The 66,743-nt window shown below is 42.3% G+C and overlaps 1 protein-coding gene across 1 annotated transcript; it reads right to left on the reverse strand.

Annotated features, from left to right (window-relative positions):
- Positions 1–25,692: 25,692 nt before the first annotated feature.
- On the reverse strand, positions 25,693–47,036 carry LOC147629080 (SNARE-like superfamily protein). Its single transcript, XM_086812324.1, has 5 exons — positions 46,863–47,036; positions 46,665–46,761; positions 39,256–39,334; positions 39,081–39,162; positions 25,693–26,196 (listed from the first exon to the last, which is right to left on the reverse strand). The coding sequence occupies exons 1-5, from the start codon at positions 46,893–46,895 to the stop codon at positions 26,059–26,061; spliced, it is 429 nt and encodes a 142-aa protein (XP_086668450.1). The 5' UTR covers positions 46,896–47,036; the 3' UTR covers positions 25,693–26,058.
- Positions 47,037–66,743: the final 19,707 nt, after the last annotated feature.

Raw genomic sequence — 66,743 nt, forward strand, 5'->3', positions numbered from 1 at the left:
TTGATTTTAATACAAGAGCTGTTTAAAAAACTTTAAGGTTCAATGTAACCATGACATTGTAGCTTTTTATATCAAGTCATGTAACACCATTTTAAGCACCGTTCATGATTGAGAGACAAAGTATGTAATGGATGTTTACTTGAAAGATGCTTGATAGAGATTTGTACATGTAAGATTCCTCCCCAGCCTCTCAGGATGTCCAGTATCTTCCCCTGTAGTCAAATCCCTCTTTAGAAATATAAAAGATCTTGTTTATACCTATTTTGGCCTAGAGAGAGAAAATCTTCTAGAGAGAGGTGATTCAGTTATTAAATATTTTTGGATGGAAAAATATCTCATCTTATTTAAATAAGTTTCCCCGAAACAAAAGCTCAAAAAGATTTTCAAAAGGTGCATTCGAAATAAATTATAATCTATTCAAAAGGCCTTATCCTCGGGGTCCAGATTTTCTGAAAATTTTAAATTAAGGTTTTGAGGGGGGCAATCAAATTCATCCAAATGTGTGGAGGAGATAAATGGAAGAAATAAAGAAAATCCCCCCAAAAATGAGTAAAAACTCACATAAGATGAAGAGTTGACTAAGGACAAGGTTAATAGTTAAAAAAGAGAGATATTTAGAAGAAATGATGCATTTTTGACACCTCAGTATGGGGGAATTTCCCTCATGAAGGAGGCACCTATTTCACATGTGTGGGAGAGTTTTAAACTCCCAAATAATGAGATATTTTTATCTCTCCTCTCTCCTGTTTCAACTAGATCCAAAAAGTGAGCTAAACTGACCTAAAAATGGTCAAAAATTGACCAAACTGATTTGGAAAATTCTAGAATCAGTTTGCTTGGTTAGAAGCTCACTTTTTCCTATAAATAGAAGCCTTCCCCTTTGTTGAAGCTTAATAGTGTTTTTTGCACTGTTACCCTGCTTCTCCCAAGAGCCAAAAACTGTGAATTTACTCATAATTCATTAGTTTTTGAACTTTCCCTCTTCTAAATATTAGTTTTTGCATCTATTTATTTTGAAAGTGTTATTTTCCTTAAAATTGAATTTATGCCTAAATAGATGCATAAAAGGATTTTTATAAAAGTGTTATTCCTACTAAAGTTGTCTTTATGCCTAATTAGATGCGTAAAGAATCTTTATATCAAAAAATTAGAATTCTCTTACATTCTATAAATAGATGTGATGAGATGTGATAGGAATCAGATAGATGTAAATGGATGGATAGAAGTGATATGAATCAGATAAATGAAATGGATGAATGGATGTGATGTCCTGTGAATTAGGATGTGAATAAATGGTATAGGATGTGAAGGAATGACGGCATGTGAATCAGATGTGAATGGATGATGTGGTTTGATGTGCGAATGATGTAGATTAATGTAGATTGATGTATGGATGATGTGGTTTGATGTGTGAATTTCCAATTTCTTATTGGAAAGAAGAAAAGCCTTTTAAAAAACTCAAAAAATGGGTTAATCTGGGAATGGGATTTTTCCCATTTTATCTAATACGGAGTTCTTTATTAAAAGGAAATTGTATCTCTTTGATCTCTGACTCTATGAATGGTTGAAGCTCAACCACTGGTATATCCTGATCTTCTATGGTACTTGCATCCATAAGTTCTGGCTCCATCTCATAGCATGTAGATATGGTGATTGAACACAAGTAATTTGTGGACCATCAATGCCAATGGATTCTTAGACATTAGGTGGAGAAGAAGGTGGTGAAATAGACAAGTTAGCTAGAGGTGAAGTGTTTGTGTGAGATTTGTTAGTAGATATGGATGGATGTGAAGGAATTTTGAGTTGCATAAATTCCTAAAGTGAAGTAGCAATATTGTGCATTGAGAGCTCAATAGGGTAGGCAACATGTAGGTCCTTTGTAGATTTTCCATTTAAGGTTGATATATGTTGGTGGACTATGTTATAAAGTAAAATGATACCCATAGAGTGCTTTGCACACTGGTGAGATATGCATTAGTGTCATTTACTTTTTTACACATTGATTCAAGAAGCCATGCCATGGTGTTGGAGATAATGGCAAAATTAACAGGGAAATCCAAATTCAATTGTAGTCATTTCTACAAAACCTTCTTCAAATGAGAAATTTTGTGAATGTTGGAGTAAATACACCATCCCAAGAAATTTTGTGAATGTTGGAGTGAATGTTTTGAGTAATGGGGTGTAAAGGTAATGCATACAAGAAATGAAGAGAAATAATGTGAAGGCAGTGGGTTGGTGAGTGAGACACCGAAGTCTAGTGCAAAGAGTGTTAGTGTTTTAGAAAAGAGGGTTAGTGTAAGTGACGGTGTACAAGTTTACACAAGCAATGAATCTAATTGTGAAGTGGTATTAGTAGTAGTAGGTATCTCCATCTTGCAGTTTGTTCTATCATCTTGAGGTGTGGATTGTGTTGTATTCTTCTCTTGGAACATCTGAAAGATTTGTTGCTAATGCTCTAAAAAAGTACTTATTGCTATTCATTTTCTCTATTTTTTGCACACTGCATCGCCTATGTATATAATCTAGCTTTGCTTTCTCCATCTACAAAAGTACCCGTTGATATTCCTTGTCTCTATTTTTTGCACATTGCATCGCATGTGTATAATCCAGCTTTGTTTTCTCTATCTTTACCTGTACTAACCTATGTTTGTGTTCTAGCATTTCCTTTTGAGCATGCAACTTCTCCATTTGTCGCTGTAGTGTTGTGAGTTTTGTTTAAGTCACCTTTCCTTGAAGTATTGTATAGCTAGAGAGCTCTTTGAAATCTCTAATTCGACTTGAAGGGCCATAATCTCTTGATCCTTATTGGAAGAATCTTTCTATTGTTCCTATATAAGGTCACAATATGTGGAAGCAACATGAGTGAGGAGTTTGATCCAATTCTCACGTTCTTCATGTTGAGATATCAGATCTTGGGTGATATGCGGCCAGTGGGATGACAGGCTGTGTGACAGCCACTCTAGAGACTGGCATAGTTATAGCGCCAGCTCATTTAGTCGGGTTCACACTATAGAGAACCCGTGTATGTATTGGTTGAGTACCTTTCATATTATTGAGTACTCTTATTCTTGTATATGGTGTGTTGAGTGTTGAGTAGAGAAGAAGAAGATTTTCAGCCTCTCACCTTGTGTGTTCTCTATTAGGGTTTTGTGAGTGTGTGTGTGTGCTTGCAAGAGCTCAAGCTCTCTTCCCCCCTGCATCTTTTCATGGTATCAGAGCCTGGTTTGTGCTAAGGGATGAGCTGCAAGCAAGAGAACCACAGGAAGCGGTACGAGGGTAAGAGCTGCAACTACTCTTCCCTATTGTGTTGGTGACTACACCCTTGTCGGGAGCTCTACGGGAGGCACCGGCAAACGGTCTCTGATTGAGGAGCTTTCTTCGCGGGAGTAAAGCTACAGGGCAACTATAGAGTCCATTGGACTGATATTTTCGGGCCGAAAACGCGTTTCGGGCGCGTCTGGACCTCCGTTTTTCAGAAAGCAGGCGATTTCGAGCACTGCGGGTAAGTCATCGATTCTCTGTAGAACTCTGTTTTAAGAACTGCAGGAAGACAGATTGACTGTGCAGACACTGTGGGTGCTGCAAAGAGGTCTACAGTTGCCATTGGGTGTATGTATGCACATTGAAGTCACTGGTTGTGACATTTGAGAGTACAACAGTACCGCTGTGCAGAAAATACTGCAGGTTGTGCAGAAAAACCAGAGTGCAGTTTCTGGTGAAATTGTGTATTTGGCAAGATGTCTAATGATGGCATAACACAGATTGTGGCTGAGAAGCTGGACAAGAATAACTTCCATGCTTGGAGGTTCAGGTTGACGAATTTCCTGATGGGAAAAGGCTATTGGGACTACATAGAAGGTGAGCATGAAGAGGCACCGGAGATACCGGATATAAATCCGACTGCTGTAGATGTGAAAGAGTTTAAAGACTGGAACCAAGGAGCCAGGAAAGTAATGTATTGGCTTTCCATTAGTATACAGGACACCATGATTGGGCACATTCAGGATGCCAAGTCTCCCAAGGAGGCATGGGACACCTTGGTAAAGCTTTATGAAACAAATACCAAGGCACGTAAGATACAGTTGAAGAATGAGCTTCATACTGTGGAGAAAAAGAGCATGTCTGTGAATGACTATGCATTGAAGATAAAGGGTATTGTGGAATCCCTTGCATCTATTGGTGTGTCAGTAGATGATGATGACAAGGTGGAAGTCTGTCTACGTGGTCTCGGGCCACAATACAAGGCGTTCAAGACATCTATTCAGACTCGGGAAAACATTCCCAACTTTACAGATTTGGTGTCTATGCTGATTATCGAAGAGAAGAGCTTGGGTGAAGACCAACAGACTTCACAAAGCAAAAACAGTTCAGAGCAACAGGCCTTCTACACGAGTTCAGGAAGAGGACGAGGTAGAGGAGGCCGTGGACGCGGTCAAGGAGGTGGCCGAACAGGTAATCAGAATTATGGCCAGCAGCAGCAGCAGCAACAACAGTCCCAGAATCAACAACAACAACAACAACACGCAGGTGGAAGAGGCAAATTCAGAGGCAGGGGGAGTCAAAGAGGCCGTGGAAATTGGCAAAGGCAATATAATGATGCACGTGAATGCTATTATTGTGGTAAGACTGGACATGTGCAGTCAGAATGTTATAAGAAGCAGGCTGACATGCAAAATGGGAAAGTGCAGCAAAACAACTATGCATCCTCAAGCAGAAATAATGAGGATAATGAAAGGTTGTTTGTTATGCAGCATGTCGTGAATGCCATGTCTGAAAATGTTAATGCAGCACAAAAGGATAATGTATGGTATGTGGATTCAGGCGCTTCGAACCACATGACGAGTCATGGGGAGTGGTTCAAGGAGATGAAAAACCCGGAAAGACCAGGTTTTGTGGAAACAGGGGATGACACTGCTCATCCAATTGCCCACGTTGGAGATGTGCCATTATCTATGCAGGATGGCAAAGTGAAGTACCTTGCAAATGTACTTCATGTACCGAACATAACAAAGAATCTGGTTTCAGTTGGCCAGATGATTGAGCAGGGGTTGCAGGTTCGGTTTAACCCTGATGGGTGTTATGTTGAAGATTTCAAAGACAAGTGCAGGTTGGTTGCAAAAGGCAACAGAGTGGGCAGAATGTTTACGTTGGATGTAGACATGCCTGAAATGAGTGCTGCGATGTTTGCAAATGGTTCAGGAGTTGTTGCAGACACAGACATATGGCATAAAAGAATTGGACATGTAAATGTGCAGAGATTGAAGTCTATGCAGACAAAAGGAATTGTGACAGGGCTGCCAAAATTTAAAGTGGAAGGTATGCAGAAAATATGTGAAGCATGCCAATTTGGGAAGCAAACAAAGCATGTGTTTCCACGTAACAGATATGTGAGCAGAAATGCACTAGATGTTGTGCATTCAGATGTATGGGGTCCTACGAAGACCGTGTCTATGGGAGGCTGCAGGTACTATGTCACTTTCATTGATGACCACACAAGGAAAGTGTGGGTATATTTCATGAAAGAGAAGAGTGAGGTGTTCACTCACTTTCAGAATTTCAGAGTTTTGGTTGAAAAGCAAACAGGAAAATATGTCAAGTGCCTAAGGTCAGATGGAGGGGGAGAATACTTCTCCAATGAGTTCTCTGAATTTTTGAAGAAGAATGGTATTCAGAGACAGTTCACATGCAGATACACTCCGCAGCAAAATGGAGTTGCTGAGCGGAAAAACAGGCACATTGCTGAGATTGCGCGAGCATTGATGGAAGAGAAGAATATGCCGCATTGCTATTGGGCTGAGGCTGTTTCTACAGCAGTATACAACATGAACAGGACTCCAACTGCAGCCATACATGATGTAACTCTAGAGGAGAGGTTTACTGGCAGAAAACCAGATTTATCTCATCTGAAAGTCTTTGGATGCATTGCATATGTGCATGTGCCAGATGAGCTGAGAACTAAGCTGGATCCGAAAGCTGAAAAATGTGTGTTTATTGGATATTCCCTTGAGCAAAAGGGATACAGGTGTTATAACCCTGCTACACGTGAGTTGAGAGTAAGCAGGGATGTTGTATTTGATGAGATGAGCAGCTGGTATGCTGCTGAAAAAGAAGCTGTTGGGGCTGATTTGAGTGGAAGTGTGGTTGCACAGAATGCAGGTCAGCAATCACAGTCTTTGAGTGGACCAGGAGAGTCCTCATCTAGTGGGTCTGTTGATAGACCATGGAGTGGCAGGCTGCGTCATAATACCAGCCCTGCAAATGTGATTACTACATCACGTAAAGGAAAAGAGAAAGTGGTTGAGCCCCTTGGTATGCCTGACATTTCTGCAGGGCATTCTCATGTTGATGGAGAGTCTAGTGGCTCAGATATGAGCCTTGATGAGGAGCTTGGGATCCCAGCTATGAGAACACCCGGTGTAAAGAAGGCTATGGAAGCCATGAATGAAAAGCTGCGAAGATCAGGGAGAGTGAAGAACCCTGTGCAGAGGTTTACTTATGATGGTTATGTGGCACATCACTATGCATATATGGCAAAGGTTGTGCAGGTTGTAGAGCCCACATGCATTGATGAGGCTGTTGGAAATGTGTGTTGGGAGAAAGCTATGGATGAGGAGATGGATGCACTATATGGAAATGAAACTTGGGATTTAGTGCAATTGCCTGAAGGCAAGAAAGCCATTGGATGCAAGTGGGTGTACAAAGTTAAACATAATAGTGATGGAAGCATAAACAGGTACAAGGCTAGATTGGTAGCCAAAGGATATGCGCAGACATATGGGATTGATTATGAGGAAACTTTCAGCCCAGTTGCCAAGATGGCAACGGTGAGAGTTGTGATAGCAGTGGCTGCGTCAAAGCAATGGTCTTTACATCAGATGGATGTAAAGAATGCATTCTTGCATGGGGATTTGCAAGAAGAGGTGTATATGTTGCAGCCACCTGGTTATGAGAATGTGGGTCACCCCGAGCATGTTTGCAGGTTGAAAAAAGCCTTGTATGGCTTAAAGCAAGCACCAAGAGCATGGTCTGACAAGATTTCTGAATATCTTGTCACTATTGGCTTTCATGTAGCCAATGCAGATTTCTCATTGTATGTGAGACATGGTGATAGAGGGGTTGTGCTTGTTGTCATCTATGTAGATGACTTGATCATTACGGGGGACCATGATGCAGAGATCTTTGATGTAAAGATCTTGCTTAGACAGAAGTTCGAGATGAAGGATCTGGGAGAGCTCAGATATTTCTTGGGCATTGAGGTGATTAGGTCACCACATGGTATTGGATTACTGCAGAGACAGTATGGCTTGGACATGTTGTCCAAGTATGGTATGACAGGCTGTAAGCCTATTTCTGTGCCATTGGATCAGAATGGCAAGTTGAGTGCAGATTCAGGAAAGATCTTGGAGGATCCTACTATGTACAGGAGCATAGTAGGAAGTTTGATCTACATGACGATCACCAGACCAGATTTGAGCTATGCTGTTGGGTTGGTGAGTCAGTTTATGCAGGTTCCACGGAAACCGCATTTGGATGCAGTGAGACGCATACTGAGGTATGTGAAGTCTACTTTGCATTGTGGACTATTCTATGAGACTAAGGCAGAGATATGTGTACATGGGTACACAGATGCTGATTGGGCTGGTAGTATCTCAGACAGAAGATCTACCAGTGGATTCATGTTTTCTTTGGGGAGCGCTGCTGTGACTTGGAGCAGCAAGAAGCAGCCTACGGTTGCTCTATCGAGTACAGAGGCCGAGTATAGAGGAGCTGCTATGGCAGCATGTGAGGTAGCTTGGTTGAGAAAGCTACTTGCAAATTTGGGTCTATCAGTGGATAGACAAGTTGTCATTTTCTGTGACAACATTAGCAGTATACAGTTGGCCAGGAACCCAGTCTTCCATGCTCGTACGAAACACATAGAGGTCCACTACCACTTCGTCAGAGAGAAGGTCTTGGCAGGAGACCTTGACCTTGTTTATGTCAGCACAGAGGATCAGGTAGCTGACATCTTCACCAAAGCATTGGGTACAGAGAAGCTCCGCAGATTCAGGGCTTCACTTGGTGTACATGAGATGGAGTTGAGCTCGAGGGGGAGTGTTGAGATATCGAGCTCTAGTGAGGCGGTGGACACTGATGACCCGCCTGGGGGGATAGGCCCCTTACTTACACCACTGGCATGGTTGGTGAGATCTTGGGTGATATGCGGCCAGTGGGATGACAGGCTGTGTGACAGCCACTCTAGAGACTGGCATAGTTATAGCGCCAGCTCATTTAGTCGGGTTCACACTATAGAGAACCCGTGTATGTATTGGTTGAGTACCTTTCATATTATTGAGTACTCTTATTCTTGTATATGGTGTGTTGAGTGTTGAGTAGAGAAGAAGAAGATTTTCAGCCTCTCACCTTGTGTGTTCTCTATTAGGGTTTTGTGTGTGTGTGTGTGTGCTTGCAAGAGCTCAAGCTCTCTTCCCCCCTGCATCTTTTCACTTCATGGGTTTTTGGTGTGCTGGTGGGGAAAGGTCTTGGATGGAGTTATCTTGTAGGGTGACTGCCTTTGGGTGAAGAATGACAAAGTAAAAGTAAAAGCAATCATATTATCAACCATCATAGGTCTGATCATGGGTAAGCTTGTGGATACTCCATCATCTTGTGGGACTGATGGTAAGCTCTACGAATGGTGTGCTCAATGAATATGGTGCTTCAGCAATAGTAATGATGGTTTTGGGAATCCTGGATTATAAAGGTTGATGATCAATGTTGAGGGTGATGATGAATGGGGGTGGACACTAGATCTAGGAGTGGTGGTGGTGGCTGATCTAGAGGTTATGGGTTGTGGTCAAAAAACTTTTAGTGATTGGCTTACCATGTCAAGTAGAGTTGTACAACCTATAATATCATGAAAGAAAGGGGTTCGTTATCAATGTAGAGGCTCATATGATGTCAATTCATTTCCCACTTCATGGTATAGAATTCGAGTGAGCATGTCGACATAGTTTACCTTTCTTGTTATTTTTCAGAGTGATGGTACATGTGTGGGAAACCTTATGGTATGTGTTAATGTACTCCAGCACTAGGAAAACATCTAGTATAGAAACTCTTCTAATTCTGATTGATCAAGATATGGAGCTACATATGGGTCGCTAAGGAGTGAATAACATTTGGGGCTATGAAATTGAATTGTGTGAATTGTGCCATCCGCCACCATGTGTGGGGTTCGACTAACCTACCCTCAAACTTGATGAAGAAGTTCGTATCCAAGAGGAGAGAGTTCCATGAAAGTTCCTTCATATCCACGGGGTTGCTTTATTATGTGCAAGATGCATTTGAAGTGGTGTTAGAATGGGGAGCCATCTTGCTAATGATACCTGTGATTCAACATGCGGTAGATTAAGCTTAGGTTTTTATGCAAGGTACGATCAATGAAAAAGGACTACCCAAGAATGTACTTTGTGAAACAATTGCTACTTCACTCTTCTTTCTTTGGCATTTTTTTCTCCATCTACTTTCTTCAACTCTTCCTTTTTTTTTCTTTTTATTTAATTTAAAAAAAACAATAAAGTAAAAAACTATCCCCTAAGTTCTTGGGTATTTTGGAGCTTGTATATGTGTGTCCATCTTCTGTATGTACCCATGTTTGTGTACCTACTTGTGTTCGTGCGTGAACTACCCCCAAAAGGGCTATGTATATGTGTGTGTCCACCTTGTGTGTGTGACCTTTTTCATATGTATGTGTGTGTGAAAACTTGCCTAGGTGTGAACACACCCGCCCACGAATATCCGGTCAAGAGACTAAACCCTTGGTTCTTCAAAAACCAAACCCAAAAAAACTTCCCCCTACCGGAAAGCACGGGCAATTCCTCCAGGATATTTGTACTCTAACGTAGTCAGGGTCATTACTGACCAAACTGATCTGACCGAACTTGCGAGTCACTTGGTCAGATCAAGGAAGAAACTTGCACTTGGATCATAGAAACCAATGCTTCTTTCCCCATCGAGATGCATAGCCATTGATTCTTTTTCCATAGAACAATGACTATCCGGGATTTACTTCATCTATCGTACTATAACAGAATTGAGTCTCATTTTACGGATCCATCAGTCCAGCCAGTCCCATGGGTTAGCCAACCACCCAACCACTGTAGTGATGGGATCCAATTAAGAATTTGGTTAGGTTTTGTTCCGAGTACCAGGGAAAAGAGTTCCCAGGCCCCCTAGCCGGATATTCACGCAAATTTAACGCCAGTCACACCACTTACACACCCAATATGAAATTACCTTTTTCATAGATTCAGCTATCTTTAAAACAATCATTTAATGAAACCATAGTGTCACTGATCATAATCCTCCAAAATATCCGGTTGAATCCTAATTTCCAATCATTCCTTCATCGGTGGCATCATTAGCAACCAGAACGCTCACCACCTGTCCCTCAAGGGCCTTTTCGATAGTTCCTAGCTCATAGTACCCGGCAATATATTCACTTATAAAAATCAAGATGGAATCTCCGTGTTGAAGATCAGCAAGGTCAACCAACAGATCCATATAAAAGATCCATGGTGGACTCATCTGTTGAGGACCAGCAAGGTCAATCAACCAGATCCATGTCCGAATTCAGAAAACAACTCTTACTCCTTGTTCCAATATCTTTCACGACGCATGTGTGGGTATCTTCGGCGACCCAGAGCAGCCCGAGCACCGTATGGTCAGCACCCTCGCAGGTCACCTAGCGCTTCACTCAGAGGCCGCTTCCTTGGTCCCTCATCCACCGTACTTGAAGCTCACCATTTAAATCAAACCGGTGGTCAAGACCTCGACCAACCTTGCTACGTGAGATGTCTTCCATTGACTCTCCGTCACAGCTGCAGTGATCAATCCTGCCAACCATGGCCACCTGCACATCCTCGTGGGCTGAATCTCCTAGTGAAAAATGCTTGATCCCTTGAATTTTCATTTGTTCTAGATGAGGCACCTATTCCAAGTTTCATCTCTTCCACAATAAGCAATGAAATCAGCTCATCAAAGTCTGGGGAGTCTCCACCTCTAACGCTGATAGAGGTTTCAAATGCCTTGTACTCTTTACCCAAGCCATTCAATGTAATGGCTACCAGGTCATCATCATCCATAGTGCATCAGCACATTCTTTGATCTCTTGCACATAATCATTTACACTTCTATTGCTTCGAGTCACACCATGAATCTTCTGCTTCAATTGCATCTTCTTTGGTGCTGTAGTCGTATCATCATACAACTTTACAAAAGTATCCCATGCATTTTGTGTGTCCTGTATATGGCATAACATGGTGTTTGTAACACATATCGAGAAGTAATGCAACACTTTGAAGGCTCTCTCTGTTCAATTTCGATGTGCTGTAAGTTGAGCAGGTGTTGCATTCATTTGGGGAACCCTTGGCTCCGCCTCATCGCCTGTCACCAAGTTCCATAGGCCTTTGTCTTTGAGAAAATTTATCATACAATACTTCCAAATGCGGAAGTTGTGCCTGTCAAGCTTCTCACCAATAATTTTATCAGGACTGTCACTCATTTTGTTTACCACAATGTTCACTGAGGATTTCCAATAATCAACTCAAACATGCACATACACACATAAACCTCCTCGGCACCAATTTGTCCACACAGCCCAAAAATTTTATGTGGCAATAACTTCTTGGACTCAAAAACACTGTTTGCAAATGCTGAAAAAGACCTGGCGCTGCTCACAAATTCTAAGAAATGTGTCCAAAACAATCGTCCACTTTTCAAAAACCTTTAATTTGCTCGTATTATGCATACAAGATCATCCACATGGCATTTGAGCTCAACTATGTACAAACAGTCCACTTTGCCTTGTTGTGAGATGGGCTTTTTCGAGCCTTCCAATCTTCCAAAACACTGGGAAATGATCAAATCAAGTGTGGACGATATGCATTAACATCCATAAATCCTCCATGTAGTATAAACATCATCTGAGCTCACAAAGTGCCAAGTACATGCCAAAAATAGCTCTTTGTTTTGGTTGAGTACCTGTAAACTGCTAATTATCGGTACTAATCCACTTCCAATTCACTCGATATGCATCCGAATATTAGGCCCAAGCATTCATTGGATTTGTATCAATGTCCTCTAACTCCGTATGCGAGGAATTACTCCAATTGTGAAAGTGGAGGGAGTAATTAGTAATTTAGTGAGGCTCTGTTCACTAATCACTGTTAACAGCTCTATAAATCATGCATTAATCATCTCCCTTTGCTCCATTACACTCAAATTAGGGCTTTGGGTATTCAATAAACATTATATAGTTGCCATGGGACCATTTGCTAATGTGTTTGAGCCACCAATGTGTTCTCTAACTCCATATGCGAGGAATTACTCCAATTGTGAAAGTGGAGGGAGTAATTAGTAATTTAGTGAGGCTCTGTTCACTAATCACTGTTAACAGCTCTATAAATCATGCATTAATCATCTCCCTTTGCTCCATTACACTCAAATTAGGGCTTTGGGTATTCAATAAACATTATATAGTTGCCATGGGACCATTTGCTAATGTGTTTGAGCCACCAATGGTATAGTTTTAGCTCCCAACAACCAGTAGGCAGTCTGCGCCAACTTTCTGTCCTATTTTTTTATCCTAAATAGCAGCTCCTAAGATCACCAATGCCTTGCCAATCCTTCTAGGGTTCAGGTACATCAGTTATATTGCCCATTCCATGCTTCAATGGCCACTAATATGGCATTCTACACATAGCTCAAAACAACCTTTCTCAAAAGCTTGCAAATTCTGATTTTTTTCAACTTCCAAGTGTTTAATGCATGCCAAATCAAGTACTTGATTGACAGGTTCACTCCCAATGCTCATACATCAAGTACATATGACTGAGCTGCCAAACATGTGCACATACTTGCATCCAACTTCAATGGAGAGCTTCAAAAACCAGATTTTTCCTTTGCTTGGGGTAGCCACTCTTTGGCTCCAATCTCACTGAAAACACTTGCAATCCACAGAGGGAGGCTAGATCTTCTTACTCGGTAGGCCAAGCTCTCAGATCTAATGCCAATGTGTGTGCTCCATAGCTTCTCTTTGCTCCAAGCTCCAATGGTTTTCTTCTTCACAACTTTTTTTTCCTCTTCTCTCACTCACTCACAAAACCCTAATAGAGAGCACCAAGCTCTGATACCATGATAAAAGATTGATAAAGAGCGAGCAAACCCTAATCCATTAGTGTAACCCTAACCAAAGAGGGAAGCCATATACACTCACACAATGCATAATAAAAGAGAACTACACACCACACACTGAAATGTGTTGTGTTCACACACTAAATAACCCTATCTAATGTCCACACACTGTGGCCAGCTGGACGCGGCCATTTATTGTCACACACTAAATAACCCTATCTAATGTCCACACACTAAATAACCCTATCTAATGTCCACACACTGTGGCCAGCTGGACGCGGCCATTTATTGTCACACACATGTTGCTATCTACTATGCCAAGCACATATCGTGCCTAGCTCTAACAGTCATCAAGCTTGTAATCTCAACATAAAGTGCTCGGCCAGTCATAGTTTAAGTGAGTGTGACTTATGGCCATGTATATAAGCAAATACCTCTCATAATACAACATAATCTCCCATTATGTAATTGAGTCTTGCTCTTGCTAATCCTCTTGTTAATCTCTCTCCCTAATGCATGCTAGTGAGTGTGTGTGAGTGAAGTGAGGTGAGAGGAGGGACGAGTACCCGTAGTGCAACGCGATAGTGTGACAATGCTCGTGCGACGGGAGGCGTGGTGAAATTGATTCTCAAGAGTTGTAGATCTTGGAGACCTCAAGGGTTACGAGCTTGGCCATTAGAAAGATCCTCATGACAGTTGAGGTTCACCAAGTAATCTCTTTTCAGATGTGTTTCAAGACGGGTTAGGGTGAGCCATAACACTTTTGGCACTGCTACCGGGGAGCCATCCCTTAGCTTTTTCCATCGTTTTTCCTCTAATCTATGCATTACCCATTGTCCATTATCTTGATTAATGGTTTCCCATGAAAAAGATGTGGATTTGATACTGATTTGGTGTAGAATAGTTCTCTTTTTTGTTTTTGAAAAGAATGCTTTTTGCTTAATTTTTAGCTTAATTTTTAGCTTAATTTATTATTTTTGTTGTTTTTGTTTTTGTTGTTTTGTTATTGTGGTTTTTCATGTTCTTAGATCTTGCACATAGTTTGTATTAGGCTTGGTTTGCATCCATTGCATCAAACAATGCAATAGAATGTATTTTTTAGTGAATGTTAGCCCTCTTTAGTGTTGAACATAGAACTAAGATAATTAATTTTAGTTTAATTGTGTATTTTTTGTTGAAATTTTTTGCATTAGAGTGTTAGGAAGCATTAGGAGTAGCTTAATCTTTCAAAAATTTTCTAAAAACTATAAAAAAAACCCTTGAATTTAACTAATTTCTCTTAATAGACTGGTTTTTGTCTTAAGGGTGATTAATCTTGTTTAAGAGATAAAAAATTTAGAAAATGTATTAATTGGGGTCTAAATTGATCATATGAGTAGTCGAAATTAGTATTCTTGAGTGTTTTAAGAGCATCTAGATGCATCAAAATACCTAATTAGATCAATTTTTTCATTAATTGGAGAAATTTGACTCTCTTTGCTTAACTTTGCCTCAAAAGAGGAGACCACAATTAAGAGTCTAATTAATCTCCTATTTTAGATTAATTTACACATTTGTTGTTTGATGTATAAAGATTAGCACTCCCTTTCTCTATCCAATGATGTGCTCAATTGTGTGAATTAATTAGGGATTAGTGGTTAATTAGAGTCTTTGATTAGTATAAAAGAAAGAAAGATTAATGAAAGGATTAATCTTAGATTAATTCTTAATCACTCTTTTACATAACTCATTAAGGCTAATGAGCATTCGATGAGTAGATGCTCATGAGTTATTATTAAATTGTCCATTTTGGAAGTCATTTTATGAAGGATGTGTAACAGGTGTTATATAAAAAGGTTGACTTTTTTGATTCCCACTTACCTTTTTGAAAAAATACCCATATCTCCTTAATTTTAAATTCAAAAAATATCCCCCAAAAAAAGAAAATTCGTATTTCCCACTAGACTCCCAAAAAAAAATCGAAAAATGCTTCACGCCGTGAACCATTTCTAGCCTAAGGTTTCACGCCCTAGGAGCCCGTGCCCAAAAACAAAAAACGAAAAAATGATTCACGCCGCGTGAACCATTTCTGCAACTTCACAGCCTAAGGTTTCACGCCCTAGGAATCCCCGCCCAAAAAAAAAAATTTTAAATGGTTCACGCCGTGAACCATTTCTGCAACTTCGCGACCTAAGGTTTTACGCCCTAGGAGGCAGCACCCAAAAAAAAATCGAATTTAACTTTTTCGTGAAGTCCAGTTCACGCGTAAAACCCTTCGTTCACGCAGCAAAAAATAAAAATAAATTAAATTTAACTTTTCGTGAAGTTTGGTTCATGGCGTGAAACCCTTCGTTCACGCGGCAAAAAAAAAAAATCACGTTTAACCTTCCGTGAAGTCCGCTTCACGGTGTGAAACCCTTCGTTCAGGCGATAAATTTTTTTTTTCAAAAAATGGTTCACACCGTGAACCATTTCTGTAACTTCACAGCCTAAGGTTTTATGCCCTAGGAGTCCACGCCCAAAAAATAAAATAAAATCGAATTTAACTTTTCTAGTGAACTCCAGTTCACAGCGTGAAATGCTAAGGGTTCACAGCGTGAAACCCTTCATTCACGACACGGCAAAAAAAAAATCAAATCAAATTTAACTTTCCATGAAGTTCGGTTCACAACGTGAAACCGGACTTCACAGCGTGAAACCCTTCGTTCACGCGGCAAAAAGAAAAATCAAATTTAACTTTTCGTGAAGTCCGCCTTCGTTCATGGTGTGAAACCCTTCGTTCACGCGCGGCAAAAAAAAAAAACCAAAAAAAGACTCTGGAAAACACCCCTGTTTAGAGGCCCATATTCCTAAACCGTATATCCGATGAAGGCACTCTACGGTTCATCAGAAAGCTGACATCGAGCTCTTCAACTTTGGACTGCCATCCGAAGTCAAAATCGATCGTTTTGGCCTCCGACCAGCAACATCAACATTCGACCCAGAAATCGAGGCCAAAAACAACCCAAAAACCACGAAAAATCGTAAAAAAAAATAGTGTGAAAACGACGATGAACCATATTCGGGATACTTTTTGAGAGTCTCAATGACAAAATCACGGACGACTCAAGAAAACAAAGTTGTAGTACTCCAAAAATACTACAACTCTCTCATACAAAGTTTTTCAAATTTCCTTTTGGAACACCCTAAAAATGGGCTGCGAAACATGGAAAAAATTCTTGAATGTTTTTAAATCTTGAGACAGTGATGGAAAAAGTTACTAGCATACGCTTTTTTCAGAAAATGATAGCGCCTAAGCTAATTAGGGCGAATGAACACCCTTTTGACCCAACGAAGAGAATGCCGGGCCTCTTGAGGCTATAATGGGCTATGAGAGACTATAAAAAACCAAAAAAAATGTGTTTGCTCATTAAGGAGCATTTAGGCTATCCGACATGGCAACGATAGAGGGATTGCCAGGGATTACACAAGGACTAAACCCAATGGCTGACATCTTCGAGCCATTGAGATCTATGCCGCAAATGCACCTCCCAATACCATTGGCCATGCCTACTATAACAAGCGTGTCATCGAGTTTTATACCCCATGTCACTTCAATCCCACCAGGCTTTGGTCCCTTACCTACCATCTCCACAAATCCTATAGGTACCAACCCTTTCCTAAATGCCCACACCTTGGACATACTGACTAGTCTAGGAAGGGGGGTAGCCCAAGGACTCAGTGAGTTTCCCCCAACAAGAGCACTCACATACGGCCTCAATGATATATATAGAAATACGGTCATACAAATTTCTAAAATTATGGGCAAATACGACGGAACAAAAGACCTTGTTCAATTAATTCAAATGTTTGAACAGAGATGTGAAGCCTTTGGAAATCCCAACTGTCCCACCAAGGTACATGCATTGAACCTATGCTTAGAGGGCAAGGCTAGTCGATGGTTCATCACATTGATGGCCGACGATCAAGACCAACTTCAGAACCTTGAAAACAACCTTTATCCATGGCTTTTCTAGACAAGGTGATCAGTGGAGTGCAACAAAAGAACTCTATTCAATTGAGCATCAACCAAATGAATCCATTAGAGACTTTATCCTATGGATAAAACTCTTGGACTCACGATGTGAGTCATGGAAAAAATAAAATGATTTTCAATTGAAGAGATGTTTCATGATGGGCTTAAAGAATAACAGCTTACAAAACTTGATCATTGTATCCAATCCGGAAACATTCGATCAATGTTGTAAAGTAGTAGTACGTTTAGATAACAACATGCTGGAAGATGATCATGCTATGAGATGTTCCTTATCTAAACCAAGTGAAGCAATTTTCTCATCTAAACCAAGTGATAGAGCATGGGTCAAAATCCTCTTGCACTCACAAGAATTCATAAAGATGAAGAGCTCACTCCTTTAGGCTTGCTAGAAAATCTAATCTTGGAGTCCCAGTGCCCTAGGGAGCACATTTCGCATAACTTGACCTAGATGAGGACCTATGGGCATTATGAGTCTAGGAACCATTACCTTCATCTCAAACCCAAATAAAGTACTTCTTATTAGCCTTTAGGAGTTTGGAAATTTAATCAACTACTATGTGCACACCTAGAGGGTTTAGAGGTACATGGTGTAAGGGAGTTCAATCGTATTCATCTTAATTACCCAATCCTAGAGACATATGAGGAGATCCAACTAGAGGAGGTAATTCAAGATAAACCTTAGGACCTTGATGTGCAAAAGACTTGCATATGGAAAAGTTAATCTACACTTACAAGTCTTCTTTATCTGCAGACTGGCAAACCAAGGCTCACACACAAGTCATTAGAATGAAAACGAAAAGGCAGTTGAGGGTGAGGATTCCCTGCTAAATGAAAATGTTCACGTTGTGAGTCACAAGAAGTACAAATTGAATGTCATGAAAAATAAAGAAAGCAATGGCTACATAATGTTCTATGAATTGGAGCAACTTTACTAGAGGCTGTAGGTGAATATAAAAGGGGACCAAAGCGGGACCTCGGGTACCAAAGAATCCAAGAATGTCATGATTTCCCTAATTCAAGGATGCCAAGTTCAAACTAAAAAATAAGATTCAAAAATATTCAATCTCTTTTCAAAAATTGAGCAATGAATTCTAGATGTGCGGGAGGATTTCAATCAAGAGAGAGAAATGTGGCACAATAGAAAGGAAGTCGAAGCTAAAGAAATTGGAACTTAGAGCATTCATTAGAGATGCTTAGGTTGGAAAGACCCTATAGTTTTAGGGACATTAGGTTGGCACGGATAACTAAAGGTGGATACTCTTTGCCACAAAGCTATGTGGATAGGCCCGAAGGATGGCAAGGTTTGAATGGAGGATGACCTATCTAAAGGTAGAACAGTATGCTTATGCTTACTTCCTTTATCCAACAATCCTTACGATGAACCCATGCTAAATGTCTTATTGTTCTATCTAAAGGTAGAACAATATGCTTATGCTTACTTTCATTATCCAACAATCCTTAGGGTGAACTCATGCTACATATCTTACCCTAGGGGATGGACTTGAAATTTGTTTGTAGAAAAGAGAGAAAAGAACCCACATTGTATCTTAACTATCCTAAGTTCAAGCCCTCTATATTCATGTTAACCTATGACGGACATTGAGACGTACTATGTTTTACGTCATGTAATTAATTTAAATATTCTGAGTCATGGGCCGGGCTTGTCGGCACCATATGTAAAAGGATAAAGGGATTGGGTGATCGCCGATGAGAGGCGCACCTTGAATATCAGCAGGATAAGGGTTAGGATCGGTCGACCATGTATGGGCACCCATGTGTGAACGGCCAAGTCACCTATAAGAGTCAAATGTAACCCTAAAACCCTCATTCTCATGTGTTGAATGCAAAGTGTGCTCTTGCCTTATCTTCTTCTCGGTCCCCTTCTCCTGCGTATGTGAGAGAGAGAGAGAGAGCGAGCGATCGAGCACTGTATGGCGGCATGGTGGTGGCGAGGCGGTAGAGTGGCGACGGCGGCTCCTTCTTCACAGCTGCAACAGAATCCTTCACGGCGACGGTTTGAGCGGTGAGTGACACACCTTTGTTTTCTGTTTGAGCTTGCCTTCCTGGTTGTATGCTTGCACCCATTCGTGGCTCGCATATGGTGTTCGACAAGTCCCCAGCTCCGACTCGTGGTGCGGTAAAAGCGTACATTTTTGGCGCCGCTGCCAGCAGGGAAATGCCCTGCACCAAGCTCCAGTTTGCAGCTCGGGCTGCTGCGTGAAGTGAAATTTACACTGTAGGAAAGGCGACTGTGTGTATGCTGTTGATGTTTTTTCGTGATCTGTAATCTGTTTCTGCAATTCTGATTATTCTTGTCAATTTCTTGTTCCGCGTTCTATTGTCTGGTTTTCTGAGTTGTCGCGTGCGCGAGCGGACGAGGGGGATTTCTGAATCCCCCAGGCCTGCGCTGCGTGCGAGCAGCGCCGCGGCCAAGGCCAAACATGCCAAACCCTAGAGAACTTTTCTTTTAAAAAAAGAAAAAAAAAAGAAAAAATTAGTAAAAATTTAAAAAAAATAAATGTTCTTTTAAAAAAAACAAACGTGTTGAGAGGAAAGAATATTTATTTGGAGAAAAAAATTTGAAAAGAAAAAACCCCCAATAGCTTAAGGGAAGTGGAGCTCTATATGTAGCCCACCCCCCAAGGAGTGAAGTGAGCATGTGGGATAAAGCCTTCACCCTTCCCTCCACAAGCAAATAGGCCTTCACCCTTCCCCCACAAGGAAACAGACTGTTTTGAGGACCACAGGAGCTCTGGATAGGCGAACACGGTGATGTAAAGCACGCTAGGACCCTTTAAACGATACGCTCGTCTCGAGCTATTACACGTCCTAGTTCAGGTTCGACCATAAGTAAGGGGGTTAAAAACAGGTTAAAAACAATACAAAAACAAGTAAAAACGGGGTGCGGAACACCCGAGAAACCACTTGTGTGGGCTTCAAGGGTAATTACCAACGCCCGTAGGGTACCCACGTCACATGCATCTACGCTCTGGTTGGGTGCATCGTGGTTCTGATTTCAGAGGACATGAAATCCATTAGCTTGGACACATTCAACGGTACTTTTCGAGACATCGCCCCTTGACTAAGGACTGGTGAAGATGTGATCACTTCCTCCTCGATGGGGTCAGGCATTCCCTCACTAAACATTCTTTCAAGCAAGAAGGGTGTTTGCCCACTTCCTGATGTCCTATCCTCACTTTCTTCCCGAATGATACTAGGTATAGCTAACGGTTTATGGCTCCTGTGAGGCTGAACTTGTGTAGGAAACATTGTGTTTCTTCCACCAAACCCCTTAAGTGTTGCACTTGTTCAATTTCCTCAACTGGGTTTGGGTAGGTTCCAATCTTTTTCTTGAGGGTTTTTGACCCACGTGGCTTGTCTTGGGGAGTCTCAGTCAGTTTGGGTGTCCGAGAGGGCCTTAGCTGACTTGGTTGTGGGGCCGAGGAAGTTTCCTTCTGTTCCCCCTGATTTATGTATTCGCTTGATTCTCCTTCGTTGAGCTCCCGAGTGGGTTCCTCCCCTTAAGGTAGTTGCTTTGGTCCCCATGGTTTCTATTGAATCAGAATCATCTTCAGGATCATTCATATACACGGGGTCGTCTCCTGTCCCTATGTTAGTTTTCGAACTAGGCTTGGAGCTCGTGGCATTAAGCGATCTCTTCCGTCGCGTTTTCTTCTTCTTTGCTCGAGCAATTGATGCAGTATCTCTCTCTTCAAGAATGTAGTTTTGATTTTGAAGCATTGACCGTGTAACTACATTCGCAGGTACAACAGGGGTGGTTCCTCGTGCCTGGTTGGTGACCTCAACCAAATTCAATGGCGTAATCTTGGGTGCACTAGGATTATGTGGACATTGAGCGATCAAATGATCTATGCCACATCGATTACATGTAAGCACCGGCATTCCTGATGTGCTCCCTTGATTTGGTTGCATTTGAGTAACAATCTTTTGTAGCCTATTAGGGCACTCCGCTACACGATGCAGTCCACCACAGTCGTAGCATTGAAGAGGTGGTCTCCTTGCCAAGGTATTAAGGTTTTGCCCTCTTGTAGCGAGAGCAGCCGCTTGATATACAGGCTTGACTTGCCCGAAATGATCCTCCATGTAGTACTGGGGAATCATTTCAAACGTATCAATCCCATATAAAACAGTGGGGTCTATCTCCTCTTCATAATCCCCACACGCACTATGTGACTCACAACCCATCTAGTTTATAGGGGTAATTCTTGGATGTGGAGGTTGTGGTTCTAGCACTAGCAGTGATAACGGCACAGATTGGACTACATTCGGGTTCCTTGGAACTATGTGCTGTGACGGTTGCTCGACAGGTGGTGCAGGCATCAGCGCGGGTACTTGAGGTGTGTTTGACCAGGCTAGTGGTTCCTGATTTGCCAACATTCGCTTAAGTACTAGGCAATCCTTAGATTTGCCAACATTCGCTTAAGTACTAGGCAATCCTTAGATTGATGGCCATACTTACCACATGCATTGCAATTCCCATTGAATTTGACTCTGAATGTGGGACATTCACTGTGCTATGTGGTCCTAAGCAAACCGAACACCATTGTTGCTCTCTTCTTGGGTACATATGGCTATTTTGTGGAGCTCGATTACCCCTAAAGTATTCTTGGAGAGCCTTAGTAAGGTCGGTCAATCACAGACATTTCGGATATCTTGGGCTCCTTGGCAATAGGTTTTACCGTCATTGGCTCGTGCCCAGATACTTGCGAACTAACGGATTTTGTCTCCGAAGACACCTTTTTACCTGCAATCATCAAGTTGTCTTCTAACTGGATTGCATTGGCAGTGACTGCTTCCCATGTTGTAAGACCTCTAATGACTAAGCCATTGTATATGTCCTCGTGGCGCAATCCGTGGATGAATCTATCGAGCAGTTGGTTGTTATTGAAGCGCTCATCGGGAGTGCAACGAGAATTTAGATGCTTCAATCGACTAATAAAGTCTCTCACTGACTTCCCTTCCTCGTGTTCAGCTTTTTGGAGTTGAGATGCTACTCCCCAAAGCACACCCTCACGTATGTATTCTTTCAAGAACAATCTCTTGAGAGTGGGGTAGTGAGTGCGCTCTTCAACCCTTAAGGTTCGATACCAATCTCCGGCCTTCCCACTCAAAGTTAAGCCTAAGGCTTTACACTTATGCAGCTCATTGTGCTCTTCCAAGGAATCACACACGTGTTCGAAGAATTCAATGTGCTTCCTAACATTCTCGTTACCACTGAAGTTCTGAGTGAGCTTAGCCACTTGTATCGCCTTGCTTTTAGGTTCTCTCTTAGGCATGCCCCGCATGTTTTCCGCAATAGATCGTCCGATCGTCTGAGCAAACGCTGCGAGATCACCTAGGTGAGCAGGCATAGCTGGTGGAGGCACTTTTGGGATAGCCTGGTTGTTGATAGGAGTTGGCGTTGGTCTTGGTATGTAGGTAGCTGACGTAGGATGTGATATGTGATTAGGCCTAGCTCCTCTTGGATAAGGGTTGTGATAAGGCAGTCGTGGAGCATACGCCATTGGCATACTAAGAGACATAGGAGCTACATGAGCATGAGTAGCGATAGGTACATATGGTCGATAGGCACTGGCACGCACTGTTGTAGGTACTGTTCCACTAGGTAGCGGTGTACTAACTACAATGGTAACAGGTGCGCCTTCTGTCATGCTCATCATTGGAGTAGGCATTGTGGATTCCCTAATGGAAAGTTGAGCCAAGGTTGGAAAGCTAAAGTTACTGCTCGTGGGCTCAACCGGCATTGAGACTCCAGGCGAAACAACATACAAAGGGTCTATGGGACTCACCGAGGGAGTCTCCAATTGTGACAGAGTTGGTTGTTTGGCCTTGCCCGTATCCAAAAATTTCATAGGGCCAGTGGAAACTAGGTTCACTCCCCTATTTTGCCTCTCAGATTGGATAATTTTATAAATAACCTCACATATCATTTGTTGTTGCTCCTCTAGATTAGTGGTGCTTGGATGTAGATCGTATGACTTCTAACCAACCTACATGGTATGTGTAACCCATGTATAGGTCAGTTAGAGTCTCTGTGTGTAGATCATATTCCCAATTTTCATTGAGAAATATCCCATCCAGACTTGGTGTGCCAAACAGTTCTCTTGAAGTGAACGCAATGTCACTTCTTATGGATTGACTCCCAAAGACCTCTACTTTAGGGAGAGCGTCAGAAGGTGGTAGCTCAGTAGGGCCTTCATTAAACGAAGTGGGTAGAATATCCACATGGACACTCTTTGGGAGGGTAGGGTCTACATGAGATGTGAATGGCGAATCCACTACCCCTCCTTCTTCATTTACTTTGCTTGTCGCATGTTCAGAGCGTGTAGCTCTACTAAAGGTCTCTATTAGACGACTAAACATGCTAGATCCGGGTTGTGGAGCCCAAACTGGCATATTTTGGCTTGTCTCCTCAAGGTTCTTGGTAGGGTGCCCTTCCATGGCTTCTGAGTCAGAGGACGAGTCACTAGCCGCTATTCGTGGATCTTGGGTTGCACTTCCTTGGGTTCCAGCTGAAGGCCAAGATGCTAATGTGGAGGGATGGTGTGAGCCTGCGTAAACTGAAATGTTTTCTAGTGGCTCAGAAAGATTCACACATATGTTAAAAGTCTGAGTCTTGTCAGTTGGGATGAAGGCAAAGTCTTTTTCTAGCACGACACATGCACATTAAACAAAAAATGCTATAAAAAGTTTTTGCACAGAGTGCCAATTAGTTTTCCGACCATTAGTATGGTCCTACTTTTGCAAAAGCATGTAAGAAGTCACCAATTTAGGTATTGGCAAAGAGTCTAAAGTCGCCTGAGATTTTTTGGTCAACTGCATAGTCTTACATTGAGTCTTGCATAAGCATTCATGCTTCTTATACTTTTTCAAAAAACATAAAAAAGAAGAAATAAAAACTATTAAAAACTTGTATTACCAATGGCTTCTCCACACTCACACTATGCACACATCTAATATGTAAGTAGCTTTGACATCAAAAGCCATCCAGGTACATAACTGGATGGGGGGACTCTCGCAGTGGCAACATTGGCCCAAGGTACGATGCATCGCCTGGTTAACCCTTTTATATGCTTTTCTTGCACAGCATGTTGTTCTTTTATGTGAAGCATATAAGCGTTTGCACCTTTCAAGCACTTGCACTAGGCACTCTTTCTTGTTTTTACCCATGCACATGCATTGCACTTGACATCTATAACCCCGTCAACAAAGGCCAACTCTCACAATGACAACACCTTGGTAGACTATTAATATGTGGCACATATAGCTGCATTAACAATTCGTGTGAAGCGCTTCATCGACACCAATGAACGGCATTTCGAGGTCTCCAGCTTCTTCTACATCAACACGTGAACCAATCTCTCAACCTTGCTCTTCATTGCATAGGTGGACCTACATAAAGCAAGGGAAGATGTAAACCACATTTTTTGCAGTTAACTAGGTGGACGACTTTGATGTGTGCCATCATAAATTATTTTTATTGCAAAAGTTATGGACAAAGTGCCTAACTTTCAAGAGTTATAAATTTTTGGTGCTTTATAATAATGTCCAACCATGGCACACACTAGCCACTTAATGGTAGTTGATAAAGCGGACAACTTCTACAGTGACATCGACGACTCCTTTTCCTTGGCTTTTTTTTTTGTCATCAATAAGCACCAAGGAAGAACCTACATCAAAAAACTTCACATTACTGAGTTGAATTTATGCATATGATCATTTGGAAACTTTGGGAATGCCTAAACATCCCAACAAGGACTCATGTGTGGGCATGCAACCAATCTTTGCACTGAGGTGTGGTTTAATATGTGTTTGCAGGTTGAAAGTATAGGAAACCCCCTTATATTAATTATATTCTTTTGTGTGTCAACCTTTCTGTAGGTAGTAGGTATACCAAAGGTTAAAGCAAGAAAAAAAAAACCTCTATAAAAATAAAACCTTTGTGTGTTTGGAGGTGGTCTAAACACAGGAAAACAATTATTATGTTTTGTATGATAACTTTTACGTAGTAGGTACCAAGTACCAAAGGTTAAAAGAACTAAAAACCCTCAATAAAACAAAACCATAGGTTAAAACCCTCTACAAAACCTCGCTGTACAAACTTCACCATTGTACAAACATATAAAGATACGTATGGGGCAGAGACACACATCTATGGCACTCGTACCACCTATATTTAGGCAATTATCTGTTGTTTAGGCTGATCTGGGACTATTTTGGTGGTGACCAAGCTGATTAGAAGAAACGTGTGTTTGAGATTTCTGCATTGTCTTTTGGAGCTTGCACTTTGGTGACTTACTCTCCATAAGCATGTACATGGTGGCATGAGATGCCAATGGATATTCCGCGTGACCTGTGCTGTTAAGTCTATGATTGGCTTGGTAATCCTTCCTTTTGAGTGGCTCTCTATGTGGACCATAGACTTCTTAGCATTAAAGCCACAGGCAGACTTTTCACATTGCACGACATTGAAAGTAGTCTACAATAGGACATAAACAGTATCGTCTCTCATCATATTTTTTAGCTGGAAATGTTCAAAATTACTGCATGGGGGTGAAAAAAAAGGGAGTCGCATGAACCCAACAGTTGTGCAAAACAAAACAACTTAGTTTATCATGCCCTCCTGCTTTTCTATAATTTTGGTAAAGTACTACCAATTTAAATGTGTAGCTTGAAATAACACAATTTCGTAAAAACTAGGCTAGTCAATGACCATTTGGTCACACAAACTCAATGTGATTTGTGAAATCATACCCACAACAGCAACACATAAACATTGATCATGTAGGTTTGGAGACAATATGACACAATAACTTCATTCAAGCACTCAAGTCTGCATTCCTCTTCAATCACACTGTTGTCACCCCAAAAGATTTCACGATGGCGCTTACTCGTTCTGCAAATGCATGTGAAATGATTCTCTTTCCAGGAACATGGAAAGGATTTGACACTGCATCTACATAAGCTGCATGAAACCTCCGGAAAAACTGATTTCCAATTTCGTCAGTAATAAATATACACCATTAATCAGACTAAAAAAGTGACTCTCTCTCTCTCTCTCTCTCTCAATATACTTAAAAAATGAACCCACGCAATGAGTCACAACATTTGCATCTCTCTCTCTCTCTCTCTCTCTCTCTCTCTCACACACACACACACACATATGGATCACTGCAAAGGTTTTGTCACGATCCATACCTCACGGTCAATCTCGGTAAAACCAAGGTCATGATCTTCAACACATCATATCGAGTAACATCTAGCCTATCTTTCCCATACAGGGGAGTCCAAGTGGAGATTGTTTCATCTTATGTGTAGGTACCTGGGGGTTACTTTTACAGGCCATCTTTTCTCATGGAACCAGCTGCCAATGCACATTTGGCAAGAGGATATGCATCCCTAGCCCGCCTAGGGAGGCAGTGTTTCCAGGACCATTTCTACCAACCCCGCACCAAATGTGCCAATCCCCCTTCAAGTATGAGCTCAAGCAGGAGCTCCCCCCGTTGCCCGCCTGCGCTTGTCATTGTCCGCCTCGCCCTTCCTCCCATAGCACCATTGCCCCTCCCTTCTTCACCTCAGCAGCCTTGTTCCATCCTGCCCCCTCGCCAGCACTGCCAGCCCTGCACAGCCCGCCCCCATCCCCCTCCACCACAGTGCGCCGCCCCCATCCTTTGCGCCTCTTCGCCCTCCTCCTCTCCCTAGCCCCCGCCTTCCTCTTCTTCGTTGTTTGCCCCCACCTCCCCCTAGTGCTTCCCGCCTCCCTGATCATCCCCCCCCCGGACGCTAGCAAGGGGAGGTCTAGATTGGCCATGGGATCGAAAATAATAGTCAGAAGCTAATAATAATAACTAGGGGCTAAAATGGCTAAAAGCTTATAAATAAAGCAGGAAAGTTTTTTAAATAAAAGCAGGCCACCTATAGCAAGGTTATTATAAGTGACTTGCGATCACTTATTAGACACAAGAGATCAAGTAGGCACATGGTAGCCTAGGGTTACCAAGAAGCGTGCAGGATCTCTCAGCCATGGAGTTGTCCGCTTGGTGGTATGGGATGCCAGGTTGGGATCATCGGTAAAACTGGCAAGCTCGCGGCAATCTGACCTTAGCATTGGGAGTGGTTCGAGGTACTGAATCTACGGTTCGCTAGCCACAATCTATCCCGGTCATGTGATGAGTTCGACGTCGGGTCTATTGAAACCTTGCTAGGGTTTCTAAGGTATGTCCTCTATCCTGATCCACAGTGGTTCTATCTCAGATAATCTATGGGCATGGTCTAGTGAGACTTTACACAGACAGCATCATGTTTTTGGACCATATAATACATTGTACGTGGATGAGGTTTCAGACTATGTAGAGCGGGAGGGTGACAGAGGAGCACAGCTAGCAGGGACATGGATTCCGCTGTTATTGTATGCTGATGATATTGTGCTGATCTCAGATTCTCCAGAGGGGATGCAGCGTCATTTGGATGCATTGCACACGTTTGCACAGGACAGTGGATTGTCCGTTAACCTTGGTAAAACCAAGGTGATGGTGTTTAACACCACAGCACAGTGGGTTAGGAGGTCAGTACCCACCTTTACATATGGTCAAGAGACAGTGGAGTATACAGATGCATATACTTACCTTGGTGTGGTTTTTAGTGGCCCACTATTTTCCTTGAGGAAAGCAGCGGAGACCAGATTGACCAGAGCTTATGCAGCATTGGGGAGACTAGAGTTGTGATGAGTGGCAGTCTGGTAATGGCTACTCAAGTGTGGATACGCTGCAGGAGCGGGCTTTCCGAGACCATGTGGTGGATAGCTTGCCAGTAGATGGCAACAGTTGGCAGGAACTTTCCAGTACTGCATATTCTGACACGAAGATGGCTTTCTATAAAGATCATCTTCTCCAGCTCACTTTTGTGATTAGACCTAGCTACATGGATACTCATCTTTCTCATGGGGTACGGTGTGCTATTGGTCAGATGCGCACATCCTCACACCAGCTAGAGATTGAGACTGGCAGATTCAGAGGAGTACCAGCTGAGGCCAGGATTTGTCAGTTGTGCCAGATGGAGCCAGAGACAGAGTTACATTACATATGTCACTATCCAGTATATTACGAGATACGAGGCCGTTTTCACTGCCTGTTTAGAGAGGGTTTCGGACCACTTTCTAGAGTCATGAGATACCAGGATCAGAGATGCCTCGGATTATACTTGCTAGAGCTTCGTAGACATAGAGAGGGTCTCTTGAGAGGGAGGGGATCAGAGAGGGAGAGGCACCTACAGAGGCAGATTACAAACTTCTTTCGACCAGAGATTGAGCAATCAGGCCAGCGGGCATTGCACCTAGCCCCAGAGTATAGCTGCACCAGAGGTACACTGATTGATCGGGCTATAGAGCTGGGGCGGTCCGGGCGCCCCAAGATGAGAGGCCCATCTCGACACCGGCGGAGACTACAACAGAGGATCAGGACCATACTAGCACGGCATGGGAGACGTCCAGTCAGAGTACTCACCATGGAGGACATTGAGGATATCCGCCATCGACCGATGAGAGACATCTTTGGATAGTGATGTGTATGATGCTTACCTTTGTTGCTGGAGTTTTCCTCCCAGATGTTATCCATTAGGAGCTCCTAGTACCGTACTTTTCCTCATAGTTGTTTCACTTTCAATTAGTTGTTTAGTTGTTTTTAGCTTTTCTTACACAGACATTGTATCAGATCCACCAATTGTTGTAACCTTTTTGGTCTCATAGGTCATTTTGGCCTTCTGAAAACGTTAATATATCATTTCATTTTTCTCTCTCTAATCATCATTAAAGTTTGCATCATTGTTCTTTATCAGGCTTAGGGCTGAGGATCAAGTAAGAAAGGCTTCTGCGCGTGCAACACCATCAACAAAGTGTCTTGCCGTTTTTCAACCACCAAAAGTAGGAGCACTATCTTGACAAGGTCGGCCTCAACCATCATGGGGGCCAGATTTCCCTCTTACCCTTCTTCCATAACAATGATAACACGGGTGCCAGATGGGTCACAAAGAAGGATCACTCTTGATGAGGATCTAGTCAGGAAAGCTCTCCACCTCCCAGCCGTCTCAAATAAATTCCAGTGGGAAAGGAGCCATGACCGAAGTTTGGCATCTTGTAACCAAAGAAAGCCCCTCAAATCCAATGGCGCAAGGTTCAAAGACATAATTGGTACCCCTGGCTAAGGTAGTCACTTTCCTCACCCACCAAAAGGCTAGGGACCGACACAACCAGGTTGTACTCCAAGATGATCTGTGGGTGTGTAGTCCCATGGATCAATAAATTGGCAGGGGTGGTCAACCTTCCACGGAGCAAACATATTATCCATTTGGTGGTTGGCCAGCATAACTTCGACCATATCAAAGAGTATGTCAAGGATGTCATGGAAGTTTCCTTGGGAGACGAGGTCTTGTACATTGGGTGGATAAGTGGGTCCTTCCCATCGTTCTCACTTGTCGCTTCTTGTGCGGTTAGCAGTGGCGCCTCATTGAGGTTGGACTCATGGAATGGTTGATGATTGGAGGCTCATGGATCCGGGTGATGAGGTGGTTAAGGTGAGGGAGAAGCTCGAGAACGGGGACCTGGAATGTGGATTTAGCCGGTAGCCCCATGGGTGATGATGCATGAGGATTGGGGCGGGAGGGTTTTGGGTGCCCAATTTACGGGTTTGCTTGTCTGTAGCTTGGCGAGAATGGTGAGATAGTCCTATCTCCTAAACGATCATCAAATGTGGAGAGAGTACATGGCCGCCCCAAGGGAAGTCCAAATCAACCCAAGGCTCATGCCGATCAAAAGACGGTGGTACTGGGGCAGCGAATAGAAGGCATCTAAAACTTTCTTGAAGGACTCATGCCACTCAAAACCCATAGATGCGACTCCGCATGAAAAATTTAAATGATCCCTACTACACAAAGGTCCCTAACCCAGCCATAGTTGCTACCCGCCGCTTCTTCCTGCTCATTATCCTCATCCTCGAGGAGGTGCCAAAGGACCAATAGACAAGTAAAGAACGATTGGTCTTCGACCTCAATGAAGGCCCAAATTTTTGCCAACAAGCAGACCTCTATGACATGGTCAAATACTTCCACCGCCACCACAAGGTGGTGACCTTCGAGGATATGCCGGATACTGGGTTCTAGAAACCCTTTTGACATCGTGTAGCAATCGGGTAGAGGGCTTTCTCGCAAGCCCTTCATCACTTCCTTCTATGAGACGAGTGGTATCTTTGGCACCGATGCGGGTTGGTAAGTCTCACCACCATGGTGGGCCCACTCTGCGACTTTCTTTTGTTTATGGGGCTAGAGCCGGTACAAAACTCTCATCAACTCAAGAGGGATGTTGCACAAGCTTCAAAACCTTGATTCTCCAAAATTGAGATGAAAGGCAAATGTTGAAGGAAGCAGAAATAAGAGTCGAAGAAAGCAGAGAGATGGAGTTTTCAAATGGAGGAGACCACACACATACACACCTTCAACCCTTATAGCCCATGCACAATGCAAGGGCTTTGCACTTCACAAGCACATCTTGCGTACATAGGCACCTATATTAGCTAGCACTTGCACCAAGCCTCGTAATCGACAGCCATCCACGTACGTCTCTAGATGGGGGAGGGGGCGCATGGTGGGCACAAGCCTGGTCCATGGTACGGCCCATTGCCTAGATCCCCTTCGAATGTGTGGAAACCTCCGAAGATCGTGTCAATGAATATAGCTCCTTGTGGTCCCCAATTGCCTTCTTCAACTATCTTCACGATCCCAACAAAAACCTCACAAGCAAAGATGCAACATGCAACAACGAAGCCCAATCTCTCGCAACACCTTGAGATTTGGGAATCATATCTTGGATTCTTGCCACACCAAACAATTCTCACCAGCACTCATTGCCAATGAAATGAGGATGGTCTTGGCACATGAATCCACAGCAAAGCCACGCGCCCTCTTTCTTTGTAAAAACAACTCACAATCCCAAAGATGAGGCCTCGCATCAAGCAATTTTACGCCCGCATTACACCACAAGCAGCCTCAACAAGCTTCCTAACTCAAGGGCTCTCTATAAGCACCACGGAGGGTGCAATGACAGATTCAACCACGTAGGGGGGGAGAGGGGTATAGGGGTTTTACACGATACACCACACTGAGCGGGGAACACGCCCCGCCCCCAAACAAATATGTAGATGACAAGGTCAAGGTGGTGACGGTGTCAAGGCACAAGATCTCTGATGCCGAGCACACCACGAGGATGACCCACAAGAGTTTTGCACCAGGCTAGGACCAATATCCAAGGTTTGAATCAAGTTCTGAACCTCACAGATATCCAAGGGAACCTCAATGCCCAATTTGGAAAATAACCTCGAAAAAGTAAACGCCTAGGTGGAAGATATGTGGCCCTGAATGGCAGTTTCTCTTTGGTGAGGTTTTAGGAGGAACTGGCGACGCTGGTTGAGTAGCAGGCAGAGGCGACGGGTGGCAGCGCAAGGCACTGTTCACAAGGAGGTGCAGGCACAGCTGTGGTGCTGCAAAGCGACGATGTAGGGCATTGTAAGGCGGAGGCGGTGCTGCACGTGGCGCTACAGATGGTGGTGATGGCTGCTGAGCTGGCGGAGCAGGCACACAGTCAGCGCAAGCAGGTGGACAGGAGCTGGCGGCGTGGGCGTACAGAGCGGCGCCGCTAGGCATGGGGTGGCGCAAACCAGTGGATAGGGCGCTGTTTGGGTGGAGTAGCAATGGTCTTAGGCATTGTAGGGACGACGCATGGCGGAGCAACGACGGTCTTCAGGTGGAGCAGCCGGCACAACGGCGCAACAGGGCCGCGCTATGGAAGAGAGATTGATGACGATGGTGATGATGATGATGCTCTTGCTCTTCACAAAGTTAATCTCCCAAGATGATTATCCACAAGTTGTTATGTTTTTTCAAAAGGGTACAAGCTTCTTATATACTTGAAGTTGTATCCCTGCTTTTTGCCATTCCTTGCTTTTGCTTTGCCTTTTGCTTTGCTTTTCTCTTTTCCCTTTTTAATATTTTAATAATAGTCAAATATAACCAAAGTTCTTGATATATGCTTTTGTAGCTTCAGGGCCTTGCTTTTTGGCCTTGGAGCTACTTTTTGGAAAAGCGGCTTTTAGCTTTTTGATCTAGTTCGGTGTCCACTTTCCAATGGTGTCCTCAGCTTTCAGTCAACGCAGTTTGACTTTTTGCTTTTTCTTGCTTTTTGACCAAGAGAATAGTTACATTCCCTCTCTTATATCACCTTATCTGGCAACATATGTATGCATTTTCTTTGACCGATGTCCTTGTTCTTGATAGTACATGTTCTTCATAGCCTGTCACATGTGTTAAACATAATAAATGCATACCTACCTTCTGCAAAAACTAGACATAAGCTAGTCAACAAACAAGTATGAATCATTCACGTCTACTGGGTACTCCAAGTACTGGCCACGTAGTTTGGAGCCCAATGGACTATCACATGCCATAAATCCAAGAATTGTCCACACATCAAAAACATCACACAAAGTCAAAGAAATTCAAACATACATCAATATGCAATGCACAAGTAATGATCCTCATGTTCATGGATTGTCCTGACTGGTTCCCGAGGGAAACTGCTCAAACTGTTGCTCAAGGCCATTTGGTCACTAGGACCGCCCGAGAATTCTTGCATAGTTAACTTGGCCATCTAGTCACATTGACCGCCCAACTATAATCATCTGGGCCATCTGGTCGCAATGATCGCCCGACTACGAAATCCAATACAGTCGTCTGGGCCATTTGGCCGCAATGGCCACCCAACTGCGAAGTCCAAAAATATCTAGCATTGTTGCCGTCCAATGGGTCTTTTGGCACTGTTGCCTCCCATATACAAATCTTGCTCTTTGGGCTTTCAGGCATCGAAGGTGGGACATGGCATTCCTCCATTACTTTTGGCCTCAAATCCTTACTCGCACAGACAGGTGTGCATCATAAGGAACCCTTCCTTGATGACACAAGAGGTCACCAAGTCTCCATTTTGTAATTTGTTCCAAGTATCTTTGAAATCCTCATCTGTAGCATAAAGATCTTTCATTGTAGTGAAATCCATATGATATCCCATAGAAATTGCATGAGTCATGGGTCTCCGAGATAGAGCATCTGCTACTTTGTTGTCTTTACCATGGGTATGCATAATCTGAAAATGAAATTGGGCCAAGTAACTAGCCCATCTTATATGCTTTTCGGATATCTTAGGTTGAGACATGAAATACCTAAGACTTTGATGATCCATCTTGATCCTTTTTCTCAACCAATAAGACAGTTGAGCTCTTATGTAATCTTGTTCCTTCTTGGCTCTCCAAGCTAGGAACTCTTCATCTTGGAGAAACTATCTGAACTTTTGTCTCAATATTCTGTTGATGTCATGGCCGGGGTCTCATGAGAGAGAGATTGACGGCCTTGGTTCCCTCCTAGAAGTTATGTGTTGGCCTCATAGTTGTTTCCTTCTTGAGGCCCTTGTTCTCCCTCTGCTCTTGACATGGCTCTGTCACCCCAAGAAAGATTTCTTCAAGAGAAATCCTTGCTCTAATACCACAGCCCAATGGAGCGTGTAGTGACAGATTCAACCATGTGTCCATAAGATATAGATGGAGAGAGAAGGGGGAGAGAGAGAGGGGTATAGGGGTTTTACACAGTACACCACACTGAGCGGGAAAAAGGCCCCGCCCCCTTTCAGGAATTTATTTCAAGAGCAATCTACAAGCTTTTCCAAGCCAAGACCAATACAAGCAAATGAATACAATATCAAACAAATATGAAAATGAGGAGATCGGGCTGGTAACGATGTCGAGGCACAAGATCTCTGATGGCGAGCACACCACGAGGATGACCCACAAGAGTTGCACTGAGCTAGTACCAATATCGAAGGTTTGAATCAAGTTCTGAACCTCACAAGCGAACCTCAATGCCCAATCTGGAAAAATAACCTCGAAAAAGTAAACGCCAGGGTGGATAGCGCTGGCTGAGTAGCATGAAGAGGCGGCAGTTGGCAGTGCAAGGCATTGTTCACAAGGAGGTGCGGGCACCTGCAAAGCGGTGGAGTTGGGCACTACAAGGCGGAGGCCGTGCTACAAGTGGTGCTATAGATGGCGGCGCAGGCCGTGCTGAGTTGGCAGAGCAAGCACACAGTCGACGCAAGCAAGCAGACAGGGCAACAGTTGGTGACACAGGCATACAGAGCGGCGCTGCCAGGTGTGGGGTGGCACAAACCGGCGGACAAAGCGCTGGCACACGACGGAGCAGCAACGGTGCGTGCACGAGCGGTGCACGGCGAAGCAGCGGCGGTCTTCAGGTGGAGTAGACGGCACAACGGCGCAGTGGGAGAGAGATTGATGACGATGGTAATGATGATGATACTCTTGCTCTTCACAAAGTTAATCTCCCAAGATGGTTCTCCACAAATTGTTATGTCTCTTCAAGAGGGTACAAGCTTCGTATATACTTGAAGGGGGGTCCCTACTTTTTGCCATGCCTTGCTTTTGCTTTGCCTTTTGCTTTGCTTTTGTCTTTTTCCTTGTTAATATTTTAATAATAGTCAAATATATATATATATATATATACCGTCATAAGGCCAAATGAATCTGAACTTACAAAAAATTTTAAAAGAAAGAAGAGAATCACCAAAAACAAACAAAATATAAAAAATAAAAAGGCTTAATAGAGACACCCAAGAAAGAATAATAATAATAATAGTGATAATAACTTGCAAAAATAGACAAATACACAACTAAATCACACACACAAATGCTTTATTGAACCACAACAAAAGAATTTCTAACAAACAAGCTAAATTTTAATGATTAGCAAAACAAAATTTAAATGACTAGTTCACTAAAACAAAACAAGTAAAGACAAGAATACAAAAAGAGCGAACTTTACCTCAAAGATTGTCCAATCATGAAGTATAAGATCATCAACTTCATCATGCATAGCATGGACTAGGTGCTACGACACCCCTACTCACGTCATCAACGCCCCAGAGTAGATGCAGGTTTACATATAATAAAAATTGTCCTAACCAAGAGGACGCAATTTTTATACAGAGACCAACAAGCTGAATTTCTCTCACTTCTCCGGAGGTGAAGGGAAGGCTTAGCCATGATGAAGGCTAGCGCTTACAACTAGACTAAACAAATCACTTCCCTATTAAAGCAATAATTAAGCAGGACTAGAAGCAATGATAAATAACAACTAAGAGCTAAAATGATCTAAACATAAAATGGGCTTTTAAGCTCCCCATTTTTGTGAAATTTATTACTTATAATCTTAAACATTCCAAAAGCAGAAATCTCAAAGATATATCTACTTCGATTCAAAAAGCAACGAACGTTGCTGAAAACCTTTTTAAAGTAATAATCCTTTTGCACAAGCAAATTGATGGGTTGGCAAACTTCAGTAATAAAAGCAAACTTGTTTGAACAAATACCAGAGAATTTGAATAACTAAGAAGAGACAACACCATATTTAGTTATTTTAGAAATGTTAGAAGTGAGGCATTCTTTCTTTTTTTTCAAGGGACGGGGGCATCACTTCTTGTGGCCAGTCGATCTAATCTAGAGCCCTAGATGCACACTCTCACACCCAAGTACCACAACAGGGGGTACCTCCCTTTCCAAACAATGGTCAGTACTGTAGCAGCGAATAGTTGTCAGGACAAGAACACCCTACACACAGTTGTTAGGTAACCATGCAAAGGAGACGAAGCTGCCAGGATGAACAGCCCACGTCCCGGATCCAAAACGATGAAGCTTCTTTGAGGCACCAACTTTGCACTGTTGTCGCCGAAGATTCGTCGAGAAGATGATGGAGAAGCACTTGTCGAATCTGTCGAAGACGCTGGATGTGTGGGTATGACGACCCTCGTGCCCACCTGCACGAATCCACATCAAGCACAAGAACCCCCTAGCGTAACCCCCCCTACTTACGAGGGATAGAAGCTAAGCTGGGGGCTTAGATGTCCCCAAGAGGTCTTGAACCCAAGACCTCCCGTGGGAAGTCTTGAGTCTTAACCACTAGGTTATTGCCTTGGGGACAAGTGAGGCATTCTTATGATATTTAAGTTGGAATACTCGGGTTGTAAACATTTATCATATATATCTACATCTAAACCAACACAAGATTGAGAAATCTTAAGGTCCAAAAAAGAACAATGGTCATTATTTGCAGTGCAGCTAAGTTCACAAAACTCTTTGGGATAAATTCCTCCACCTAGAGAGGTAGGGTTTAAATACATAAAGTCTTGAAAATCAAGAATATTGGGAACAAAAAGATCATCAACAAAACATCTCACTTGACAAAGATCGTGGAGAAAGACAAGACATCAATAAAAACTAGGCATTCCATAAATTCAAATTCATATGTAAAAAGATAAAAGTTGACAAGAAAAACGGCACAGTTAGTACCCATAGGAATACCAATGGTTTGTTTAAATAAGGAATCGCCTAAGGTTATATAGAGGTTATCTAGAAGAAAATCTAACCAAGACATAATATCATCTTGGTCTACAATCTTAGTGTATCTTTTTTTATTCTTGGCTATATCTTGGTTTTTGTTTTTCAACCAACAAAAATCAAAATGAAGAGCTGATTTTTCTATCAACAAAGCTTTGTATCTATTGTGCTCTAGTTTGTAATGAAAGACTTAACAAATCAGAGATTTAATTCTACTACGCAAGTCGTTTAAGTCCAATTTAGTATAAAGAGTAGAGAAATCAAAAGTTTGAAGGCACAAAGGAGAAGACTTCTAGGTGAGACTACGAGAAGAGTTCAAAAATCTAACAACAACAATCACTCCCACTGAATCTTTTAAGATCCAACTACAATCTATAGGTACATCCTTCTTTCTAAGCAAATTTCTCCAAAGCTCATGGACATCGGCAAAATGGCTTTAAAGCAATGACTCAACCATTTTGAGACCGAAGTTAAAAAGGTATTACTAGAGGCAGCGATAAATCTAGGCTTCTTGGGATGTTTATGAATCTTCCAAATAGCATAAAGAAAAGGTAACTTATTGCTCACCTTAAAACCAAAAGATTTGCAAAAATCTTGGTATTTTGCAATAACCTCTTGCGGCGAGAGAGAGCTACTTTCATACATTTGAGTAGAAGAGTTAACTTCTTTCAAAAGACATTCTAAATAGAACTTTTTGCATGTAAACACAAAATTATTAGAGCATTTGTCTACATAGGAAATTAAGAAATCTCGATGAAACTTACGAAGAGAAATTAAGTCATTTGAAGATTAAGAGATGCCATTAGAGCAAATAGAACTTGAATGGGATTCCATAAGTTTTAAAGAAGCCTTTTTTAGAACCGTAGCTTTCCAATGAGAAAGAATGCCTTGAACTCCAAGAACTTATTGACAAAATTAGAGATAGCCAAAGTTCTTGATTTATGCTTTTGTAGCTTCAGGGCCTTGCTTTTTGGCCTTAGAGCTGCTTTTTGGAAAAGCGGCTTTTAGCTTTTTAATCCAATTCAATGTCCTCTTTCCAATGGTGCCCTCAGCTTTCGGTCAACACACTTTGACTTTTTGCTTTTTCTTGCTTTTTGACCAAGACTGGTGCTTTTTCCTCTGCTAGCTTTATGAACCCTGTTCCCATGTGTTCATCAACCTGTCCATGTATCCAAGCATGAGTTCCATCATGTGAAAAGAGCTCAGAGGGCCAAATAGTTACACTCTACCTCCTAAAGCACGTGGATTGGTCTCTTCACAAACTACATCTTTGACCATCCACCTCTCTCTAGAACCAGGCACCACACGAACATGGTGACACAAGAACGAGGTCATCATTAGGAAGGGAGATATGTTGACTACTTTGCTGGTTAACATGCTTTCACCCGTCCGTTCTTCTGTAAGACGCTTCGTCATCTTACCCGCATGTAACGGATGCCCATTCCTTCTCAAATGCGCGCTGGAATCTATGAAGTGGCCTTACCCTGAGCTTAATGCCAAACAGGGAAGTCACAAACTTCACGTACATACTTGTTTAAGACTAACCATGGATCTTTTTTAAGTTTTCTCCGGCCTAGTGTGAAAGCTAGTCATTTGTACATAAGTCAATTTTGACATTAAGCAATACACATTCATTCCCTTGCAATAGAATACTTGCAAGGAATACTTGTGAGCTCTCCCTCCTTTCTACTCTCTACTAATTTTTGCATAGCTTGATGGTTTGCTTGCTTAGATAGGAATTCGTGTAGGCTTCTCCCTCTCATGAACTTCATCTACCCACCTCTTGTGAGACTTGAAGGCTTTCTCTTCTTACCTCCATCTAGGCAAAGAGATCTCTACCTTCACCCCCATAGCCATGGAAGCATTCCAGTGTGACAACGGAGTGCAGACACGACGGATGGGCTAGCACACCCACATCAAGAAGTTGCAATTGCGGCTCTACGGCAAAGTACCAAACGACACTTGTTTCAGGTAAGCTATTGTCTTGAACGATCATAGACTCCCCTATGCCGGATATTCTCAATAATAGATAAAAAGATAGATTGATCAAGATATATCTATATGAGGGGATACGTGTGCAAGCATGCACGCGCACGTGTATGTCCATGTGAACATGCACGTGTGTATTTTGCTGACACCTCCATATGTCCTCTTTGTTAACATGTATGGTCTATAATATCATTACATTTATACGTGTAATCACTCTTGGACATTAAATGTTCCCGACTGGAACATTGAAAAAAGCAATATTAGTCTGCTTTTAGAGTACCAAGCTTAATTAGTTGTGAAGTGCAAAATCTCTAGGCCATCAATCAGTCGTGCCCCAGTTTTGTGGAGAGCATGCAAGAGTCAAATTTAAGAAAAAGTATGTTACTTACACTTCTCACATCTGCATCTCGTACATCTTGATCTGTGGTTACCAAAAGAAACTTCACCCTCGTATTGGTCAAATATCCATACCTGTCAAGATATAGTAACCATTAAACCATCACCTCCAAAATTTGTAAGCTAGACACATTAGTTCAATGCTAAAATAGTTAGTGAAGGACTCACACTTTATAATCTTCAGTTGGGTACAAAAGGCCTAAAAAGGTTTCATTCATGGTAGTACCCGTTTTCTTTGGGTTGCTCACTGTCAAGGGGAACAAGCAATAACTTCTCAGTAAATAGGGCACTGTTCAAACAAGCTCTTGAGCCTTCACTCAAAAACTGATTTTGGGTAAAGATATTAAAAGGGAAGGAGAAACATAAGCATCAGGTGAGAAAGGGAGGTACGGGCAGATGAATGTACATGATGCAAAGCAAAGGTGCCTCATTTATTTAAGTAGACTTATTTTGTCACATAAGCAACTCATGTGCAGATAAATCAAGAACTTAACCATATACAACCAGTACACAGAGGGGTGCTTGAAAAACTTAAACAAATACAACAATTCAAAGAGCTGTCCTATGCAAACAACACATTACATCACATTAAGGACCAAAACAATCCCCCTGCTGCTCTAGCACAAGTCAAAAAATCACAAGCAAACAAATAATCAATTGAAGCCAATAGAAACATTTAGCTTAGAAAAGCACACTTCAATTGAATCTTTCAAGTAGACAAACCCAAAAGAAGTCTGAATAAATTAAAGTTTCTAAAATTCATATATATCTATTAAAAATCATCTAGAATAACTATACGAAAATGAGTGTGTAAATTTATGTGATACATCTAGAAAGTCCTAGGTACTCCCATGGGCCACTGCTCTAGTTCAAGTCCAAAAAATCACACAGAGTCAAACAATTAATCAAAAATATTGGTTTTCAGTCGCACTGCCCTTGTAGAACAGCACATCTGCAATCAAATCTTTCTAATATAGACAAACAAAACCATGTATAAATAAATTCAAGTTTCTACTAATTGTCCTATTGGACGGTATCCACCTTTTAGAATTCTAGAGCACTCTATCAGTTTACATTATTGTACAGCAGACTTGAAACAGGGACGGGACTAATCTGTGTGGTCTCCCCTTTGAGAACACCGAACTGGATGTGTACAGCTGCCCAGGAGCCTACTGATTCTGGCAGCCCCATTCAGACTGTATGAGCGGACTGATAGATGCTTTGCGTTAACCTTCACTACTGCCCCTTGGGCTGCAGCCTAGATCTGGAGTGTGTGCCTTCAATCGGGCTGGCCCTGTGACGCACCACACCCTAGGGCATGTGGCTGGCCTGTAGGAGGCAAGCAGCATGTGCAAACCTGTGGGCAGCTGTAACACGCGGAAGCTCTGGGGGTCTTCTTTCAGCCCTAAACACTCTTGGGAACATGCTGATGCAAAACGCAGATAGAGAGAGAGAGAGAGAGAGAGAGAGAGAGAGAGAGAGAGAGAGAGAAAAGCTGGAAATTCAGGTATATTCATATAGTACAAAAAGGTACTTGTCTGCAGCCCTAGGCTGCCTTGAAGAAAAGGTGATAACACCCAAAATTCTGTCCCCCTATGGGACTCCTACTGACCCAATCCCTAGGGGATTGAATGGCTAGAATAATGAGCATGAGTGCCTATTTATAGGCCTTGGATCCCTTGGAGAGCTGGCCGACCAGCAGTCGGCCAGCAGCCTTGGCATAAATACAAAAACGCAAGCCCCTTTATCAGCCGCCTTGTTTTTCTTGATGCGCTCCAGCCCCTTGGCTCTCTGGAATCAGCCGACAGCATCCTCCTCCATGATCCCCATGCCCTGCTCCAAGTCCACAACAGATTCTGCACCTGAGGCTCCTAAATTCTGGTTCATAGTCTTTTACTGGCTGCCCCCTTCTGGATTAGCCCTGAGAAAGTACATGGCATTGATCATGCACATGACATCCCCCTCTACTTGATGACGGGAATCCAACCTGCTCTTGGCCATCATCCCAATCCTTTTCCCGAAGTCCCCCCTGTCATCCATCCATCCATCCTCGGCAACCTTTTTCTCTGAGCCCGGCCTGTTCTCCAAACCACTCTGTCTCAGACGAAGATCTATGCATTTGTTCCATCTAGTCCACAATCCATTCTTGCCCCGACTCTAAACACTGTCTTGGTCTTCATTCCTGAGAAATGAGTCTGGCACTCTCACATCGCCCTTGGAGGATAATCCTCCCTTGGGACCGTTGCCTGAGAACCTATCTGGCTCACAGGACTGCCATCCCCTCTGGCTTTGTGGAACACCACCAACAAACCTCCTAGGAGCTCTTCCCGCTTCTGTGTTCCTTGCCTTGGGCTTCGTATCCGTGTACTTTCCTGTACCTTGGACCTGTACACCATCATATGGGACTGAATCAGTGTTTAGCTTTGCTGAGCCTGATGCTCTGATACCAATGTAACACGCGGAAGCTCTAGGGGTCTTCTTTCAGCCCTAAACACTCTTGGGAACATGCTGATGCAAAACGCAGATATAGAGAGAGAGTAGAGAGAGAGAGAGAGAGAAAAGCTGGAAATTCAGGTATATTCATATTGTACAAAAAGGTACTTGTCTGCAGCCCTAGGCTGCCTTGAAGAAAAGGTGATAACACCCAAAATTCTGTCTCCCTATGGGACTCCTACTGACCCAATCCCTAGGGGATTGAATGGCTAGAACAATGAGCATGAGTGCCTATTTATAGGCCTTGGATCCCTTGGAGAGCTGGCCGATCAGCAGTCGGCCAGCAGCCTTGGCATAAATACAAAAACGCAAGCCCCTTTATCAGCCGCCTGGTTTTTCTTGATGCGCTCCAGCCCCTTGGCTCTCTGGAATCAGCCGACAGCCCTCTGGAACCAGTCGACAGCATCCTCCTCCATGATCCCCATGCCCTGCTCCAAGTCCACCACAGATTCTGCACCTGAGGCTCCTAAATTCTGGTTCTTATCTGGTTCATAGTCTTTTACTGGCTGCCCCCTTCTGGATTAGCCCTGAGAAAGTACATGGCATTGATCATGCATATGACAGCAGCAAACTACCAACGCACGCCGCAGGTGCCACATGGCAATCAGCCCGCTGACCAGTCAACCACACATCCAGCAGCTTTCATCCATGTGCGACCAAGTATTATCGGTTCAGGTAATGTTCTTGAAGGCATAACCAGGAAGTTTCGCACCAAGTGCTTGTTGCTGTCACAATATGTTTCTATTTGTAGTAGCCCAAGAACCTTGGTATTCCTACCATGGACACCTTTCACCTCTAAAGAGGTGTCTACAAGTTAAGGTTTTCCCAACTAGTTCCATGCAGGAAATTAAATTGTGACTAGTCCCCATATCAAGCAATGCATTGTAGAGCGCATTACCATAAGGGTTAGGCAATTGTATGGATGTTCATAGAGGTGCTATGCCGCATATATGAGGTCGCATGCCAATCCTCTACAGACCGACAGGACCAAAACTGGCCGACCAGCACGTGTGGGTGCTATATATACGTAGTGTAGGAAATTCATTATTCCCATCTGCACACTCTCACGTGCACAAGTCTGCAATGATTCTCTAGTGCCAGGGCTGGCCAAGGAGAAGCTACAACAGAGCATTGCGCTAAGAATCATGGTCAACATTTAGGAAATTCAGTTGTAACATTTTTCTTGTACTTAACAGAATACAATAGTTTAGAACTTGTTGTGTGGGATGTGTGTTTGAGATCCACTGCTCTCTTCTCGCTATCTCTGAAACCCCTAGCACTAGGCACAAGAGTTCTAAAATTGGTATCAAAGCCTAGGGAACCTACATCTTTTGTTTTTCTAACACCCGTGTGCATTGACTGCCTAAATAGGATAGTGCCCTAGCTCCAAGAGTGCACAAGGTTTGGTCTCGCTACTAGTCATGGATTCAAAACATTTGCAGATTCACTCGTGGGCATGAAAACATGTATAGAGGCGTTAGTTAAGGCGGCAATGGGAGTGCTTTGCCCAAGAGCAAGTAACCCAACTACCTAGCATGTTTCTGGAAGCTTTTGCTCATGCCCTCAATAACTGACCGCCGATGGTCAAAGAAGATTGAGCATTTAGTGGATGGTTCGAAATCGTCATTTTCATGCACATCGGCCACATGATCTCTCGAACACACCTCGTCTAGCTACGACCCTCGAAAAAACATGGAAGAGTGCCAAGTTTGGGACTCAAGAAGTCTAGAAGCAATACATGGAGATTCCTACAAACACATGTGTCCAAGCCATAGAGAATAATCTAGTGGGGGAGTGTCACGGACACGACTCAGGAGAGAGGAGAGTTTCAAGCCAAGCAACTAGTTGGTCAACGTTTCGAGTGTGACTCCACCGAGCACATCGGGAAGAATTATCCAAGGACATTAAAGGAGCAATTTGAGGACGTTTCTTCAAAACCAGACAATAAATGTGAAGGAGATGCATGTGTGCATGTCTTTGCTTTTTTCAATTCTCGGGTTGAGCACACACCCAGGGTGTTACGTACCTGATGCTAATCGTAAGGTTAGTCTGCCTAATCTTGGGTTAAGGCCCACGGGACCTTGAAGATTAGTGCAACACACTAATTACATGGGATAAGGTGTTAATTAGTGTTATCCCATAAGTTATAGCTATTTAAAGGTCTATTGTGGCAATACAAGTGGCATGAGCGTATTGAGTGGACTCTTGTATTATATCATGTTGTCGGATGACAAAGGCATGTGCCTTGGCCTAGGACACGGTCCACTTCAACACGAGCAGCATGAATTCATTCAGTAATGACACATTACATTCCTTATAGGGCTCATCTGATTACAAACTAGCAAGTATATCCTAGTACTCTCTCTTGAACTCCAACAACCTCTACTATCCCATGAACGCTTTTATCCCTCTTCTCTTATCCGGGTACTACCCGTTCTAAAAAAGGTTGTTACAATGCAAGACCGTTGGCTCATGATGCGTCAATTATTATTCAGGTCAGTCAACATCTGTTGGCAGTGAATTGTGGGGCTTGTTCACCGTCCTCTTGCGATTTAGGCAAGCTCTAATACCAACTATCACGCCCATAGATCTCCTAAACATAGGACAAAGATGATTAGTTTCCAAATCAGGGGTTGTGCAGGCTAGCTCACCACCCGACCATAATTCAACATTGGCAGACCACCCTCAAAGCACAAGGACTAAGGCTATGCATGTTTCGCCTACTTATGGCATTGGGCACAGACGGATAGCTTGGCTAGGTGATGCCAGCTAGGTGGTCCAAAACCACTAAAGTGTTGGGTTTTGACCAGACAATGAAACTTTTGGCGATCCTACTAAGGACTGTCTTACTCATGGGGACTGACTAGCTGAGGAGATATACCTTGTAGGGAAGCTGACTCCTAGAAATTGATTGCTTGGAATTTAGAAGCGCCGAGTGGTTAAACGAAACTTGCATAAAAAAGGCAAAGCTGAGGGGAGTGGTCTAATCATGTCGTGGTAGAAAGAGGGTGATCACTATGACATGATAGGAGGGTCACGACAAATGATTTCTAGAAGCTGTGCACATGGAAGCCGCATGGAAAATGATGGACGCTCATCCAGATCGATGTGTTACATCGATGTGTTACAGTTGCAAGCAACCATGTCACATGCACACTTTCTGGAGTGTGATGTGGACATGCTTCTACCCATTGGCCAGCTCAGAGATCCAATACGTGGCCGGATTTATGTGTTTGTAAGGGCTATTGTGCCAAATCTTTGTAATATTGTCCAAGCACCTGATGAACAACCCAGTGTAGACAGAGTTAATGAGTTATTGTGTGAACAAACCTAGTCCAACATTATTATTATGGTTGGTAGTGTTGGTAGCCAACTCACCAACATTAAACACTATAAATAGGAGTCTAGGCTTTAGCCATATTCATTCATTGATAGTCATTGAGAACCCAAGAGTGATGCTACCATTGAGCATTTGTATTCAGAATTGTATACACTTCATGTTAGTAATACATGGTAGATTAGGACCTCTCTCTCTATTGTGTATTGAGCATGAAGAAGAAGCAATTTAAACATGGGTTTAAGTCTTTGATTAGGTCTAATCACAATCAATCAATTCATAAACACGCTTCTGCAAGCACCCATGTTAGAACTTGAGAAATGGACCTTAACGCTGGTTATGCTACCACCTAAACAAACCCCTCAAAAATTATATTTCCACTTTGAAGTGCGAGAACCACCATCCACATGGCACCCTTGGTGCGAGGCATTGTGACAAACACAAGGCAAGATTGGCACCTTGGCAAGAAAAATCCCCTGTTTCACAATCTAGTTTTTTGGGCAAAATCTAACAAAATCAGCCAAAATCGAGTAAAACCACCTCAGAAATGGTAGGCACACGAGCCGAGAAGAGCAAGAGGGACTGATTTGGAACTTTCCATAAGTTTCATACCATACGAAACCCGTTTCATAACTACTAGGGTGTCTCCACCACCACTGCTCCCTACAAAACTCCAATTCTACAAGGTGCACGTGTGATTGAGAGTTTCCAAGGATGAATTCATCGTGAGCCTTGGATACCTAAACTCACACATGTTACACGCTGTGCGGATTGCCATTGGCTATCTAAAAATATCATCACGCCGTCTACAGATTGAGTTTGTCAGAGTAGAGAGCATTACTTGAGAGGCACGGACATGCAAGGTATGCACAACCAAAGAGGTGGAGATAGAGGAGCACTAGCTGTTTAAATGCCCACCCTACTATGATTTCGAGATGGATTCGGCCCTCTCTCACGGGGTACGCAATATGTTAATCAGAGATGCTTGGGTCTGTACATTTGAAGCTTCGTCGTCATCGGGAGGTCGTCCCCCAGGGAGTCAAAGCCAATGCAATGCTTCTCAAACTTGCATCATAAACTTCTTTAGACTACATCCACCTGGAGGATACCGCTCAAGCTCCATGGAAACAAAAGGGATCACATAGGCCATCGACCATATTCCAGATTGTGGGATCCTTTGGCTCCAACCACCCATGGAGTCACTAGGGAGAGAGCATGATCCCTTCTAAGAGCCTGACAGCCCCGTATCCCCCGACATTCCACCTGCCGCTAGCTGCAAATCCAAGAAATACCCGCACCGCAGGAGGTGGACATCATCATAGCTATGTGCTTGTCATGGTGAGACCCCACTGCAGGAGGTGAACATCATCGTGACTATGCACTGTCATGGAAAGGCCCCACTGCAAGAGGTGGACATGATCATAGCTATGCGCTTTGTCATGGAGGAGGATGTTACTGTCATTGAGCACACCACATGATTGGTTGGGTTGATCCCATTGTACACATGCAAAACTCAGGTACTACGTGGGTCCTGTTCTTTGAATAGCTAGTTTTTTTTCCCTTCATATTTTGTTGGCATACAGTTCCTCACAGATCACATGTATTACTTTTGATCTCATAGACCCTTTGGGTCTTAAGAAGATGGAAATAAATCAATCTCTCTCTCTTCCTCAAATGTATGCAATCATCTTAATAAACCTGTAACTAGCTGATAAAACTGCACTTGTAATCAGCCGGATGGGGATACCTTTCTCCTCAATAACGTCCAAAGAGCAGTGAACGATGTAGTGAAACTTAAGCTCATCCTCTCCGTCTGTGAAGCTCTGAATGAAGAGGGGATTGTTCTGTATATAGATAAACATACAGACGGTCCAAACTTAACGGAAGATCGGGGTGGTTTGAATCCAGAAGAATAGATTAGCGATGCTTAAAAACACTTACATACCTGTTGCCCCACCACTGCTACGCAAACAATCATGGCTACTAATGTAAATTGGATCTCTATCAATGTGTCAGTCTGCTGACCATAGCCACCACTGCGGCAAGCATAGGGCCGGTGGTGGAGAAGGAAAGAATTTAAGGGGACACTTAAGGGCTTCCTGTAATTAAAAGCTCTTTTCTAATGCTTTGCACATGACTCCATGCTAAATATGTGGCAAACATGTTTGTTTTAAATGTGGTATATTCCAAGGTATCTTCGGATTTGTTTGTTCTTGTAGATGACCGCATGAATTACGCGTGTCGGATTCTTCTGTTCTTGTAGATGACCGCATGAATTACGCGTGTCGGATTCTTCTGTTCTTGTAGATGACCGCATGAATTACGCGTGTCGGATTCTTATGTTCTTGCATGGTGTACGCGTGTCAACCTACTTGTTGGTGTACTTGTTCGAAGGCTTGTCTGGGTCGTGGAGCTTCTGGGCGCTTCTCTGCGTGGAGCCTTTGGGTAAACGTCTGCTAGGAGGTTCTAGGCAAATGTCTGCTCGGCTTATGACGTTTTCCTTACGAGCTGTTTGTGGGCTTCTCTGCGTGGAGCCTCTGGCCGGAGCTTCTGGGCGCTTCTCTGCGTGGAGCCTTTGGGTTCCAAGGTATCTTCGGATTCTTCCATTGTTGTAGATGATCGCATGAATTACGCGTGTCAATTACTCGTGTTGCATGGTGTACGCGTGTCGACCTGCTTGTTGGTGTACGCATTCGAAGGCTTGTCTTTGTGGAGCTTCTGGGCGCTTCTCTGCGTGGAGCCTCTAAGCGAACGTCTGCTAGGAGGTTCTAGGCGAATGTCTGCTCCGCTTATTACATTTTTCGTGCCAGCTGTTTCTTGGCTATCCTCTTATATGGTCGTCTTGTTTTGTTGTGCATGCCATGTTTGCCTCGGCATGCCTGAGCGCTCTCGTAGACGGAGGCGTCGTCGCCTTTGCAGCTTCCTGGCAAACCTCCTCCTGCACAGCCGCTGGACTCCAACAAGGAAAACGTGCCTCCTCGAATCCTTACGCCTCCTGAAGGTCGAGTCGGTTTAGAAAATTTGAAAGGTGTCAAACGCAAAGCTCGCTCTTTTGGTATGTAAATCTCTGCATTCATCTTCTATACATTTTCCTCTCTTTGGTATGTATTTTTCTATTCCTTTGTCTGCACATGTTCCTTTGCTTTCCTGCGCGTTTTTTTGGTGCATGTTTCCATGCATGTTTGTGTGTGATCGTTTCTGAACATCTGCCTGTATCTGTTTGTGAATATGCTCGTCGACATGTTCGTGTGCATGTTTCTCTACGTTTCTTTTCGTCTGCATGTTTCTGTGTGATCGTCTGAACATCCATGACTGTATCTGTTTATGAATATGCTTCGTGTGCATGTTTCTGTGCGTTTCTGATTTCTTCTACTTCTTTGCATGGAGTTCGGAAACCTCGTGTGCTACAACAAAGAGGAAAAAGAGTGCAGATACTGTTGGCCCCCTGCTGTGCACCTAACCGAGCCACTCGTAGCATGTCCTCAGTATCCTACCCGGAACAATCTAAAGATGTTTGAGGTATCAATCACCATCGGCATTGGAAATGATGATGTGAACATCTCTTTGTGGGATGATCTTGTGGAGAAGTGCACTCAAGCTGTGTTCTCGCTTGAAAGCGGTGGAACTCTGCACCACCTTCATTTCCAGATGGTCACTCGCATACTGTCGACCTCTATAATATCAGTAGGTAAAACTGTGAGGTGTTATTTGATGTGGAATGTCAATAAGCCGCCGGGGGCTATTGTCATGTGCCGTGCATTGCGCTAGATAAAGATGCATATGTTTGAAGGAATGGTAGGTTACTGCCTCAAAGATCTACATAAACCTCACTTTCGCTTTCATGCACACAATGTTTCTGCTGAAGAAATCTCCTATGGCGGCCGAACACTGTATGCACAATTTAGGCAAGGTGACTTGAAAAATAGGGTTTGTCTCATGCCACTGAATATTTTTGAGAGGGCTTTTGTATACATGGAAAACTATATACTCAACAAATGGACAGTGACCCTTGGTGTTACTCTTCTAAAAATGATGAGAAGTGGAAAATATTTCCCTAGTGCTCAATGGATCATTCCGAAGGCAGGCAATGGAATGGATTCTAGCAGAGCTCGTGCGGTGTGGAAGTGCTTGAAGACTCCTGAGCTCGCTGACATCTTTGACATAAGAAAAGTATTCTTCAGAGATCACTACATCGAAGGTGAGTCTGCCAAGTATTTTCTTCTGAAGCCATGTGAATCACAGCAAGAAGATGATCCAAAAGCCTTCCTGCGAAGTGAAGAGGATGGAGTTCCACTTGGCTGCAATAATCCAATCATCGTGGAGGACAGCCCTCCTGATGTCGACCCTCCAGAGCCATACATAAATTCCTCTGAAGAGAAAGCTGCAGAGTTCCTCAGAGCCATCAGCGAGGGAGATGAGTTCATCTCAGTACCGCCAAGCTTGACCTTAGTGGAGAAGCCTTTGTATGAGTCTTGCAGTTCGCTTTCCTTGTAACGTCCGCTAGATATTTATGTACACATAAAACTTCTGGTGGATCAATAAAACAAAGTTTGCTTTTGTTTTCGTCTTTTTTGTTTAAAATATCTTAAATTTCACGCTGGATTAAGTGACGTGCCACGTCAATACACGATATTCCGTATCCTAAGGTACCTGCTGGAAAATAATTCACAAAAATGCATGTCACAAAAATCTCAATATATATGGACCAATTTTTTTGTTTGCTATTAACTAATTAATGACAAGGGCTGCAACCTTTGAGTTGGAAGGTTAATTAATAAATTTTTTTAAAACCTTACGAAAGGTGGTGGGATGTTGCCGGAGTTTTCCAGATAGTTTGTGTAGGTTATGATGTAGAGCAGGATGTCTCTTCCCCTCTCTCTCGTGCACAGCGCGTCATGAACAGTCTCTCTCTCTCTCTCTCTCTCTCTCTCTCTCTCTCTCTCTCTCTCTCTCTCTCTCTCTCTCTCTCTCTCTCTCTCTCTCTCTCTCTCTCTCTCTCTCTCTCTCTCTCTCTCTCTCTCTCGCACGCACAGCGTATCGTGTATAGAGCAACCTCTCTATCTCTCGCGCCACGATGTGTTTGCTCAACCTCTCTCTCCCTCATCACCCATGGAGGAAGAAAGCGAAGGTGCTCGTCGCCCCACGCAGCAAGGTAAAGGTTTGAACCTTAGTATATATATTAATTAGAGCTCGCTTGTTGCGGGCACTGATTTATATATATATATATATATATATATATATATATATATATACACCCAACCGAATAGATAAAATATGCACCCACAACCTTTTTTGGGTTGTATATTAATTTATTACATGCTATTCTTGGAAGCATAACAATGACAATGTCCGCAAGGCCTTTTCAAAATAAGAGAGTTTGCTTCAAATTCTATTTGTAAAGTCCCCTGAAAAAAAATCTAATTATAAATGTAATGATCATAAATCTATAATATTTTAGGCTGGGAGATACCAAAGTTAAGTCATAATGTAAGTGGAGAAAATGGTAAGGGACATCTTGTTATGTTAACCACTCCGTAGGTTAACATGGTTCAGAGTGGTTAACATGGTTTCACTCACCTGACCTATTGTAAGGTGCTTTGCCATCTTACTTATTGAATGGGCACTTATCTTTTGTAAGACTGCACTAGAACCTATTGTAAGGTGCTACGGCACTAGAACATATAAAGCAGCCTTATGTTGAACTTAATGTCAAATAGGGACAGTCTAAGGACTTCGTGTACATACTTGCCTAAGACTAGAATACTTGTGAGCTCTTCTCTTCTCTATTCTTTCTTGTATATATACTATTAGATTCTTGCATGCTAGATGGTTTGCATGCTCGAATAGGATTGCTTGTATATTGCTCCCTCTCGTTAGCTTCTTCTTACCCAGCTTTCTATGAGAGACAACCATTACAAAGGCCAATCTCTATTTACCTCCACCTAGGCAAAGAGACCTCTTCCTTCATCCCTTAGCAAAGCATTCTGGAGTGCCAACGAGGTGAGGACCAACGACAAGCTTGCGCACACCCATATCGAGGAGTTGCATTGCAACTCGAAGGCTCTTAAGACCCAATGATACATTATTCCACAAGGCTAAAGTAAGCTCTTGACTTAAACATATTTGGCATCATTGACAGGCCTAAGCTAGGTTAACTCCATTTATCTGTCCATTCCATTCAAATAACCAAAAAAAACTCAAACTTGAAAAAAACTTATATTTTGTAGCTTCAGTTTTAGACCTGCTTCAAGAAGTCAGAGTGAAACTCTTTGCCGATCTCCACCTAAAGAAACTCAAAGACTATCCCAACCCTATGTTGGAGAAAGAGAGAATGAGACAAGCCCAAAGCTTGTAAGGAAGGTGCAAGTTGAACTACAGCCATACTTGAGTAAGTGGTCGAGTTCAAACCACTGACCCCGCTTGGGCTAACCACCACCCAGACCTCATACCAAAGCCAATCATAGAACCTAAGAGGGAAACTTGGAGCATGCCAAAGACCTTGATCGATTTCATAACCATTCTCAAGTGGCTACAAAAGAGCCAATTTCGGAGTCTCCGTTCGTGGAATTAATTCACCCCGCACTACTAGATGTAGTAAAGGAGAACTTAGTGGGAGGAGAAAGCTGGACGTCCATAGGTCATCACAGTCACCATAATATTTTCTTTGAGGTGACAACTTCATTTCGACCCCTTTGGAGGCGTCGCCTCTCCTGAGGCAGGTTCAGTGTACATTCCTTATACATTGGCAAGTCCAAGCCTACCTCTCAGAGTGAGTACGAACCCCTCCTGCAAGACATAGCAAGCCTCATAATCTTCTTGCCCTTAAAGGTCCAAGTCCATATAAGTTTTCTTTTATAAGGAAATTATCAACTTTAGAGAGACTTATTCGATTAGATGACTAGGAACCTAAGATCCCACATATCTGAACCTAAAGAGGAGGAGGATGAGACATGCCACATTAAGGGCTCTCCTTTCTTACCCAAGATTAGAGGACATACAAAAGTGCCCATGAACAAGATGGGATGCTATTTTGGAAGTGATGAAATAAATGCCATGTTACATATCGTGTACAAAAGAACGATGGTCTTTGCAATCTTGGATCGTGGTGCCGGTGTCAGTAAAATCACCAAGGATTGCTGGGAGACCTAGGGAAGTCCACCACTCACTCACAGGCACAAGCCTCATGGTTAAGCTTTCCGAAGCACAGCTCATTGGGGGTTATTCAAAATGCAAAGATTAAGACCTTCAAGCTAAGCTGCCCCCACCACACATTCATGGGGTGATGGATTTTTAGATAGAAAAGAGGGTTGCACACCATGATCCTCAAAAGGCCTTTCATGCAAGAAGCAAGGCTTCATGGTGATGGATTTCTAGATAGAAGAAGAGAGTTACACACTATGATCCTTAGTTTATAGAGCATGCAATAGAGAAGCTCAAACCACGTCAACTGATCTCTGTAGAGCTTGTAATAGATGCTGGTGGATGGTGAAAATGAGAAGAATGGTGAAGATAAGGACCAAGAATATGAGCCCCTCCCAAAGCCTATCGACTCCAAGTACTAGAATCACAAATCCCGCCAGATCCGAGTCTTGGATGGTGAAGATGAGGACCAAGAATATGAGCCCCTCTCTCCCAAAGCCTGTCGACTTTGAGTATTGGATGCTCAAGATAAGGACCAAGAATATGAGCCCCTCCTAGAGCCTACCGACTCCAAGTATTAGATTCACATTCTGCCAATGATGGGCACTCTTCCACAAAAGTTGGGACAAGGTTTGCATGATTAGATGGTGCCAAAATCACATCCATGTTCAAGAAACGTACATTCAAAAATAGAACTAGTGGTGGAACCTACTCACCTTGAGCTATCGTTCCCCCACTAGAGTGCCCACCTTCTCGCTTTAAGCTAGAGTTTCCCCTAGAAAGACCACTTGCTCCACCTTAAGCTACAATTCCCCTAAAAAGACCACTTGCTCACCTTGAGCAATTCTCCTAGAAAGACCACCTAGTGTATTGGTTGTTCAACCAGGGCTAGCCATAACATTTTATCTTGGAAGATGTGGAACTCATTAGGCCACCCACCCCTTGCACCATCCGCAACTATCATCACCGGGATAAACAATTCCCAACTCATAACCTTTCAAGGTCAATTTTACAATGGAACTAAACTTGTGTCTTGCAAGTTTTATAATCCCCGTAGGTACTATGAAAGAGATCATCATCCTTGGGAGGGGTTAGATTACAGCTATGTGATCAATTGGTGGAAAAGCACTGCAACACTGGAGCTTCCCCATGGCGTTAGATTACAGCTATGTGATCAATTGGTGGAAAAGCACTGCAACACTCGAGCTTCCCCATGGGGTGGTCCTTGTACCCTTGGTGAACAAGGATACCTCCAAATTATTGAACATAATTTTAGGCCCATCATAACCCCTAACACCCAACACTTCTTTTGGTGAACGAGGATACCTCAAAATTATCAACATAATTTTAGGCCCATCACCCAACACTTCTCTTACCTTGCTGCTCGCGTGACCACCCCCTCATCCCATTATAGAGATACAAATCCTCACCAACAGTAAAGACCAATACCAACCCCTAAAGGAAAAACCCAAGAAGCCTCTAGGGATGTCACCAAGAAGGAGTGGGTACCCAAGAGTACCTAGCTAACCAAGGTAGGTACAATGACCTGGCAAACCACCATTTCGCCAAAAGCCTATTTATGAGTACAGATCTACCAAGTGGGAGCCCCAAGCAACCAAGTTTTACCCACACCCTATATCGAGTCCTGCTGAATCCCCAATCAAGATGTTAGAAGCTCAAGGATTCTACAAGGAAACACTTTCGTTTGGGTCCCAAAAACCTAATAGCCTAATGTCCAAAGTTAAAGAGCATCACACATCTTCAAGTCCTAGTTCAAATCCAGTAGGTCCCAACCAAGCTATTAGAAGCACAAGGCTTATACAAAGCAAACCCTTACATTTGGGTTTCAGAGTTAATAAAACTTGCACCATAAGTCTCAACAACTGCACCACCACAAAAGTTAAACCAAAGATGGAAAAGTCGTGCCTTCGATGCTAACCCTAAATCTTAACTAGGAATGGAGAGGAGCGGCTCCCACCTCGACTCGTGTGTTTGACACCACCTCCGAAGAAGTCAAAAGAGTCTGTTGAAACTAAGCAACAAGAGGTAACACCTTACCCATGTGCACTAGCCATGTCTAATCTCATTTCTATCAAAGAAGAGACACCCATGGTTCAAAACCCCAAAGAGAGTCATGCACATGGCACCGCCAACAAGTAGTCCCAAGGTTCAAAATCACCATCATAACCCCACAACACTGCGCCACACTACAACACAACCTCACTAGCTAGAATTAGAAAGATAAAACACAATTAAGCATGCCAGCACAGCTAACGCTAGTAACATCCAAGCCTTTGTTATGGATATGCAAGCAGTTCTCCACCTTTGCTCAATGAGCCCATGCAGTAAGCCTAAAACCTTAAACCTCCATTGTACATATGTAATGTAGCACCTCTTACAAATTGTACAAACACATATATATAGGAATGATAAAAAATAAAAAAACTAAAATAAAACTACAAACAGTAACAACAAAAATTGACACATGCACACACCTCCCGATGTATCCACACAGTACACGTGTACACACATTAACAAACTTAAGCACGTGTTAAAAAATGGCCCCGTGGCCACATGGCCATGTGGATGATCTCGTGCAAGGGCCTAGCCAATGGCTCTCCCCCCTCGACGTCAACTTGTATATTCCCATCTCCATCGTGTGTGTGTGTGTGTGTGTGTGTGTGTGTGTGTGAGAGAGAGAGAGAGAGAGAGAGAGAGAGAGAGAGAGGGAGGGAGGGAGGGAGGGAACGGCAAAGTGGAAGCAGGAACATTTTTCCATTAATCCCCTCCAACCCAAAGAGGATGTCCATGCCCATAAGTGCCAACTCATTTTTCCATCAATCCCCTTTGACCCAAAGAGTTAGCAATTCATGCTACAAGTGCCAACTCGTCCACAATCTAGCACGACCAGTAAAACCACCTCAAAGATAAGACATCAATCTCACTGATCGACAAACAAAGACCGCCGGTGAACCACACACAAAACAAGCAGTCTATCAAACCAACGACATGAAAGGATGGTAAACCCTCCTTTTATTGCTTATTTCGGCTCTCCATTGAGTGGGTACAGTGCTTGCTCCCCAAGGAGGGTAGAGCCTAGCTGGGTTTTCTTGCAAAAATATTGCCCAAATAGTCCAAATGCTAACCAACCTGTAAGTCCAAAAGGAAATCCCGCTAACTCCAAACCCAAATCCTGCTAAGTCCAAACCCAAATCTCACTAAGTTCAAATCCCAAAAAGTCTAAACCAAAATTAACTTCTACTTATAAATAGACCCTTGTAAGTTTCTGGTTTGCATTGAACCCTCTTCACAACATCATTTTGCCATTGGCACTTAAGTCCATAAACCCGGGTAGCCCGTCTAACCTTGTTGTCCATTCAGCACCATTCCATGCACTCATGCCTTCCATTGGTTGCACCCAATAGCCTTAATTGTACCTTGCTCCATGCATTTCGACATCGTATCTGATTCTGACAAGTCGCATCAATGGCCCATGCCAATACTTTACATACCTTAGATGAGATCGTCTTGTTTTGTCTATTTCATTGAGTCTTTGTCAATCTAAGTCCAGCCCACTTTGTAGCCATAAATCACCATTCTGATTCTGACAAGTCGCATCAATGGCCCATGCCAATACTTTACATACCTTAGATGAGATCGTCTTGTTTTGTCTATTTCATTAAGTCTTTCTCAATCTAAGTCCAGCCCACTTTGTAGCCTAAATCACCATTCTGATGTCTGTGCACTCACAAGGGCTACTAGCCTGCTGTCCATGCACAACACACACAGACTTTGTGAAGATGTGCATTGGGGAATCCTCCATCTTGGCCCAATCAAATGGGCATCCAAATTGTGGTCTATAAAGCCTTCGGATCCACGCCCCCAAATGGAGATCTTCACACAAAGTGGTTATTCAATCACCCGGGCTCTTTGTATCTCCCCCCAAGGAGTGAACATGCCTACAACCATGCTAATCAAGCGAGATAAAGATGCCCAAGAGGTCAAAGTAAAGTTGCATGCCCAAGGTTGGCATTGTCCGGTAATCCAAAATTTCACCCCCCCTAATCCATAAAAGCTATGTAGGTCTTCACTTCTTTTTGCTAACATCATCATGCTTTTAAAGTAAGAGGGCCAATTAGCCACAAAACCTTCAAAAGAGGATCAAGAATCACCTAGGTCCATTCAACCATGTCCACCAAGCCGCCTATAACTTGTAGTTTACCAATGTACATGCCATAGTGGGTGTCTTAAATTCTTCCATTCTCATGGACAACCCAACCTCATTCACATCCACCTTATTAACAAGCCTTGTTACACATTAAAACTCAATTTCATATCCCCAACCAAAGAAAGCAAATAAATAAGTGTCGATTGTGTGTTGAAGTTTTCATTGAAAGAAAGTGGTGTTGGAGTTTTTATTAGAAGGAGCTTCTACGTGACTACACCTTTAGCCCCTGCCCATGCAAGACACATTTGTAATATGCACACGTGTTCTATATGTAGTAGACACATCTAAGAAGAATCAACATCGATTACACATCTAACAAGAATAGGCATCAATTATCTCAAGAACCTATACTAAGCCTCATCATTGATAGTTGTCCAAGTATATTTCTAGATGGGGGGACTATGGTAGCGAGTCTATCCATTGCTTGGACCATCCTCAAATCACCAGAAACCTTTCTTGACCTTTTCTTTGACCACACCAATCACTAATCTAAATAACCTTTATCCCTAGTGCTTAATAACATCAAATCCCTTGAGCTACAAAGGTTGCCCCCCATCAACTCCATTGTCGCTATGGGCAAACTCCACTACCACACATCAATATCTCACGATCTTGACTTGCCAAGAAAAGGGATGTCAAGTAAATGTTAAGGAAAAGCAATAAAGTGAGTTGAAGAAAGAAATTGAGCTGGAGAAAATATCCGAGTTAGAGGAATATACATATAGGGCGCACATTCTGCCCATTTACCCATGCATGTCACATGCATATTTCACTATGGGTATTACAATTTATTTTCACATCTTGCACCTCATGGAATGCAAGGACACATGCACTTGCCAATAGACCTTGTCAATGCTAACCCTCTAGGTATATCTTTGGGTTGGGGGGACCATGGCATAAGCCATAACCAATGGTACAACCCATCGCCTAGAAAATCATTAACCTTATAGGTACCTTCGAGGGCTTTAATGCATGCAACCTCTACTTCAACTTCAATTCCACACACCCAAGCTTGCTGTGGGATAACCTTTTAGCCACAAAGTAGCCCAATCTCTAAGCATTACATTAGTGAGGTTGGAGCATAATATCATGTCGTGTCAAGAACATTTGGACTATCAATCATTCATTGGTGGTTGTCACCTTTATTTCGGACTATCAATCATTAATTGGTGGTCTTGGTCCTCATTCTTCTAATCAAAGGGTACATGCCACTTCTGAACTTGAAGGGCCCAAGCCATTTCCACAACAAAAGAAGGCCTCGCATGAAGAAATTCTACTTCGCATCTACTTCCATGCCACCTCGATAAATTACCTACTACCACCAAGGCTTATCACCAAGGCCACCCACCCATACCATCTACTTTGCATCTACCAAATTATCTACTACCACCAAGCCCACCCAAAGCTTATCACCAAGGCCACCCACCCATGCCATCTACTTTTCATCTACCTTCCATGCCGCCTCGACAAATTACCTGCTACCATTAAGGCCACCCAAAGCTTATCACCAAGGCCACCCACCCATGCCATCTACTTTGCATCTACCTTCCATGCCACCTTGCCAAATTACCTACTACCACCAAGGCCACCTAAAGCTTATCACCAATATGCCATGTATTCGGTTTTGCCAAATTACCTACTACCACCAAGGCCACCTAAAGCTTATCACCAATATGCCATGTATTCGGTTTTGCCAATTGGTCCCAACCCATACAACTTAGCCTTGCACACCAACTTCATGGTGTATCTTCAACCATCCACACCTCTCTAACCTATTCGGTTTTGCTAATTGGTCCCAACCCATACCACTTAGCCTTGCACACCAACTTCATGGCGTATCTTCAACCATCCACACCTCTTCATCCCAATGGCTAACTTCACCCCGCTGACTTAGATGATGTGAGGATGCAGTTCTTCCCAGTTTATTTTTTCTCCTACTTCTGCTGCTCTGAGCAGTCTGTAGTTTTTATTGGATATGTCTTCCATCTTGCCCATGAACATGACGTTCTGCAAGAAAAAGATGAACTTTTCCAGCCGGGTTTCTTCTGCCACATCCTTCACCTGATGCATGTTTCCAGTCTTTGGAATTTCTTCTTCCACCCTCGGCTTCAAGTTTGTGTCCATTGTACCATCCATTGACAATCCTAGTGCATGATGCTCTGTGAGCTCTGAAACTTTTATAAGCTCCTTCTCCTCTACATGTATTGTGTTGGTCTCCAAAAATTTATTTATCAGTTTCCCCCCATCCTTGGGGTCCTACAGCTCCTCCCACTAGTGCTCCATGTTCTTTCTTCCTCATATTAAGGATTATCATAGGCATGCATAGGCTTTTCTCAGGCCTTTTGTTTGGCCTTTGAGACTTATTGATCTTCGGATGGTGCTGTCTTTTGAGAAAGTGTTGTAGATGGGTGAGAGAGTTGTAAGAAAGAGGGCAAATTGTGAATGTATGTGTTTAGTCTCCTTGTGTTCTTTTTTGTGATGTTTTCTCATTTTCACTTCCTTTTTTGGGGTGTTGTCGTTTTTGGCTTCCCAATTTTCAATGTGATGTGACCCTTGATTCATATCATACCTATCATCTCGACTTAATGGTATTAAAGCTTTCTTGTTGTCTTCCCATCTTACCATTGCGAGTGGGCTTTTAATGATGTTGTGACACCTGTCCTCCATGCAGTTGCTTATGGCAACATTGTGGCCTTTTGAGTTGTTGACGTGGATCGAGCTGGTACACACTTGGTCACTTGCTTTTTTACTGTCCTAGCTTTGATTGGTTGCCGAGATCTGAGCTTTTGCGGTTTGGCCATAGGGCAACATCTAACTTTTAGTCCCGATCATTTTTGTTAGCCTTTACAATTTTCTTGAGAATTTTGGTTAGAACCTTGTTGGTCGATTCCGCCTTGATATTCAAAAAATTATATTATTCTATAAAACATCCATGAAAAAGTGCTCACCGAAAATAATAAAATATACCCAAAAAATTAATTATTATCATTTTTACCACCAGTGCTTAAATTTGAAGCCCATTTTAACTTCAAAGGGGTTTTAGGGTTTCAAATGACACCTAAAAGTTTAGCTAAGGTTTTAACTATGAGACCCAACTCAATTGCCAAAGTTTCAAAAAGAAGCCCAAGTATAAGGCCCAAGGTTACAGGGGGTTATATATATATGTGTGTATATATATATATATACAAAAAGAAGTTGAAAAAAACTCAAATAGCTATTGTGTTAACAACATAAGCTGACATTATGCCATGGTCTACAAGCGATCCATGACTACTTTTTGTAAAGATCTTACGTAGTGTGTGTGTGTGTGTGTGTGTGTGTGTGTGTGTGTGTGTGTGTGTGTGTGAATATATATATATATTGATTCTTTAGGATTTTGTATAAAATATGCATCTTTATTCTTAATTATCTTCATCGTTATTCTTTATTATCTTCAATGCACTTGTTGTAACTTGCTAGTACTCTTCTTGCATGGTTCCCAGCTTCCCACAATAAAAGCATCTAGAATTCTAATTTCTTGGTTGGTTATTTTAAGAAGAACCTGTTCCTCTAGAGGTACATGTACATGTACCACAAACCATGAGAGGAGCCTCTTTCCCTACTTCCTCTACCTCTATCAGTGTAGAAGACAGTTTCACCTCCACTTGCCTGACTAATAGATCCCCCCAGTCTAAGCTCCTCACTCACAACCAACTCCACAAAACCTGGATAGTTCTCACAAACATTGATGGAAGTCTCGAATGTCTTATATTCCTTTCCAAGACCATTTTATGTGGTTGTTGCATCATCACCATCAACAAGTGAACCAATGGTACCCCAATGCAGCTTTCGCCTTTTGCACATATTCACCCTTCTTCATGCTATTTGTTTCATGGAGACCCATAAGAATGTTGGTTAGAGACACATGACCTTTAAATGAACCATTTCCCCCCTTTACTTTAAGTACAACGTGGACTCCTCCTTTCTTGATCTCTCATGGCAAAAGATTAACTCGATCATCCGTTGGCTTTTACTTTTGTAAACCCACTTAGTGCCAATTACCTTATGCCTTGCAAGACAATCTACAAAGGTCCCAAGTGTAGTTTTTCAACATGGAATCATATTCTACTTGTATGACTTCCATCCACTTTAAATCCCCTTATGCTTATTGAGTACCTCTGTCATAAGAGCAAAATTCACAAGAAGATTCTCTCGAGCCCTATTTTGCCTATTTTACTCCTCTAACCTTCTTGATCTCCAAATATCTCGAGGTGCATCCTCGATGGCCAGAGGTTCTACTCCATCCAAAAGTTGTCTGTAGGGAATGGCTTAGGTTTTTATGGTACGTCATGGTATTTTTCATCATTTTTAAAATCCATGTCCATAGGAAATGGGGCAGGTTGTCCTCCATCAAAATGCAAGGAAACCCATGCTAAATTTAAAGGTTGCATTGCTTTTGGTGATTTCCTTATTTCATGATGAATAAGAAGGAAGCTCCTCCTCCATCCAGCATGGTTGTTCTTGGAATACCACATCACGGCTCACTATGATCTTCTTTGCCTGAGGGTCATAGAGCCGATATCCCTTTGACTCCATGTTGTAGCCTAAGTAGATGTATTTCTACCTTTTGGCATCCGATTTAGTCCTCTGAGCATCTGGAACATGTATAACATTTCACACCCAAAAACTTTTAAGTGTGCAGTTGAAGGTTCTATCATTATATAAATGGGTGGCAGAAATGAGAGTAAATAATTTTCTTATTTTTGTATGTTTTACAAATTTTTATGCTCACTTCCTTCATGCATGTTTATAGAATAATATAACCTTTCAAACAAAGACAACTTGCGTTAATCTCTCTCTCTCTCTCTCTCTCTCTCTCAAAATATACAATGATACAACCTTTTGAATAAAGTGTCCTTGCATTATTTTATAACACGCATGGTCTCTACAATGAGTTATCCTTTGGAATAAAGAGAGCACTCTCTCTCTTTCTCTCTCATTATCGCTTCTTATCCTTGCCTCCTTCCATGGATCCCCTCTAATATTATTATACTCTTGTCGTCTCTCTCTCTCTCTCTCTCTCTCTCTCTCTCTCTCTCTCTCTCTCTCTCTCTCTCTCTCTCTCTCTCTCTCTTGCATTATATCTTATTCTCCATGCCTCCCATTATATCCCGTTTTGCTACATTGCACTGTGGTTCTCTCTCTCTCTCTGATCTCAAATCCTTCACCATTATGTCTAGCTCTAGTAGTAGTAGTAGCATGACAACCATCAAACATTCCCTCTCTATGAACAAACATGCCCTCTCTATGATCTATCTAAGATAAAGGTGAAGATGAAAGACAAGAAACAAGATGATCGGGAAATCTTGGATTGTATGAAGTAGTTTATAAAAGCAAAGTTGTTGTGGGAACAAAATCAATGGAAAAGGACTCTTCAAAAGAAGGAGACATTTATCAATAGAATCTGAAATTGAGTACTATAATAAGGACTTGGTGTGTGTATGGCTATATAACCCAATGAGGAAACCCATCCTTCGATAGGAGCTTAGAAAAAAAGGCGGAAGAAAAATGAGTGGAAGGATAGTGATAAGTGTATTGTTGTACTATTGAAATTAAAATAAACGAGACTTGTACAAGAAAGTTTTAAAACATCGCAAATGTAATGAGATTTTGAGTGTTCAAAAGTGGGAGAGATAAAATATTTGTTTAATACCATCAGTGTGTGTATGCCAAAGTGAGAGATAAATATTTGTTTAATTCCATTAGCATGCAGGCACGCGCGTGCATTTGTGCGTGTGTGTATGTGTGTGTGTGTGTGTGTGTGTGAGAGAGAGAGAGAGAGAGAGAGAGAGAGAGAGAGAGAGAGAGAGAGAGAGAGAGAGAGAGAGAGAGAGAGAGAGAGAGAAGAAGAAGAAGAAGAAGAAGAAGAGAAGAAGCTTCTTTGTGCAAAACATTTGCATGGGTAGGTAGCAATACTATTTTTTCTTAAAGGACATGCCTAACATAGGACAAGGAGAGAGACAGAGAGAGATAAAGACCGAGAGAGAGATCCTTTGTTTAAAAAATCACATGGTTAGATAGCGAACACTGCTACTATTGCGTGAAGGATATGACTAAGATAGTAAAAGGGAGAGAGAGAGAGAGAGAGAGAGAGAGAGAGAGAGAGAGAGAGAGAGAGAGAGAGAGAGAGAGAGAGAGAGAGAGAGAGAGAGGTTGGCTGGGCTAGGCTAGGAGGAGGGAGGAGAGAGGAGGAGGATGGAAGAACAGAGAGAGGACATTGGTAATACAGGGTATAGATAGAGAGTGATTGGCAAAATAAGCTCGCTTCAAAAAGCTCACATCTCCTTTACATACATATACACACTGCAATAAAATGGAGTTCCAAGAGGATGAATGGGCACATTGGCAGAGGTTTCAAGAGCCGTGATGAATGAAAGGAATGCACTTCATCATTATTGAGAAAAGGCCGTGCAACTAGTAGTGTACTTGATTAATAGAGAACACCCACAACGGCAGTACATGGTTTAAACCTCATGAGGAGAGTTTCATGGGATATAACCCAAGTGTAAGTCACTTGAAATTTTTTGGATGTGTGGCTTAATGTGCAGATGTGTGATGAGAAGACGTCAAAGCTTGACCATAAGGCAAAAAGTGTGTATTCATTAGATATTTGCTTGATCAGAAAGGCTACATGTGTTTTAATCCACTCATAAAGAAATTGATCAAAAAGGCTACATGTGTTTTAATCCACACAAAGAAATTGGGATAAGTAGGGATACTGTCTTTGATAAAATGAGTGATTGGTATGCATCAACGGCGGATGATGATTTTAGGGTTGATTTGGATGATGGTGTGGCTGGTCAGAAAGCTATATAGAGTACAAGAACTATGTCAGGACCATAGGATTCATCAGGTGGGTCCACATCTACTTCACCATGGACAAGTAGATTGTGGCAAACCAGTCCATGTGTTGTTATGCCAAGTGGAAAATGGTGGTAAAGAGGCAAATGTGCATGCTTCAAGGAAAGGAAAAGAGAAGGTTGATGAACCCAGAAATGTACATGACATGACAAGTAAAATTGCAAACATTTGCAACATATCTAGTGGACCTATATGAAGAATGTGGGATGCCTACATGCTAGGTGTAAGGAAGATGAGGTCTATGTATACACCAAGAAGGTCGTCAAAGTCAAATATCCAATACATAGACTTACTTATTATGGTTTTGGTGCTATGCATTACGCATAGCACCAAAACCATTATGCATACGAGACATAGGTTATACATATGAGTTCACTAGTGTGGAAGAACCTATGGATCATAAAAATTAGCAAGAGGCAACAGATGATAAAATGAATGCACTAGATGATAATGGTGCTTGGGATCTAATTGCATTGCCTAAGGATAAGAAAGCTATTGGGTGTAAATGAGTGTATTAGATAAAACACAATTCGGATGGTTCCATAAACAGGTACAAAGCAAGGTTGTTTGCAAAAGGGATTGCACAAACTTATGAGAATTATTATGAGTAAACTAATTGGTCATGTTTACAAAGATAGAAATAGTGAGATGTGTGATTTCTCTAGTGAAATCTAGAGGATGGACATTACACCAAATGGATGTCAAGAATAATGTGTTCTTGAATGGCGAATTGCAAGAAGAAGTGTTTATGGTACAACCGCTAGGTTATGAGCATGCATGCACAAACAAGATTATGTCTATAGGGTAAAAAAGGCTTTATATGGGTTAAATACATGCATGCACAAACAAGATTAGTCACTTTCTTGTCAATATTAGGTTTAGCATTACTAGTGCGAACATTCTTTATATGTAAGAAAGATAGATTTTGGACTCACAATCAGTGTGATTTATGTGGATGATTTGGAAATAGTGGTGATGAGGTTGCACATGTAAAGCAACCCTTGATGGTAAAGTTTAAACAGGGGAGTTGAGATATTTTCTTGGGATTAAAGTCTTAAAGGCTATACATGTATATGGTTGATGCAACAACAATATGGCATGGACATGCTATCCAAGTATGGTATGATAGGCTACAAGCCTATTAGCAATCCCTTGGAACAAAATGTGAAGCTCAAAGTTGATTTGGGAGAACTTGTTAAGGATCCTACCATGTATAGATAGATGGTGGGAAGATTGATTTATATAACGATCGTCGTGTGAGGAAAGGCCTTGTAGTTATGTAGTGGGGCTCATACATCAATTTACGCAAATGCTGTTCAAACCACACTTGGATGGTACAACGAAAATCACACTTAGATACGATGAGGGAAATTCTAAGATATGTAAAGGGTAATTTGCATTTTGGTTTGTTCTATGAGGGTAACAAGTAGTTGATGTGCATGGGTTTATAGATGTGAATTGGGCTGGTAGTAGTGTATTCATCTACCAATGGTTATATGCTTACATTAAAAAGTGTAGCAATTTCATGGAGTCAAAACAAGCAACCCATAGTGCATTCATTTACCAATGTTTAGTTTAAAAAGTGTAGCGATTTCATGGAGTCAAAACAAGCAACCCATAGTGCATTCATTTACCAATGTTTAGTATAAAAAGTGTAGCAATTTAATGGAGTCAAAAGAAGCAACTCATAGTTGCTCTTTCTAGAACTAAGGCAAAGTATAGAGGTGCTATTATGGCTACAAAAACAAGTGAGGTAGAGCTTTGTTGAGAAAGTTACTTGGTTATTTGGATTAGCCCATGCATGATATGGTCACTAAATATAGTGACAATATGAAGTATATAGCTTGCCAGTAACCTGATGTTTCATGCTAGAACCAAGCACATAGAGTGCATTATCATTACATCAGAGAGAGGGCTCTAGCACAGGTGATATTGATTTGGTGTATATTGGCATTCATTGTTGAGACGTGTGGTGCCATAGAGCACATGTAGAGGTAGAGAGAGTAGGTGAAGATGAAGCCATATGGCAAAAGTGGATTATCCCACATGCATGGACCAAGCAAAGATGTACTCTACCCATATAAAAGGGGTCATTTTCAAGCAATGGAAGTATGAAGCACTTGCACACATCTCAAGCCTCTTTATGAGTATAAGTCTTAATCTTATAACTTAATTGTGCTTGAGTCTAATGCATACACTCATTATTATGAGTGCACTTAGGCACCATCCACCGTAGGTTTAAGTTAATCATGTGTCATTAGTGTATGCTTAATGTGTCATTAGACTAAATAGATTCTTAACATGGTATCAGAGAGCTTCTCTAACCCTCCATTGCATTAATCTCCACTTAAATTAGCACTAATATCTCATTAGCCTCACTAATCCTACCTTATCTCCTTCTCACCTCTTGTGGCTAGAATTTGGAGAGCTGATTGCTCACTACCCTCTTCACCATCACCCAAGATAATTTAGGAGCTTTATTATTGCACCATTGCTAACCCTCACCTCAAGGGAATTGAGAGATTTCGTAGCTAGCTAGTTGTTTTTCACGAAATTGTGTTGTATACGTTTTTTCTCCATTCGGTGATTGTATTTTGAATTGGGGCGACCCCCTTTAGGAGCTTGTTAGCAATACCAAGAGGAGTATACAACTTGAATTTGGTAGCATATCATCCAATGAGCTGGTCATCACACCAACAAAAAACCACTTGATGCTTTTAGAGCAAATGAGCTTGTTTCTGGAGTTTGAGCCGAGTTTTTCTACATAGGCCTCTTCTACACTTTAATCACAACATCCTCATGTAAAAATCCCCTTCAATGTTTGCTTACACAAGCTCAATTTGAGCCTCCATCTTCTTGACCACTTAATCACTGTGATTAAGATTAAATAGAGTAATTAACATGTAATTAGCATAAATTGGGTGCAATTGGGGATACAATTGAGTAATTAGGGTTCCATTTAGTGTGTTTTCATTTCAAAATCACTAATTGGCAACATCAACAAGCATTACCTTGCATGTAGAGAAGTTCAATGGGGAAAGGTTCCACACTTGGGCTACACAGATGAAGTACCTTCTAATGCATAAGAAATTATGGAAGTCACTAAGGAGAATGTGCCAGATAAACCAAGTGAAGGGTGGGTTGAAAAATATGAGCAAGCATTATCACTCATTGGTTTACACTTGCACGCAAGTCTTATTCATCACATTGACTCTATGGAACATGCAAAAGATGCATGGGATACATTGAATCTTGTGTTTGGAGCTAAGGTAAAGAACTAGGAAATTCACTTAAAGATTTAGTTCTATGGTCTAGAAATGAACTTTAATAAATCTTTGGCTGATTTTGTCAATAAAATGAAAAGCATCATAACCCAGTTATATAGCATAGATGTGAGAATTGGAGATAAAGATGCAGTTGCAATAATCTTAAAAAGCATGCCAAAGGAATATAATGCACTTGTCACAACCTTGAAAAATCTACCAGAGCGATCGTTGTAACTCGTACCCGACCACCTGACATACTCGATCACCTGCTGAGAGTAGCCAGTTGAGCACC

This window comes from Cibotium barometz, chromosome 18, assembly GCF_041138505.1.
Source record: "Cibotium barometz isolate CiBa-2024 chromosome 18, ASM4113850v1, whole genome shotgun sequence".
In the NCBI taxonomy this organism is placed as follows: Eukaryota; Viridiplantae; Streptophyta; class Polypodiopsida; order Cyatheales; family Cibotiaceae; genus Cibotium; species Cibotium barometz.

What these genes read in the sequence shown, in the direction of transcription:
- LOC147629080 (XM_086812324.1), bottom strand. Translation starts at nt 46,895, where the DNA reads ATGATTGTTTGCGTAGCAGTGGTGGGGCAACAG. An exon ending in CCAACTGAAGATTATAAAGT is followed by an intron (nt 39,163 to 39,255) that starts GTGAGTCCTTCA and finishes ATATCTTGACAG; the next exon opens with GTATGGATATTTGACCAATA. An exon ending in GAGATGCAGATGTGAGAAGT is followed by an intron (nt 26,197 to 39,080) that starts GTAAGTAACATA and finishes ATTGGAAATCAG; the next exon opens with TTTTTCCGGAGGTTTCATGC.